The following is a 71,150-nucleotide window of genomic DNA, read 5'->3' as shown; positions in this document are numbered from 1 at the left end:
ACTAAAACATATCTTTGATAATGTTCCTTGTATGAAGGTTATGTCAGGATTGTAGGCTGAGTAAGCCTGTGGAGAAAGGAAGATCACACATCAGAATTGTTACATTGATATGATTGGTGAAAATGATATTTCAGGCAGACATCAGGAAGAGGTTTCAAAAGCTTCGTAGAGCTTCATCCACTCATGTCCACCCTGTACTAGATTAAAGGTGGGTTGGTTATCTTAAAAAAACAAACAAAAAACCCCAAAAACAAACAAACACCCTACTAAATAAACACTTCTGCTTTAAGCGAATTTCTGGCAAGAAGACATTTACAAATAAACTGAGAAATCAGTGAAATCTATCGTTTTTCTTTCACTTGGGTCTATGAATGTTCACACTCCTGCTATAGGAGTTTATATAACAGTGGTATTGAATAGGTCTAACTTTTGAAGTTCAGTTTTTGGTTATGTCAGTTATTGTAATTTTGTAAAGAAAAGCACACATTACAAACACCATAATCTTATACCCTATAGAAAAAAAGTCATTTTAATATGTTGGGAATGTCATATGGTAATAGTTTGTGAAGTTATAACATACTACTGCTCCTGAAGTCAGTGGGCGATACTGGCAGATATTTTACTAACATTTTCAGGACTTTCCTCCAAAATACGACAAAATCGCAGAACAAAGCTCTTAAAGTGAAGTGTGTGGCTCTTAAAAGAGCCGTTGTGTTGGGGAGTCGAGCTGTGGATTTAACCTCCGAAACCATACAGAGTGCGACCCTGCCGCTTCAGAGCGTACACCACGTCCATAGCGGTCACAGTCTTCCTCTTCGCGTGCTCAGTGTAGGTAACAGCGTCACGGATCACGTTCTCGAGGAACACCTTGAGCACACCACGGGTCTCCTCGTAGATCAGACCGGAAATACGCTTCACACCGCCACGGCGGGCCAGACGGCGGATAGCGGGCTTGGTGATACCCTGGATATTATCACGAAGAACTTTCCGGTGACGCTTAGCGCCTCCTTTTCCGAGTCCCTTGCCTCCTTTGCCGCGTCCACTCATTTTCTCGAAGCCGTGTAGAAACACTACTGGAGAAAGAGCAGCCAGCCCCGTAATTTAAAGGCGATTCGCGGACGTAATTGAGAACAACCAAGTATTGGCTCAATTTCAGCTTCTCACAGGCTAGGCGCATTTCCGGGTTGGGAAAGCAAAACGTCTGCTCTCGGCGCACTACGTCATTGAGTTACTGGTTGTGAATTAATTTAGACTGAAATTGGAGATAGCTACTCTGCTCTAACACTGGGAGCTGTGCTTAAATAGTTTATAGATGCAGCCAGCCATCTTGGTAAATCTGAGGTGATTATTTAAAAAGTGAAATTATTAAAATGGGAAAGCTTTAGTTCCTGGTCTCGTCAGGTCATCCTGCACATTAAGCTATGGCTCTTTTGCTTTTATTGCACAGTGAAATGGTCTGAGATTCATATAGACCGACAGCGAGCCACAGCTGTGTGCTACACCACACACAAAGTGTGTTTGCATGTATTTTCTGTAATTATTATTATTATAAATTTGAACCCCCACCCCTCTCGTCATACATGACAATAAACATTTTTAATCTCTATTTGAGTTACTTGACCAAAAAATAAAATAAATAATAATCAGTGTGTCGTAGACTGTAATTCACATTAGTAGAACAAATGTTAGCGCGGGGGTTGTGATTAGAGGAACTCTTAAGTTTGTGTGGCTCTTAAAAGAGCCGTTTTATGAAATACTGGAGGTTTACTTCGCTTTCTCAGTTTTCTTAGGAAGCAGCACGGCCTGGATGTTGGGTAGCACACCACCCTGAGCGATAGTCACTCCACCCAACAGCTTATTCAGCTCCTCATCGTTACGGACAGCCAGCTGCAGGTGCAGTGTTGCCAACTCCTCAGTAAGGAAAATCGCTATTGGCTGTCCTAAAAGTCGCTAGAAGTCGCTAAATGACGTCATCACCTAATTTGCATAATGGTCATGCTAATATAATTGTAACCTACGCTGTTGGAGAGAGAAATAACATCATGGAAGAGACATAAAGTGAGCAAAAAACGTCCTAAATGCATTTAGAATTTATTTAGAACTACAAATTAAATTTCTTTTTGCAATTATTGTTTTTTAATGTCACAATTCCAACCCTGCTCCTTTATCCGGGCTTCGACCGGCAAAAGTGACCCGAAATAGGCACTCTGGTGGAGTTACTTTGTGTGTGTGTGTGTTTATAAGTAGTTTTAAACCTTGTGATCCACAAAACAACATAACAGTAAAAGAAGAACTGACTGTGTTACAGTCAGTGGGGAGCAGCGGCTTCGCTCATGCGCGGTTCATTTGCAGTTTGGAAGCATATGTGTGAACGTCTCCTGCAGCTGGGGGAGGACTATCCTCCGCCCGTGAGCGCTTTAGCACGGGTGAGGTGCCCACGGCAGCACCGCTGCTTGTTGAGAGTAAGAGCAACACGCCCTTTCATGTCAAAAAGTCGTCATAAATAAGTCTCCAATAACACCAGAAAAAGTCGCCAGATTTGTCGCTAGTCGCTTTTTAGAAAAAAAGTCGCTAAGGGGGTCTGAAAACTCGCTAAATATAGTGACAAAGTCGCTAAGTTGGCAGCACTGTGCAGGTGACGGGGAATGATCCTGGTCTTCTTGTTGTCGCGGGCAGCGTTTCCTGCTAGCTCTAGAATCTCAGCGGTCAGATACTCGAGCACAGCCGCTAGATACACTGGTGCTCCAACACCGACGCGCTCTGCGTAGTTCCCCTTCCTCAACAGCCTGTGAACACGACCGACAGGGAACTGAAGACCGGCTCGTGAGGAGCGAGACTTTGCTTTAGCTCTAGCTTTGCCGCTTTTGCCACCACGTCCAGACATGTTTAGATCTTTTTCCGTTCGCCGAGGAGAAACAGGATACTGTGTAGCAGCAGAGTCTCACTTTATATCGACGCCATCGGCCTCTTCCTGATCGCTCATTGGCCAGCTTGCGCTTCAGCGGGATGGTCCAATCAGAAACAAAAACGTAGTCCACTCTGTGACAAACAAGATCTCAGGGAAATGTGAAACACAAAGGACTTCGAAAAATACACTAGGTTGTAAGACTATATTAACATTGTATATTCATACAATGTAAAAAGGATACGAAGACCAAGGTTATTACAATAAACTAGAGCCAAATTAAAACTGTTTGATACAGCACTGACAATAAACCTTCGCACAAAAATTAGAAATAAATAAAAATAAAAATAAGGATGATTTTTTTTAGTTTTTTTCTGCCTGTGTATTTACATTAGGAGGCTTCAGTCCACATGTACATCAGTATTTTTTTATTTTTTTTGCTTTTACTTTGAAAAATATCCACATGAAAACACAAAAATGTCTTAAGGTTGATCGATATAAGATAATTGTAACTGAAGGACATTATGTTCAAAGGTTCTCCTGATCAGTGGTATCGTCAGTTCTGTTTCCTTCAGTGAATGATGAATTCCAACTCACACCGGGGTATGTTGACCACTGAGGGTGAAGAAACTAGATGAGCATCTCCAAGGGTGGAGCACCTCTCCAACAAGCTTAAGGGTGGAGCACACACTCTGGGTCATGGACAAATTGCTTCTCTAAGTGGAGGAGTTTAAGCATCTTGGCATCTTCGGGACTAGGGGGAGTTATTCTGTTTGTTTGTTTTTTGTGGTGAAGCGAGAGCTCAGTATGACTGGCTGATCTCTGTACCTGGGTCCAGCTTTGTGGACAACTTTGTACTTCTTTTTTGAAGTCCACTTGCAATCCACCCCGTAGGATGGCCCCTGTGGCCCAGACCCATAAGTAAAAGAAAATGTAATGGATGAATATTTTTATTTAATATGAACAAACCCCTGTAGGAATTATGATAAAAGTAAACAAACGTTGTTACTTTTTTAATATTAACAAAGTCAACAGATACTTTGTGTTATTAAAATAAAAAATGAAAAGTTAGGGTAGCAAACATTCATAAATAATCCACTGCAGAGCAGCCACATGTGCACTGTGAAGTTGATATTTCTGATTCAACTTCACATGGAGTGGAACAGAAGAGGAACATAAGAGTAATCCGGTTAAAGTGAACATAACAGAAGTTGAACTTTATCTTCTCTTAAAGAGAAGGCCCTGGTGTCTGACAGTAGAGTTGAGTGGAGTAGAGTAGAACAGAGTAGAGTGATGGAGCCTTCCCAACATCCTCCTGATTGGCAGTGAGATGTCGGCCATCTTGGATTGTAGCGGGGAAGAAGGATTGATGCGGTGAGCTCCTTTTTTATTGCTTTAAAATCTTTTTTCGGCAGTTTCGGGTCTGAGGGTCCTTTAAATGAACCCGAGTTTGTGTGCTCGCTGCAAAGACCCAGCCGGTGAAGGGCGCAGTCGGGTACAGTACAGCTCTGAACGGCGCGGCCCGGTTTCGGTGCTTTTTGTTGTTGTTTTGGGGAACTAACAGCGGAGGCGCAGCAGGCCCAAACACGGACAAAAGCACACCTGCCCGCAGTTCTCCTCTCAGCCCCATTTTCTGTCCGTACAGCAGCGTCTATCCCGGTGTTACCGAGTCGTTAAACAGTAATTTAACGACCTACGGGTTTCCAATTAGATGCTTTTCTACGTTCACATAAATGCAACAGCTAGCTTAGCTTCTATGCTAACAGTCCCATGTATTCCTATGACAGAAGCTGCTAGCCTGTGTGCGTTGCTCAGCTAGATAGCTGTAGCGTCTGACACATTTTTAACGCTAAAGAGATAACGCTTGCTGATAACTGCTGTTTCCTGGAGACCTGCAGTCAAATAGCAGCACACGGCGGGACAAGCCGGCTCCTTTAGTTCTGTCAGGAAATTCTAATATTGGAGTTAACGCTAATCAGGCACACTAGCAGCGCTAGCCTTAGCACTCTAAGCTAACATTAGCCGTTTTTGCGACACTGCTGCGCCTTCAGCGCCGCTTAGAAACGAGACAGACAGACAGACAGGCAGACGGCTGGGTTTCGGCTGCGGGGATAAAAGGAAAGTTTGTGAGGTTTTTAACTCGTTATGAAACCTCAGAACCGAGCAGGATCTAAGCTAACCGTTGTTAGCTGGGATTGCACCTGCTTTAGGAGGCGTCGCTTATCTCTGTTTGCATCGCTTTGTGTTTTAGTGGAAGGTTTGACACATTATGGAGATTAGCTGGTGCTTTATGTTATGAGATGTGATGTTTTGATATTCCTTTTGGCTAATGTGCAGTTTGTCCTCACAAACACACCAGTCTGGTTGTTGATCAGTGGAGGCTTTTACTGTAAAAAACAGAAACGTCCAGCAGACTTCTTTCACTCTGAAAGTTAAAAGAACTAAGCGTTCAGAGGCTTGAAGATGTGTAGTCGGTTGATTTTCTGTAGTTGTTAAACAGTGGAAGCTTTCCTCTGTTTTTGTAATTAAAACGTATTCTGGGAAGTATGAGGAGCTGTGGTGGGATACACACCTTTGTCAGTGTTTTAGTTTTGAGCCTTTTTGGTTTGGATGCTTTCAACCTAGGTTCATCTGTTAAAATGGGTCCAGCTTTGCAGGTTTATTTGTGGTGACAGTCTTAATTCAGATCAGAGTCTACAGCTGCAACTGCTTCACTCGAGACTCAACAACTCAATTTTTATTAGTGGTTTAGTCAGTTTCTTCTTTCCCTGCTCTCACTGTGAATAAAATCAGGAACCATCAACACTTAAACTTGTACTAGTCCTTTTCTGCAGTGCTTTAGCTGCCCTGAAATTTTCTGATCAAGTAAGATCACACCTCTGATATTTTGTTTATTCAAAACATTTTACATGCCACAGACAGTAAAACCTTTGTGTTTTGACCAGGTGTTTCCCCCGATTAGGTGTGTTTTTGTCACATCTCCGTCTTTGTAACCTGATCTCGCTGTGCATGACTTTGAGAGGGGTGTGACCGAATGATATTACACTGTGCACTAGCACCTGTAATGTCACTTTCGGTGCATGCTGCTTAACCAGAACTTAGCATTTAGCCTAAAAGTGAGTTCACATCCTCATACAGAGTGAGACGGGAGAAGGAAATGGTATTAATCCAGTTTCTAATAACAGGTTACCCTGCCATAGATGCAGTAAAAGCCTCCCAAGCATCTGTGTCTTTTGAGCTTTCAGTTAAAGCAAATATTTAAAACTTGAAGAGAAATGCTGCTGATGTAGTAGCAGCTAAATGGCTCCAAACTGCTGATCAGGGATCAACTGATCTGTTTGGATCACACATCGGCCTCAGAAGCCTGGATCGGGTATCTCTCAGTTCAGCCTTATTCTCTGTTTACTTTGCTGCGAGGCAGCAGGTGAGCACAGCTATTACACACCTGCTGCACCAACATACTTTCTAAAAAGGTCTTACTTAAACACTTAAACTGTTGTCATGGCTGAAAACGGTCAGAGAAGCTGCTAAAACATGTTTTTAAGTTTGTATTTTTTTTTCTCTGACAGTAACACGACATGTTGTTCACAGCATTAATATCGCCTCTCTGCGCCACACTGAGTGAGGAGGTCCACCACAGTGCGACTCAGAGGAGAAACAGTAAACATCAGCTCACCAACATATTTATATCAAGGAAGCCTCACAGAGAGGAGTGTAGCTTATTGATTTGTCACTGCTGTCAGCACAACACACAGGGAAGATACTGAAACCTGATCCAGATGTTGGAGTTGGGATCAGGCTGAAAAACATTAAAATGTTCAGTTATTTGTTTGTTTTTGGCAGAAAATGATAAGAAGTATCTTTAAAAACAAGCTTAAAACAATTACATAAAAATCTAGACGTAAGCAGTGCAGCTCAGCCTGTAAACCTGAGATTAAGCAGTGAGACTAAATATTATATGAATTTTGTTTTTTTACATTTTAAAAATTGAATTTCAAATTTTTTGTGAGTCATGCAAAAGTCGTTCCTGAATGAGACTCTGAGCACGCTCAGAAGCAGGTTTCTGGTTTCAGAGCATGAAATGTTCCATGACAGTGAATGACTTCTGTCCAGGTATGACTGGTCTGACTGTTTCTCGTCGTCTTGTTTCCCAGGTGACACGCGGCATGTTTGGTGCTAACCGGAAGAAGTTTATGGAGGGAGGGATAGAGAGTGACTACCCGGACGACTCCAGTCTCTACTACAGCCAGCAGTCCATGTTCCCTCCTCACCGTGCGGACAAAGACGTGAGTCCTGCACGTTCAGCAATCATTGCGGTTTATAATTATTGTCAAAAACTGCATTTGAGGGTTTGGACATGCTCAGCCAGTCAAGAAACTTCAGAGGCGTTTTATGGGTCTTGCACATGTACATAAGGCATAGTGCCCCATGGCATTACATTTCATTCACATGTGTGAAATTCAGTATCCTCATGTTAAAAAAAAAAACATGCCCTAAATCCAGATGGAAGTACACAGTATTGAATATAAGATGATATCTTGGGGCCGTTTTTGTCATTTTTTCCAGGTGTTGTACTTCATGCACTAGAAAAAGAAGTATGTCTCAATTTTTCCAAATGATAAAGAAATATGCTGCAATAAATAAAAGAAAGCTGTCAGCATAATTCTTATTAGGAAGAAAATGTGTAAAATTACAGAAAAAAAATCTTCTTGTAGCTCATTGGCTAGACTGCCCAGAAAATGTCAGTTTTAAAATGTAATTTAAAAAAAATCTGGAATTTCTATACTTAGTAGTGAAAAACAGAAACTTTCCAGTCCTTTAGTTGTTTATTTATTAATTAATTACTTTAATTTAGTATGAACGGCTGTTGGGGAGGCTTCTATCAGCAGGAAAAGCGCATTAAAGTACATTTAAAAGTGCAAAAATTTAAGCCCTGCTTCACATTTTCCAAAGCCATTGAGTGGTCAGGCCAGGTTATGCCAGGCCAATCCTGCTCCCCAGGCCTTATATTTGATACCGCTGTCCAAAGGGGTGAGAGCTCTGAAACAACTCGAGCAAAAACAAAGAAAAACGAGTCTCTTGTTGTAAAAACAGCAGACAGCTCGTCTCCCTGTCATCTCTGCCCTCTTCTATTCATCCTCACTGCCCGGGGATGCAGCACAGAGCCCTTCACAGCTTACCTGAGTGGTTGACAGTAACAGAGCATGCTGCTGCAGCTGCTGTGTGTGTTCCTGTGTTTTGATCTGTGTGATTGTGTGTTTGTCCTCCTCAGATGCTGGCGTCTTCCTCTGCCTCCTCTACGGGTCAGCTGTCACAGCTCGGAGCCAGCCTGTACGGCCCGCAGAGTAAGACTGACAGTCACTGACCTGTTTCTGCTGAATAATGTCGACTCATTACTGTGATGTTATCTCAGAGAAAACGTGGGAGAGTCAACCTCGTTTTTCACGCTTGTCTTCTTGCTCTCTCTGTAGGTGCATTGGGGTTTCCCATGCGAGGCATGAACAGCAGTGCAGCTCCTCCATTGAGTCGCAGCGGGCTGAACCAGTCTGCCGGTCAGCTCTCCAGTACGCCCAATGCCGGCTCGATGCACACGCCCCCCTCACCCAGCAGGTACCTTTCACACTGTCTGCACTCATTATAAGAACTCTCTCTCAGTGTCTCTGCTTCTTCTTCAAACCACAAACTTCTTCCTGCAGGGGAATACTGCCCATGAGCAGCCGGAGCGTGCTCAATCACAACCAGCAGGTGGGGGGTCCAACGGGGCAGTCAGGTGGGATGGGAGGCGGAGAGCGTGGAGGTGGAGGAGGGAGGAGCGGCAGTATGGGGAGTCCCAGCCGGTCGTCACCCAGCATCATCGGGATGCCCAAACAGCAGCAAGCACGGCAGCCGTTTACCATCAACAGGTAACTCGCATCACTGCGGTCCAGATGTGACCTTTGACCTGTGTTGTTAGAAAGGAAGGTTTTCAGCAGCACATCTGGACCGTGTGATGGAGACGAGGGTTCAGGAATGTTTGATTATTTATGATTTGAAACAATAGAGAGGAAAAGCTCATAATGGCAAAAACCTGTATGAAATTTACGTAAAACCTGTGTGTGTGTGTGTGTGTCAGTATGTCAGGGTTCGGGGTGAACAGGAATCCAGGCTTCATGAACAACTCGCTATCCAACAACATCTTCAATGGCACAGGTAACAGAGTGACATCAGAATTTTAAAAAAATCTGTCAGCTGTTACCCAACCTGCTGTAATGTGACCTCTCTGAACTCTTTTCAGACGGCAGTGAGAATGTGACGGGGTTGGACCTGTCAGATTTCCCGGCATTAGCTGACAGGAGTCGGAGGGATGGAGGTTCGAATCCCACCCCACTGCACAACCCGCTGACCGGTCGAGCTCCCTACGGTAATACAGAAGGGACATTTATCTGTTTGTGCCCGTTTGTCTAATATAGAGTTGTCCTTTAATTCTACGCAGTGGTCTAGACTTTACAAAAGTCAAGCAGCCAATAAAATGTAAAGAAAATCAAACCATTTATGGAGCTGTTAGAATATTTGCTTTAACTTCAATTGAAGCACGTTGGGGGACAGTGATGAGAAATACGGAACGCTTATTTTAGTGGATTTTCTTCCTTGTTTTATAGTAAACTGAATATTTTCAACCGTTGGTCAAACACAATAAATATTCAATAAAACCTTTAAAAATCTTACATTTGGTGCTGATCAGTGTGTCTGTCTGTTGTGTGTTTTGTTAATGTCCTACAATTGGTCACTTTCTCCAGTTGGCATGGTAACCAAGCCGTCCAGTGAGCAGTCGCAGGACTTCTCCATCCACAACGAAGATTTCCCAGCTCTCCCAGGGCCAAACTACCAAACAAAAGACCCCACCAGCACCAACGAAGACAGCAAAACGGTGACATCTCTGTCTCTCTCCGTCATCCGCTTTCTGCTTCTTTAACTTCCCAACTCATCCTCATTTGTCCCGTTTGTCTCCATCCAATCAGAATCTGAACTCATCGGGAAAGCCAGCCTCTAACTCAGATGGTCCAAAGTTCCCTGGCGATAAGAGCTCTGCACCGAGCAACAACAACCAGCAGAAGAAAGGGATTCAGGTGCTTCCTGACGGTGAGACAGTTCGAGCAGATAATCGCTCAAAAGCCAGACATCAGCTGATCTTTGTTTCTGAATGTTAACCCTGAAAATGTTTAGAGTCATCTCTTTGAGAATTTAAAGAGAAAGGAAATTAATGTGACATAAGAGCTTTATTAGTTTATCACAGACTCGAGATAAAATAAGAAAAGCTTAGTTTGTCCTTACTGTAGGGAAATACTTTTGATTCAGCAGCTGAAACTATAATGGAACATGTAAAATCATAAATGTTGTCATCAGATGATGAGTCTGCCAAACAAATGCAGTTTTATGTTGCTATAAAAGGGTTTAATAGGTTTCTGAATACCCAGCTGTGACGTGTTTAACCAAATTAAAAAAGGCTGGAACTGAAAATCGTTAATGTGAATTTAATCTGTGTATTAAAAGAACCTCCGAACACTTTCATCCTCCTTATTTCTCCTCCATCCTCATCGTCCCCAGTCTGTCACAGCAGATAGCTTCCCCACCCTCAGCCTGATGCTGCAGGTGGACTTCGTCTTAAAAGGGAGCTCTTCCTTTGCAGTGTTTTTTTGTTTTGCTTTTATTCATTTCATTTAATTAACTCAAAACCATTAGATGGAGATTTTCTTATCTTTGAGTGAGTTTGGGTAAAAAAAAACAAAAAAACAAGCAGGAGAGATTTTAAGCTAATCCGCAATCCTCTGTTGTCTTTGTGTCCCAGGGCGAGTGACCAATATCCCTGGTGGCATGGTAACAGACCAGTTTGGAATGATTGGCCTGCTGACGTTCATCCGGGCAGCAGAGACCGACCCCGGCATGGTCCACCTGGCGCTGGGCTCAGACCTCACCACACTTGGCCTCAACCTCAACTCGCCTGAGTACGAGTCGCACATGCAAACGCGATTTATAGTTGGAGACGAGCGGCGTCTTTAAAGTTTGTTTTTTTGAATGGCCGCAGCAGCAGCTGAATGACCTGTCACTGTTCTCACACTCAGACCCTCTCTCTCTCCCTCTCTCTGTCAGGAATCTCTATCCTAAGTTTGCGTCTCCGTGGGCATCGGCTCCATGTCGACCGCAGGATATAGGTGAGTTTAACACCAACCTGGAAGTAGTGACTGAGGCTACGTCCACACTGAATGCGTTTTCGTTTTCTCCCCGTTTTGGCCTCCCGTCCACATTGAGACCGCGTTTTTCGCTCAAGGAAAACGCAGCGTTTTAAAAACGCTCTCGAAAACGCAGAGATTTGAAAACGGTGCTTTCGCACCGCAGTGTGGACAGCGAAAACAGTGACACATTTTAGTCATGTGATGCAATCAAGTGACCAATTAAACTAAGATAGCGGAGGGCATTATACAGCAGTTGTTTTGTTTGCTCTCAATTTTAAAGATTTTAAAGATTAAAATTAATCAATTAAAGATTAATATCAGTTTGTACATGCTTATTGCTTTTGCAACTTTGTACTTTTTTTGTTACTCGCAGCAACAACTCCACCTCATTGTTAGTCCATTTAAAAAAACTCAGTGATTTTCCTCGACATTTTGCCGCGACATTTCAAAGAGCCAGAAAGTAAATAAGCGGCAGACGCATGCACAGTACTGGAACATAAGAGTTTTCTGCCGTTTCAATATGGACGCTGTCCATATATGAACTCTGTGAAAACGACTGAAAGCGATGTTGTGGACGCAGAGCGTTTTCAGACAAAACCGCCATTTTCAAATCTATTTGGGCTAGTGTGGGTGTAGCCTGAGACCTTGAAGTCAGCATGAAAGTGTTCATTTTCTCACAGACCTGTAGAAGAGCCATTTGCTCACCATTAGAAACGATACTTTGTGAAAAAATGTGAAGGCTGATGTTAAGTTTACTCTGACTTCAAAGAGGTGATGGAACCTTTACAGGCTCAGAAACTCTGAGCGTCTGACTCTTTTTGGGACTTCGCAGGCATTTCTGTCAGTGTCAGTGCAGCAGCAAAGTGACAAATCAGCCTGCAGAGTGAATTAAAATAGACAAGCAAAATTGACCTGATATGTTAATAACATCAGTGTATTGATGTGGTCGTACGTAAGAAACCAGCTTCATTCAAAACCTGCTCACTCCAAACAGCCAGCAGGGCGAGGAGGAGTCCTCTCGATTTCTGGACGCATTTTCACGGCTTTCCCTGAAGTCTGACTGTTAGCCCTCACTGAGTTAGAGCTTTTTCTTTGACAGTGAAGAACCGCTTGACTCCAGCCGCCCCCAGACAGCATCGATGAGCTCTTCCATTCTGATTGCTTTTTGGTTTTCACGCTGTGCAGTGAAGCTAATTTTCACCAAAGTTGGAAATTTTAACTCTTGAACACAGATTCTTCTTCAGGGTTTTTGCTGTATGTTAAAAGTTTCGGTGGCCAACAGAGGACAATCATCATGGCTGATTCAAACAGTTTTTAAATGATTTTAATTCTTAATTCTGTTTTATTTTAAAAAGTCTTTGCTTTTAATGCGTGTTTGCCAAACTCGTTTATATATATTTATAAGGACTCGTTGAGTTCTTCATCAGCAGGAAATTTAAATCTGGAGTTTTTCTGCCTCCATGTGGTCTGAACGAGTTAATGCATCATGATTTTTTTTCCAATCAGTTTTTTATAATGTGAGACTGAATTTACTGAAGTTTAAATTTATTTAATTTTAGTTGCTTAAATAACATCAAAATGCTCTACGCCTGTTCATTGCATTAATTACATGCAGACCAGTTGTGCAGTTTTTCTAATGAAGCTTTTAATTTTGTCCTGTTTGTTGATTTTATCTTTTCTTTTCTTTTCCTGCAGACTTCCACGTTCCCTCAGAGTATTTAACCAACATCCACATAAGGGACAAGGTACCTCCTTCACAAGACACCCCAAAGGTCCTTTACATGATTGTTATGAGACTGATCTCCTGAAAAGTGTGTCCGTATTAATCTGTCTCTCTCTCTCATGTGCAGTTAGCAGCTATCAAGTTGTCTCGGTATGGTGAAGATCTGCTGTTTTATCTCTACTATATGAACGGAGGAGACCTCCTACAACTGCTGGCTGCTGTAGAACTGTAAGAGCGACCGGTCATTACTGCACCCTAATCACACTAAGTCAGTCACCACGTGGGTGGAAACTAAATAACTTTGATGTTTGGATGAGAAAATTGCTTGAAACTGAGATAAAAGTAAGATTTCATAGTTTCCTGTTGTGCTGGCATTCAGTGCAATCAGTTTTTTAAAGAAATCCACTCACCAGCTTCTTGTCATCACCAACAAACTCTCCACTTTTCCATACTGACCTAAAATGCATCCTTCCATATTAAGATAAGTCTGCAAATGTTTTTTTTTTGATGATTGAATCTATTTTTCAGAAGCTTCTCATCTTTTTTAAATGTTTTAATCTTCATTACAAATAAAGATTAAAGCATCCAAAAGAACCCCAGGCTGTCTGAAATGTCTCTCTGCGTTTATGATGGTGTACGAGCTGTTTAAAGCGATCATTTCCGCATGTGTGTGCGTGTCCAGGTTTAACAGGGACTGGAGGTATCATAAAGAGGAGCGGGTTTGGATCACTCGAGCTCCGGGGATGGAGCCCACACTGAAGACCAACGCCTATGAGAGAGGGACCTACTACTTCTTCGACTGCCTCAACTGGAGGAAGGTGGCCAAGGTGAACAAACACACACGCGCGCGCACGCACACACACACGCACACACACACACACACACACACGCGCACACACACACACACACACTTTAAATCAGCACCAGGATGTGTTGCCTACATTTGATCAGGTTGACAGTTCTCAGATCTTGATTTCATGAAACTGGTCCGAGTGTTTGAACACTCAGTACTAAAGACTGCATTCGTACAGCTGTGTGGTGGTAAGGGCAGCTCCTTCTGCTGCTATCCCTGTCTCAGCCTCTAAAAGAGCTCCTCAGGTGAAAAACTAAGTGAAGAAGAAGGTTCTACTACTTTTTTCCCCTCCAAGAGAGAAAGAACATATAGAGATCTGATGAACCGATCATTACTGAAGTATTTTTGAGACTTCATCTCTGGGAGGAATGTTTGATGTTTGTCCTGGATCTGTAGATCTGCTTGAAATGAGGTTCAGAACTTCTGTTTGATTTTATTGAAGAAGTCTACATTTGAGAACAATTATATTCTGGAAAAAAAAGCTAACTGTTTTAATAGTAAAATGTGATTGGATCAAATAAAAATATGCATTTGTATCCCATTAAATCCAAAGCTAAAGTTTCATTTTGAAAGTAAACACAGAATATGATGAACGCTGTGTACAGTCGATGACAATTTACCACTTTCCTCCTCGTTTTCAGGAATTTCATCTGGAATATGACAAACTAGAAGAGCGACCTCACGTTCCCTCCACCTTCAACTACAATCCTGCCCAGCAGGCCTTCTGATTGGCTGTCTCTCCTACTGCCTGCCTGCCATTGGCCCTCCTGACCCCATTAGGTTTTTCCACCGGCACACACTGAACGGGGAGGACATCCTGGCTCCTGTCCTCCTCTCTGAACAGACTTCATCCTTTTATTTTTTTCAGATTTTTGTTCCTTCTTTACCTCATCATCGTTATTATTTTTTTTTTTAAATTTCCCACTTCTCCATCAGTTTGATTTGGCTGGTCTGTGAAGTGGACCACAGACTCGATACACAGACACAAGCACTGCAAAGTGTCCATCTGATTGAGTGACTCATGTTTCTGCTCAGTCTTAAGAATCGACTATTTTTGTCTCCAGAAGCTTTTAAGAGAAACCAGATTTTAACACAGGAAGTGATCACCTTTCAGGATGGATAATTATTTCCCACTGTGTCGCACCTCTCTGAAACCTGGCGATATCTTTAACCCACTCTCTTTTATCAGGTTTATCCCCCAGCATTACAAACCAGAGCACATCATCAGACAGTCAGGAGGACATGCAATGTACATTGTAGCACTATTTCATAATAAAAGAGGAAAAAATATCCTTTTTTTTTCCCTTTGGTTCCTTTGTGTTATAAAGCGGGTTTAATTTAAAGAGACAGGTGAGAGTGCAGCAGGTAATTTCATACTGCAGGGAGGTCTTTCACAAGTGGACACGTTCCCTTTATACCTCGAGGAAAAGGCAGGAAATCTCTCTCTTTTTTTTTTAAATTAAGTCTTTGATACATATTTCACCATCTGCAGTTATTTTTTTCTCCTGAGGTGGCAGCCTGTTTAAAAATGAAAAAGAAAAAGACATTACGTTTTTGGGGTTTTTTTGTCATTTGAAAGACAGAAATCTGAGGTGGCATTTAAGAAAACAGATTTGTCTTTCTGGATGATAATGGCGTTAAATTGGAAATCTGGTGAATGCCATTTCAGATTTATCTACTACAAATCTGCACGTTTTACTCAAGTCTGAAATTGTTTTCAGCTTTTTCAAGATGGAGAAAAAAGAAAATAGTTTCTTTTTCTTTTTTTAGATTTTCCTCCTTTGTGTCGGATCATATCTTAGTCCATGCAGAAGTCAGCTTTAGTTTGGTGAAATAACTGACACTTGCCATATAAGAACAGTTACAACAAAAATAATTTTGAGTTTTGCTGCCTCATAATCGGCCCTTGGGGGTTCACACCATAGTAAACATGGCTGTTCGGTAAAGCAAAGGGACTCAGTTTGTCTTGCTTTATTTGAATAGAGTCAGCGCACTTTTCTCAAGTTCTCGTTGATTAGATAATCAGAAAATGTCTGTTATGTTTAAGTAAATAAAACCCCAAATCAGATTCTCCTGGCTCTGGCTAAAACCTGATCAGGAGGCACCAATCACTACCCTGACCATACAGCTACAAAGACGTTGGGATGATTGGTGATGCTAATGTTGTCTGTCATTCTCTGTTAGCCTGTTCAGGGTTTAATCTCCCAGCTTATCCCACTGTCAGTTTATCCTGAGGATAAGTGGCCATAATATTTAATAGGATGGATTTATAGTTGGATAGCTGCACCTATTTCTACTCCTGCGATCTGTTTGATATTTTAATTGTTATTCTTGCAAGGCTTCTGCCTGGAGATCAAAAACTCAAACTCTGCTGCCTGTATCTGCTTTTAAAGATTACAGTTACTTGCTGCACTGAAAGCCCCCCACAGTGAGTCGCACAGTTTCCCACCGAGCGGAGGTCTGTACTGAAAGGCAGAACCTGGGGTTTAGTGAGGTAGCTTCAGGTTTAACCCCAGGTGCTCCATCAGCACATGTAGAAAGCTCCACCTGCTGCTTTTCACCTATTTTATGTTAATTTTTGTTAACACTGCTCTCTGCTTCTCAAACTTCCTATTTCTTCACCTTTAACATTATTTTCTGTTTTCTTTTCTTTTTTTTTCTCTTTTGTCCCAACTCTGTTTTCTGCCCGGTAACAGTCAAACCAATTGGCTCCTCATGACACCACCACCACCACCACCTTGCTTGTAAGCTACAGCCAGGAGATAATTAGCATCATTAGCAAAAACACTGGAAGTGGACACTGGCAGCCCGGCTCTCATGGGTCTGTTTAGTTTAATCTGCTACATACACGTTGTTGTGTTGGGACCAGTTAAAACTATACTCCAAGGAAATTCTGATTTTTACACTTTTTAAAGCCGCTTAAACAAACATACCATCCTAATCGTGAGGTGCTTTTCTTGTGGGCAGACCTAAGCTACCTGTTAAAGCCCATTCAATCTTTATGCTAAGCTAATTAGCTCATAGCTGTAGCTTGAGAAAGTTTCAAAAATCCAACTTTTAAAGTTTTTTTTTTATTATTTAAAAAAAAAAATCATCCCAAAAAGTTTTTATTTTAAGGCTTTGAATTTTTCATACCTTTAACTGCCAGGAGGCACCAGTGTCCAGTTATGTATATGTATTCTAAATATGTATACATAAAAGTGAGGCAGTATTTTTATGGAAAACAAAAAGGGGTAAAAACGGAAAAGAAACCCCTCCCTCTTCAGCTGGCCGTCACTTAACGATGCAATACTCCACTTCCTGTCATGGAGATGGTTTCCAGGGGACCACGCCCGACTCCGCCCACCTACTAGCAACAACAATCACTGGGGGAGGGGAGGGGCCAGCTAGTTCGCACTGCAGCAGCAAAGCCAAGGACACGCCCACAGACCTGTGTGACCTGTCTGAGGAGTTTTGATTGGAGGATGAGGACTGAGGCACTTGGCCGTTGGCTGTTTTATTAAATATGGCAGCTAGTGTTTTAATAGAAAAAGAATAAAATAAATATTCTGGTAATGAAACTGAAACATGACTCCTGGGTGTTTATTTGTGTTTGTGTCAATCTTCGAGGAGCCAAACCTCCAGTCAGGTCCATAATTATTCTGTAAATTATTAGAAGTATTAATAGTTTGTGTGAAGATGGCTTTAATTCGTAAACAGTTAACGCAGCATTTTTATGAAACCCTCTGATTAAAGCTGAACATCAGAGCTTTAATTTGTCAGTTCAAATACTTCTGGTCATGGCTGTAGTTTAAAGTGAGTGAGGTTTGTTTATTTGTGGAAACCATTCAAGTCAGTCTCACTGGGTCTGTCTCATCTGTTTGAACCCTCGTCTTTATATTAATTTGTCCTGAAAGCTTACTGCTCAATATTTGTGTTTAACAGTCAGTTTATTGCAGCTTCATTATCTGCTTAAGATCAACAATGAGACTAATTTCAACTCCACCTTTAATTTGATTCAACTCCACTATGGAGCCAATAATTAAAATAAACTGTGATTTTATTCAAATTTCAGCCTCACTGGACTGGATGGATCCAAACAGCAAGCAACGTTTTCCTCCACTGAGAACCCAGTTGTAAATATCGTATAAAGATCAGGCTCAGTTTGAACCATTTTCTCAGACTCACAATCAGTAAACAGGTTAGGAAAGTTTCCTCGTCGTTTACTGAAGGACCTTTGGACCATGATGTTCTGCTCGGCTTTAACAGCTGCAAGTAAATGTGAAATGGCGTGCTATGAATGCTCATTCACCTGTCCTAGAGGTGTAACTTGCAAAATTAATATAAAAATTGTTTTGTCTGCTGTTTCAGGGTTTGTCCAGCAGAGGGAGCCACATGTCAAAGGTAAACGGTAGGAGGCTGCTCTTCACGTGTGAGGTTCAATAAATCAATTAATCTATAAATTATCAATAAATATAACTAACGTCAGTCATCGAGTACTTCCACAGAGTTAAAGGGTTCACGTTAAATAATTTAAAGCTTTTTTCACCTAATCAGTGAAGTGACTTTTCATTGACTGTGGGAGATTTAAAAAAACAGTTTAATGGAGACATAAACCTGCAGGAAGAAGACAGGTTTATATCCCAGAGGCAAATACACAGACTGTAAATGAGAAAAGGAAAATGAGGGGCATAAAGTCTGAACAGGAAAAGTGGATTGTACTGCAGCGGTAGATTAAAACTGCGGTGTAACAGACCAGTGAGGATAAAGAGAAAATTTGAGGTGAACACTGAAAACAAATTACCTCAGATATTTAATCCAAATCGCTGAGTGTTAGAGAAATGATCATGATGATGAAGAGATCTTCAATCTCTGTGATCAATAGTTTTGCTTGGAAAATTGGAATTTCAGTCTCAGTTTAAACATTTAAACTTTTCTTTTAAACATTTCTCTCTGTGCTCTAATACAAAGGTGAACCTCTGCTGCTTCTTCTCCTTGTGTTAAATATGTTTTCATATTTTTATGTAACTGCCCTCTAAACACAGTTATGTAACCGAGCAACAAACTAATCTAAAGTGAAACAAAGAGTGTGAGAGCGAGTGGGTGAATGTGAGAAGTTAAAACTTCACTTTATTTGTTAATTAGCTCGTTTCTTTTTATTAAAGCCAGGAAAAAAATTCCATCACACAGTTTCCTTAAAGAGTCTCACAACATTAACCGAGAACGACGTCGTGACTCCACGTTTGCTGCCTCAAACAAATCCAAACTACACTAACCTGTTTGGAAGCAGTAGAAACATTAATGAGCGTCACGTTCCCAAGGCGAGAGCTGGGATTATTTGTCTTATTACTGTGAAATAATCTGCCGTGCATGGAGGGAAACTCACTCCATTTTGCTGGTTTCATTAAGTCTGCAAACAACCAGCCATTTATTCTCATTTTTAATATTCAATCTTGAGTTTTAGGCCATGCTGGGAATGACAGATGTAGATTATTGACACCTTAAATCTGAAATGTTTGTCCCAAATAGACTTTTTACATCATTTGTCTACAGAAAGCACTCAGACAGATCACAATAAACTTTATTAGACTTTCTCTAGCGCAGTGAGGCAAAATAACCCATCCCATTACAGTTCTACTAAAAATCAGGTTAAACTTTATTTATACAGCACATTTCATTCCACCACAGAGACTCTGACATAACACGATGCAGATAATATAAAACTTAACAGACGTAAGTGAATCAGTGGAGTCATTAAAAACTGAAGTAAAAACACATAAATCCAGCAAAGAAATTCAAGTTTAAGAAGCTGCTTATTAAAACCAGTGAAAAATTAAGTTAAACAGAAACAATTCTATTTAATTCATTGCTGCATACTTTCATAATTCCCACCAATAGAACTAAGTCAGAAACAAATAAAGGGTCCCAAAATAGAGCCCTTTAGTCATGAATAAAGAATATAAATATTTGGTTCTTTAATTACAATAAACGAGAAGTCACAAATGCCTTTGTCTGAGGTGTTATTGTGATATACATGAACTTAAAAATCAAAGAAGTGCAAGGAAATAATAAAATACATTTTATTTATTTAATCTTATTCATTTAGGCCCAGAGAGTGGTTGCTAAGGGAAAACATGCATTCCCTAAGTGTTTGGCGAGTGGTTGCTGGGTGAAATATGTACCAAAGAACTCTCTGTGATTGGTTAATAGCAGGTTGCTGCGGTCGCCTGTAGTTTGCATGGAAGACGTCAACTTGCCTACAAATTTCAGCAGAACCAGAGACCACTCACCGCCAAAGTAAAAGCTGCACCTTTTGAAACATGCTGGTTGTGATGGTACGACGTTTACTTTGAAGGTGATCATTGTCTGATTCTGGTTTGTGAGTTTCAGCAGGGTCGGCATCTTCCATGCAAACTACAGGCAATCTCAGCAAGCTGCTATCAATTTTAGGTGATTTTTGATTGTTTTTAGAACTTTGTGCTTAACGATTTACATCATTTCTTCCTTCCTTTACCAGCAGTCCACATAATGATCACAATCAGTCACCTTTGCATTATTGCTGTTTAAATCCACTTTGCACACAGAGCATACATTTGAGCTCTGGCTACAGATTCCAGGAGAAGAAACTCATCAGACTGAAATGAAATGTAATACGTGACAGATTTTCAGATGAATATTTCTGATGTGGCGTTTCTAGCAGCAGAAGGCCGTCTGTCGCTATGTGGTGCAGTGATGTGTTAACGCTGCCTGAAACCTGCAGACTGAGACCGGACTCTCTCCCGATGCTGTCGGAGGCCTCTGTCGCTCCGTGATGAGGGATGTTACTGTGTTGATGGAAGGATTTTCAGCCAAATGTTGCCTCTGGAGCGGCTGCGCTGCTGCTGTATTATTTCAGGACAGCCGGAGCAAATGCTCTGCAGCCTAATCGCATCATCTGAATGCTGATTTCGGTCACAGGATGGCCCTGTTTTCTTTTCTTTCTTTTTTTTTTAATCCATTTTTATTTGTTTTATTTCATGAAAGTCTAAATCCCATCCACAGAGGATGCCAACTGTTGCTCCCGGCTGCCAAAAGTGAAATGCTGCCTCACTTTCCTTTGCTCATGCATGCAAATTGAGTGTAAACCTCAAACTTGTTGAAGCTGTCGGGAGTTCCTCTCCAGTGGCTGCTTTCTCCTGCTGCTGCTGGATCTGCAGAGACAAGCGGCCCCAGTTCCTCTTCACTGATGTCCGTTATTATTTGTAATCTTTTGATCCGCAGAGATGATAATAATCCTGCCACATGCCTCTCTCTGATTACCAGTGCATAATGCTGAGCCTTTATTCTGGAGCCTTTCAGCTCTTGGTGTTTATGCAACAGGCCAAAGCAGAGAGAGAAAACCGCACACCCACTGCAGATTGAAGGATATCATTATTTAAAAGGTGATATTTTTACTCTGCAGCTGCAGGAAGCTGCTCTTCTTTCACTGCTTCCAGCAACAAAATCCTTCCAGTGTTTAGTCTTTTCTGACCCACTCAGCTTTTCACTGGCTAAAAATATTTTAAAGACCCGACTGATCACTTCTCTTGGCCTCAGCTTAGACCGCTAAAAGTCACTACATTTAAACAGCTGGAGATTAGGATTCAATCTGAATATCTGCAGCAGAAATTTAAAGTTTGATCTCTGAAAAGCACTAGTCATCTGCAGGTTTTTATCAAGCCGCAAGAAACAGTTTTCAAGTATTTTGGGTTTATCTTAAGAGAAGGATTAATCCACATTGGGTGCTCTGGTTTTTGTGGCAGTTACTGTATTTGTGATATCAAACATGGATGTCTTTTTTTCTCACTGAACAGTAATCCAGTGAGGCGCTGCCTAAAGGAGTGCCTAGTAGGGGGCGACTCCTCACCTAACCTCTGACCTCAGCAAACACTGACTTCTGCTGGTTTTTTGGACCTGTTAGAGTCAAAGAGGCAATGAAGCAGAGGAGGGTTTAGAGACTGAATTTGCATTTCTTTGTGTCCCTTTAGATCTAATTCTAGACATTTTAAGTGTTTCTATGTTCATTTCGTGTCTTTTCAGGATTGTTTTCTGCATATTTTTGGTCATTTTTCTTAATTTTATTCAATCTGCTTGCAGTTGTTCTTTTAATATGGTGGTCATTTGGTTGTTTTATGTAAGTTTTAAAACATTTCTTTTCACCTTGGTGAATTTGCAGTCATTTCACATCAGGTCTTGGTTTCTTTGTGCCTCTCCAGGATTGATTTTGTGTCTTTGGTGAAGACTGAGGTTTTGTACCTCAGGTGGTAAATTCTGGACCAATGCTTATGGTGAAAAACAATTCAGCTGATTGCTGAGGGTAAAATTTGTTCAATTAATTTTATTTCGTGCCAGAAAAACTAAGAAACCTTTATTGTAAAAAGTGACAGACTGGTTTTTAATTCTTTAAGACATGGATCACACCGGCTTTGCACATTTATCCAGCACAAAATTACTGCAGCTGATTGAATAAATATGAGACTGATCAATCATCGAATACTGGGCGGCGTTGAGCTGGTGCACTGAGGACTCTCTAAAGGCCTGGTCACTGACGATATGAAGAGCTGGTTTGGGAGCCTACAGCTGACATGTGTCATATGTTCAAACATTACCGCAGTTATTGTTTGACAGCTTTAGAAACCAACTGGTGAACAAAGTGGAGAATTTACAGCTGTCAGTTTGTTGAGGAGCAAAAAAACTGCATGCTCACTGACTAAAGAATTGTCAATTACAAGTCCTCAGAAAAATGCATTACCCCCAAAACTGTGTTTTTATTCAGCATGACCCCAAAATCAGTGACTGAGCCGTGAACTCGTCAAGGAAGTGGTTTCCTGGCCTAGCCCCTGGGTTCAATAGAAAAAAAGCAGATTTAGCTCCACCCCCTTTAAGACACTTTTCTTCTGATTGGCAGTCTACTACAGCCAGGGTGTAACAAGCAGGTGGGTGTACCTGAGATGACCATATAAGGAGATAACCCCCTCTGTGACATCACAGATCCAAGAGTAAAAAAAAAAACAGTATTTCTGAGCAGTCTGAGCTTTTGGCTCACAGGGATTTCTATTCATACACCAACCTGATCTGTGTTTACAGTGAACCTTTAGTACAGGAAACATATGACAGGAAAATAAAGAAAGTTGCTTTGTGAGCGCCTCAGTGACAGCAGTCAGATATTTACGGCTCTAGCCAACATTTTAATCTTCTAATTTAATTTACTGTTGAATTTGTCTAGAATATGTAAAAAGCTTTATTCCTAACCCCACAGCCCCAAGCGACATCATCAGTGTCCTTGTGTTTACTTGTACTTCATTAGAAAAAATAAAGCATCTTTGAAGCAGGTAGTGTTTAAGCTTTGGTTTCCTGTTGGTAAATGTGATTTATCTGCTGTCATTAGCGTGATCTGAAGACTGATTAAGTCTTTTTTCGCTGTAGTCGAATGTTTGAGCTGAGGCTCCTTCACCCACTGGGACAAAATTCAAAACAGCTTCTGCATAAAAACCCAACAGAGTATTTGAAGGGGGTGACTCTGTGTCAACGGGTGCCTTTTTTTCACTCTCCGGGCTCCTCATTCTGGCTGAGAGAGAGGGAAATCAATAGATCTCAGTCGGCTCATTGATCGTTTGGTCTTTGGAGACTACTGTGGTTGGCTGTTTTGGTCTTTAACAACAATCAACCTCTGCTCGTCCACACAAGCAGGAGAGATGAGTGTGGCGTAGACAGACTGTGTCATCACAGCAACACTAATGAAGTTCTGACAGTTTAAAAGCACACAAACACCCAAGGATACCATCTTTTAATGCCAGGAACACGATGATGATAAACGCTGTGATGACTTACAGTACGACTGGTTACCCACAGACTCTTCTTCCTATTTTTCATCCCTGAAGGCAAAACTGGTTTTACTGTTAGTATCTTTAAATGTTTTTTAGACAGAAATAGGAAAAAGGCTTGGTTCCTTGCATACAAAAAAATCCATTATAACCTTTCAGCATGTAGTAATTTATCTAATCAGAGCTCTTTACTGAACAGGTCAGAGAGAAGAAGTCCAGATAGAAGCATGTGGTTCCAACATGAACGAGAACAACAACCTAAAAATGTTAATCTGTCGCGTAAAAGTAAGAGGCAAAACCTATGAGGTGCCGTAAGGGACATTATTACTGAAACGCTCTCACACACACTACTGAAACGCTCTCACACACACTACTGAAATTTTAGCTCTCACACACACTACTGAAACGCTCTCACACACACTACTGAAATGCTCTCACACACACTACTGAAACGCTCTCACACACACAACTGAAATTTTAGCTCTCACACACACTACTGAAACGCTCTCACACACACTACTGAAACGCTCTCACACACACAACTGAAATTTTAGCTCTCACACACACTACTGAAACGCTCTCACACACACTACTGAAATGCTCTCACACACACTACTGAAACGCTCTCACACACACTACTGAAATTTTAGCTCTCACACACACTACTGAAATTTTAGCTCTCACACACACTACTGAAATTTTAGCTCTCACACACACAACTGAAACGCTCTCACACACACAACTGAAACGCTCTCACACACACTACTGAAACGCTCTCACACACACTACTGAAACGCTCTCACACACACTACTGAAACACTCTCACACACACAACTGAAATTTTAGCTCTCACACACACTACTGAAACGCTCTCACACACACTACTGAAACGCTCTCACACACACAACTGAAACGCTCTCACACACACTACTGAAACGCTCTCACACACACTACTGAAATTTTAGCTCTCACACACACTACTGAAATTTTAGCTCTCACACACACTACTGAAACGCTCTCACACACACTACTGAAATTTTAGCTCTCACACACACTACTGAAACGCTCTCACACACACTACTGAAATTTTAGCTCTCACACACACTACTGAAACGCTCTCACACACACTACTGAAATGCACTCACGCACTCCACTGAAACCAGAGGCATTTCCGCTGAACAGGAAGTTGTTTCCTGACAAGGAAACTGATGGAAAAAGTGGTATATTTCAAAACACTACAAGGATGTCTACTCAGCAACCTGCTAGTACAGCAGTTCACAACCTTTTTTGTGCCACGTAAACAATATAAAAATAAAAAAAAAAGATAAATACCATGAAAACCATGAATTTCAAACTCAAGCCTCAACTCTTGCGACCCGGTACCAAACGACTCACAGACCGGTACTGGTCCAGGACCTGGGGGTTGGGGACGGCTGTGCTTGTAGCCTAAGTGAAGCAGCCGCATTACTTAACAATATTTTAGCTTCCTTGAATCAAGGAATGGATTCAAGGTGCAACAGGGAATTTGGCAATTATGTCCTGTTTCCCCTAAGCTTTTTATATTGGCAACTCAGTTGTTAACACTATTAATCAAAAATTCTAACGACATACAAGGAATATCAATTTTTAATAAAGACTTCAAAATAAGTCAATTCACAGATGATACATCTATGTTTTTGAAAGATAAATACATGGTAGAGAAAACTAAAGCTTCTCGTTTATCTCTCAGTATCAAAAAATGTGAACTTCTCCCGATTCATACAAGCTCTGACTCCTCAATAGCTTTGGTTAGAGTTGAATCTAAAGTTAAATATATAGGGCTGATAATATCTAAAAAACCCAATTAGCAGAAAAGACACCAATATTTCTAACTGTATCATCGAGATGAAGAAATCACTTAGCCACTGGTTAAGCAGAGACCTCGCTTTTTTTGGCAGAAACATCCTATCTAAAGCTGAAGGCATCTCCAAATTGATTTATCCTTGTCACTCTCTATATATCTCCTCTAAAAGCATTAATAAGGCTAACACAGTTATTTTCGAATTTTTGTGGACGAATAAAACCCATTACATATAAAGATATCAGCTTGTGAAGGAATACAATAAAGGTGGTATCAAAACTCCAGAATTAGAATTTATGGATAGCACCCTTAGAATTAAATGGTTAAAATCTTGTCTGTCACAGCCAGACTCTACTTAGCTCCACATCCTATGATCCTTGTTTAATAAAATAGTATACAGGATTAGACTTTATTTTGAAATGTGATTTTGCGGTAAATAAAATCCCCATAAAGATATCAAACTTTCCAAAACAGACTGTGCATTTTTGGGAAAATGAGATTTACCCACAACTTCTCCCCATAATTCAACCTTATGGAATAATAGGGTAATAACACTTAATCAAAAATCAATTTTCAAGAGTGACTGATTTGAACAAAAAGATTATATTCATAACAGATTTGTTGGATGATAACGGTGTAATTCTAAGTTACCCAGACTTTTCAGAAAAATATTGTCTAAACTGTTCTCAAAGAGAATATAACAAATTTTGTGAACTGGTCCCACTGCCTCTGCTTCATTTGATTAAAATTTTTATGATATACAATAATTTCTCATCAGTGCTCCCAAATTTATTGCTAGGGCAATGTCAGCTGTTTGATAAAAATGCAATAAGAAATTTGTTAGTAGTTTCTTCAAAGACAAAAATATTTCATAGTTACAACAGAATGGTTACATTGCATGGTTCTAATTTAGTTATTTCATATACACTGGATAAAGCATACTAAAAATTTATGAAATAGCCTATTCTACCTAAAGTTAAAGAAACACACTTTAAAAAAAATTAATCCTGTGGCAGAATTTCTAAAAAAAGAGATTTGGCTTTGAGGTGGATCAGTGTTCTTTTTGTACTGATGAAAATGAAACCCTAGAACATCTTTTTTTTTTCTATGCCCTATCACACAATGTATTTGGTGCAACTTAAAAAATTGGATTTCCCTAAATATTAATGATGTGCCACTATTTGAATTACATCATAATTTTTTTTATATGGATCATCTAGCATTGGGTGTATCAGACATTATTAACATCATCATACGTTTGAGTAAATATCATATCCATTGTGTTAAATGGGGGAACGCTAAGCCTTCTCTCCCTGGTTTTATTGATGATTTTAAGATATTTTTTTCTTTGCTAAAAAAGACAAAAAGCACATATGCCAAAAAAAAAAAAAAAAAAACCAGGATAATGCCCGTCTCCTGCTATTCTAAATTTTGACTTATGCTGAGGCTAATATATTTTTAAGTAATACAGCTGTCTCACTAAGACTAAGCTGTCTAACTTATCGTTCCATGATTCGATTCAATTCGATTCGATTCAATTCAATTCAATTTGATTCTGGGAAATTTTGACAGTCAGCAATATTATAATTCAGATCAGTACATTTACATATTTTTGTATCTAAAAAAAGGAAGCTGACACACGCAAGACTTTATCAAAGGTGTAAGCCTCACAGCAGATGCCTTTGTGTAAAAGTAGCTGAAGATAAAACACAGAAAAACATGAAGGTGATTTTTCCTGGCCTGGGATTTTATAAAAAATATTCTGCAGTACATCAAAAACGAAAGAAAACCATTAATCAACATATGAACGTTACCTCTCACGTTCCAGCGGTTTTATTAGAGACACGGCTAAGCGTTTTGCATTTTGCATAATTTTTAAATGTTTAAATTTGTTCAGTATTGAACTGCAGAAATAAGATTTTCTTTTAGGAAGTATGTAAAACGAAAAAAAAACCAGCGGCCGACAGCGCTGTAAACAACAGTAGACTTGTGCGTAACAAGCAAGCGAATAATGCAGAAAACAGATTTTTAGACGGGAAACTGTTCTTGAAGTACAGAGAGAGAGAGAAAGAGAGAGCTGTGCATGACGTGTGATTTTATCGTGGTGGAAGCAAAACATTAAACGTCAGAGGGAATTCATGACGATGTTTACGTGAAGCGCAGTTTGGATCTTCTTTTGCTGCTGGTTCAGTCAATATTGTTTGGAGAGAGATCAAACTAACAGCTTTAGAATCAGGCAAAAACGGCGTGAAAACAAAGCGCGGACCGCCGACAGATCAGAATCAGCCAGCTGTTGGCTTTCAGCCCCGACGGTGTCCTTGCCATCGGGTGAGAAAGGCGACATCCCATTGATTCTGATCCGCGGTCCGCGCTGTGTGTTTACGTCTTTGTGCAGAATCCTTGTTCCTGCTCTCATTTACTGTTTTAGCTGTTTGGTGGTTGTTGAAATTTTGTGAGGTTTCACCTGAGATTCTGGCATTTCGGGCAAAATTAATTTATATTAAAAAATCGATTCAGGATTTTAATGAATCGATTTCACGTTATCCAAGCCAGAATCGATTTTAATTGATAAATCGATTATAAAAACCCACCCCTAACTAGCAGGTTGCTGAGTAGACATCTGTGTAGTGGTTTGTTTGAAATCTACCACTTTTTCCTTCAGTTTCTTTGTCAAGAATTAACTTCCTGTTCAACTGAAATGCCTTCCTGTTCAACTGAAACGCCTTCCTGTTTAACTGAAATGCCTTCCTGTTTAACTGAAATGCCTTCCTGTTCAACTGAAACGCCTTCCTGTTCAACTGCAATGCCTTCCTGTTCAACTGAAACGCCTTCCTGTTTAACTGAAACGCCTTCCTGTTCAACTGAAACGCCTTCCTGTTTAACTGAAATGCCTTCCTGTTCAACTGAAACGCCTTCCTGTTCAACTGAAACGCCTTCCTGTTCAACTGAAATGCCTTGGTTTTTCAGTTGTGTGTGTGAGAGCGTTTCAGTAGTGTGTGTGAGAGCGTTTCAGTAGTGTGTGTGAGAGCTAAAATTTCAGTAGTGTGTGTGAGAGCTAAAATTTCAGTAGTGTGTGTGAGAGCATTTCAGTAGTATGTGTGAGAGCGTTTCAGTAGTATGTGTGAGAGCGTTTCAGTAGTGTGTGTGAGAGCTAAAATTTCAGTAGTGTGTGTGAGAGCTAAAATTTCAGTAGTGTGTGTGAGAGCGTTTCAGTTGTGTGTGTGAGAGCGTTTCAGTAGTGTGTGTGAGAGCGTTTCAGTAGTGTGTGTGAGAGCTAAAATTTCAGTAGTGTGTGTGAGAGCGTTTCAGTTGTGTGTGTGAGAGCTAAAATTTCAGTAGTGTGTGTGAGAGCGTTTCAGTAGTGTGTGTGAGAGCGTTTCAGTAGTGTGTGTGAGAGCTAAAATTTCAGTAGTGTGTGTGAGAGCGTTTCAGTAGTGTGTGTGAGAGCGTTTCAGTAGTGTGTGTGAGAGCGTTTCAGTTGTGTGTGTGAGAGCTAAAATTTCAGTAGTGTGTGTGAGAGCGTTTCAGTAGTGTGTGTGAGAGCGTTTCAGTAGTGTGTGTGAGAGCTAAAATTTCAGTAGTGTGTGTGAGAGCGTTTCAGTAGTGTGTGTGAGAGCGTTTCAGTTGTGTGTGTGAGAGCTAAAATTTCAGTAGTGTGTGTGAGAGCGTTTCAGTAGTGTGTGTGAGAGCGTTTCAGTAGTGTGTGTGAGAGCTAAAATTTCAGTAGTGTGTGTGAGAGCGTTTCAGTTGTGTGTGTGAGAGCGTTTCAGTAGTGTGTGTGAGAGCGTTTCAGTAGTGTGTGTGAGAGCTAAAATTTCAGTAGTGTGTGTGAGAGCGTTTCAGTTGTGTGTGTGAGAGCGTTTCAGTAGTGTGTGTGAGAGCGTTTCAGTTGTGTGTGTGAGAGCTAAAATTTCAGTAGTGTGTGTGAGAGCTAAAATTTCAGTAGTGTGTGTGAGAGCGTTTCAGTAGTGTGTGTGAGAGCTAAAATTTCAGTAGTGTGTGTGAGAGCGTTTCAGTAGTGTGTGTGAGAGCGTTTCAGTAGTGTGTGTGAGAGCTAAAATTTCAGTAGTGTGTGTGAGAGCGTTTCAGTAGTGTGTGTGAGAGCGTTTCAGTAGTGTGTGTGAGAGCGTTTCAGTTGTGTGTGTGAGAGCGTTTCAGTAGTGTGTGTGAGAGCGTTTCAGTAGTGTGTGTGAGAGCTAAAATTTTAGTAGTGTGTGTGAGAGCGTTTCAGTAGTGTGTGTGAGAGCGTTTCAGTAGTGTGTGTGAGAGCGTTTCAGTTGTGTGTGTGAGAGCTAAAATTTCAGTAGTGTGTGTGAGAGCGTTTCAGTAGTGTGTGTGAGAGCGTTTCAGTAGTGTGTGTGAGAGCTAAAATTTCAGTAGTGTGTGTGAGAGCGTTTCAGTAGTGTGTGTGAGAGCGTTTCAGTAGTGTGTGTGAGAGCGTTTCAGTTGTGTGTGTGAGAGCTAAAATTTCAGTAGTGTGTGTGAGAGCGTTTCAGTAGTGTGTGTGAGAGCGTTTCAGTAGTGTGTGTGAGAGCTAAAATTTCAGTAGTGTGTGTGAGAGCGTTTCAGTAGTGTGTGTGAGAGCGTTTCAGTAGTGTGTGTGAGAGCGTTTCAGTAGTGTGTGTGAGAGCGTTTCAGTAATAATGTCCCTTACGGCACCTCATACAAAACCTGCAGTTCCTCTAGCATCCACTAGAGACCACTAGAGAAAATGTTAAAACTTCACAGCAGAGATAAATAGCGTGATGTAACTTACCTGTTTGAGTTGTATTAAGGCTTAAAGTTTGCGTTATTAGTGGTGTGGCCTCTTTGACTGACACGTGGACAGAGTCTCTGAGCTGGACCTCTAAGCTGTGTTTGTGCTGTTGGAGCATTTTTAATGACATTATTTGACCAATAATATGGCTGCTGTGAGGTTACTGTGCTAACAGACTGTCCAAGACGTCTGTGAGTGAAATGCTGGGATTTTATTTGGATGTTACTGAGCACCGTGTAATTAATAACCAAATTATCTTGGATTAGCTTATAACTCAACCCTCTTTCTCTATTTAAAAGGTTATGAAGGGTAAAACTATCCACAAAGGCCAAAATTCATGTTTATTTGTATGGCAAAGACATTTTAACAAGCGAGTCTGTAGCCAGCTTCTAGTGGGCATCACAGGAAATGCAGTGTTCTGTTTTGAGGTTTTGGTTTTGTTCAGTCACAACCAAAAAAACTTTCCTATGAAGTGAAATGTGGAAATCGTGTCATACTTTTACGTTTTACATGTTAGCAGAGCAACAACGGCATGAAGGTCTGCCATGGGCATGAAATCCAGTTGTTTCAGCCTGAGTCATAGTGGTGAACCGACCAAACGAGTGTTTATTAAACTCGCCTCAGCCACTCAAAGCCATAACTAGTGAAACTAACTGGAAACACTAACTCCATCTCTGAATACGCAGTTATCTCAGCTGAATCCTCACATCTGTCTCACCATCTGTGGGATGTTTTCAATTACTGCATTTCTAAATCCAGACTGTCGATGCTCCACTACTTCTGAGAGAGACAGGTATTTGAGATAGATATAAGTCCGGTATTAGTTCCTGTGTGAAAGCAAACCTGACATCCAGAAAAAGAGAGGATGTTTCTGAGAGTGTTGCGCTCTCTCGATCCGCTAAGAGGCTTATCTCATGCAGCATGTAACAGCGAGAGAACAACAAGGAGCCAGCGGCGAAATAAAACCTGATCTGAATTGAATCATCAAGCCACCGGAGTGATCAAGCATCACTCAACCTGCAGAGAGAGAGAGAGAGAGAGAGAGAGAGAGAGAGAGAGAGAGATGAAACCATAGAAACATGCCACATAGCCACAGGCTGCACCACATGACCAAAAGTATGTAGACACCTGAGTCGCTGCTAAATAGAGTTCAGGTCAGGACATCAAACTGTTTCCCAAAGTAAAAGGTTTTCAGCAGGAGGGTTGAACTCAGACACGACACTCCTGCTGGACGTCTTTGTGCCGCTCTTTGGCTCCATTACACATGCGTCTAATCTTTTAGCTTAAGTTCTGCAAATAAACCCCTAAAGTCTGACGACCACATGCTAAAACTGTCCACACTCATGGCTAAGAAGGATCAAGCTTCTGCAGTCTGTCCACACAAATGTGTCACTTTTGCTGCACCTCGCGTCTACGTTTCTCCACCATCTCCAGAGATGGGCTCTGGAAATGCTGCTGAATCTTGGCATCTTGCCCCAGAGGGGAGGGACACACACCTCCACAGAATCCAGCCGAGGAGGTTAACCTGCCCAGAAGCTGTTGACCCATTAAGAACTGCTGACCCATTAAGATCTGACATAGATACAATCCCAAAGCATGTGCAAGTACAACAAAGACTTTCTTATGCAGTTTTAAAAACACATAACCAATAAAGAAACTAACCATTTAAAACAAGTCTGAACTTTTAGATTTTCAAGAGCAGGGAGCTTTGATCTTTCATCAGCTGTGGGTAGCTTCCTCTGTAGATGTGATGAGGCGAGGAGCTCATAGTAGAACCCAGAGATCCTCCACCTCAAGATGAGACAGCTGAGGTGATTCACCAGGATTGGTCCAACGAAGAGGAGACCTCTTCGTTCGACACAGGACACCCTGGAAAGACTCTTAGCTGACCTGTGACCTTTCTGAGGAGCTGGAGAGGGTGGCTGTGAGGGGGAAGTGTGGGCGTCTGGGTCTGCTTGGACCTCTTCCCTGTGGTCACATCTGGCTCCATTAAAACTACACAGTGACCATAGTTTATATACAGTCTTTGCTTTCTCTTTATAACGTTATCACTCGCTATGATGTCAGTGCATGCTGCTGACGCCAAACCAGCTGAAAGCAAACTTGTTGTTGACAGAGTTATGTGCAGACCCGTCTAACCTGATGGCCACACAGGTGTCCACACACTTTTGGCCACGTCGCTGAGCGCATGTGTTGTGATTTTGGTGAACTGAGCCTTTATCGTAGAAAGTTCCAGGGTTGTTTGGGCTTTTGCAGTGAAGATGAGAAGAGTGAGGAGAGTGGGAGGTGAAGGGTGAGAAGGAGGGCAGGCTGGGGTGAGGTGGGCGATAAAAGAGGCAGAGGGGGAGGAGGGAGGACAGATGAAGCGCTTACAGAACGAAAGCGGTCGCGTTTAAACTCAACAGTTTCTCAGCACACAGCGAGCAGCGCCTCCTCCTCTTCTTCCCCCTCCTTCATCCTCCGTGCATCCATCCTCCTCCTCCTCCTCCTCCGTTCCTCCTCTCCATGCCGGCGGAGGTCTCCGCGGGGCTGCCATGGCGAAGATCCGGGTGTCGTACGAGTACTCCGAGGCCGAGGACAAGAGCATCCGGCTGGGCTTGTTCCTGATCGCCTGCGGGATCCTCAGCCTCTTCATCCTGGGCTTCTGCTGGCTCAGCCCGACCCTGCAGAGCCTCCAGAGCAAGCCGGCCAACTGCACGGTGAGCCCGGCTGCCAGCTCCGAGCTGCCACCGCCGCTGTTGCCGGAGCCGCCGCCGTACAAGGAGGTGTAGTAGATGTAGTAGTAGTAGTCAGGTTAGTGGTAGTATTAGTTAAAATACACACTGAACCCGACTTTTCTTGTCGTTTGTTGTCGGGGTTCACGCTGTGCTGGTTTTTAGAGGTGTGTTTATGTGGAAGTAGTTTTAGTGAGGACTGCTGCTACCACACTTACTGTAGTACTGCTACTGCACTCAGTACACGCTGCAGTTAAATACTTTTGATATCACACAATACATTTCTAGGGCAGGCTTTGACTGTCTATAGTACTTCACCTTAAAATATTATTTTAGCACGCAGCCTATTAATAGTTCTCCTATAAAAAGAAAAAAATAACTTGCAGCCTACTGCAGGATACTGAGAGCTGTTAAGGATTTCAGCATTTCGCCGGAACTGCTGAAACAACTAGGACTTTAACTGATTAATTATACGCATTAAAAGTACATCAATCACAAGTACTGAAAAATAGTAAACATATGTCTGCTGTAGTGTTGCTATAAGGCTACTAACACTCAGCGGCAGCAGGGCGGCTTTACCTGGAGCCTAAATTAGTGATGTGACTGTGTAAGTGTGTTATTATCAGCTGTGGTATTAGTGGTTGATAAAGAGGGGAGTGCTACAGTGTTAGTAAAATAATAAGTGAAGTCAGGACCAAAATAAATGCAGTTTTTAACATAATACTGACATTATTTTCTTCATATGTGCACTCGTCTGCTTTCAGCTCAGTGTGGGAGTCTTTCTTGCACTTATTTCCAGTCTCCTTAGTTTCTCCTCACACACGGAGTGGAGTAGACATATTAAGCCAACTCACCACTGTACGTATGTCACCATGAGTTCAATAAAAGTGAGAAACACCTCCAGGCTGCCAACTCTCTGTTAGCTCTCCCGTTGCTGATGGTGGAGTAAACATTTCCATCGATACTCAATATCCAGATTTTGGAGTCAGGATCAGGACACGTCGGCATGATTGGAGATTTTATAAAGTATTAATGTTGATTCAGACAAAAAAAAAGTATTTAAGGGAAAATAATGTTGATTCCTGTGGATCTGGGTCCAGTATTTGCATTTTTTCTGTTTTTTTTTTTCATGTGAACTTAATGAATTCACAGCTTTTTGAAATTCTATGCATTAACTGGACAAAGCTGCAGCTTTACTTATAGGTGAAAGGATCCACTTGCCTCTTTTGTTATGCTGCAGTTTTTAGGAAAGTCCAAATTGTTTACTAGAAAGTCACTGACATATTTACTCTACAGGGTGGGCCATTTATATGGATACACCGTAATAAAATGGGAATGGTTGGTGATATTAAAGTTCTGTTTGTGGCACATTAGTATATGTGAGGGGGCAAACTCCTCAAGATGGGTGGTGACCATGGTGGCCATTTAGAAGTCGGCCATCTTGGATACAACTTTTGTTTTTTCAATAGAAAGAGGGCCATGTGACACATCAAACTTATTGGTAATGTCACAAGAAAAACAATAGTGTGCTTGGTTTCAACGTAACTTTATTCTTTCATGAGTTATTTACAAGTTTCTGACCACTTATAAAATGTGTTCAATGTGCTGCCCATTGTGTTGGATTGTCAATGCAACCTTCTTCTCCCACTCTTCACACACTGATAGCAACACCGCAGGAGAAATGCCAGCACAGGCATCCAGTATCCGTAGTTTCAGGTGCTGCACATCTCGCATAGACAATTGCCTTCAGATGACCCCAAAGATAAAAGTCTAAGGGGATTAGATCGGGAGACCTTGGGGGCCATTCAACTGGCCCACGACGACCAATCCACTTTCCAGGAAACTGTTCATCTAGGCATACTTGGACCTGGCACCCATAATGTGGTGGTGCACCATCTTGCTGGAAAAACTTAGGGAACATGCCAGCTTCAGTGCTTAAAGAGGGAAACACATCATCATGTAGCAATTTCAAGTATCCAGTGGCCTTGAGGTTTCCATTGATGAAGAATGGACCCACTATCGTTGTACCCCATATACCACACCAAACTATCACTTTTGTTGTTCCAACAGTCTTGGAGGGATCCATCCAATGTGGGTTAGTGTCAGACCAAAAGCGGTGGTTTTGTTTGTTAACTTCACCATTCACATAAAAGTTTGCCTCATCACTGAACAAAATCTTCTGCGTGAACTGAGGGTCCTGCTCAAATTTTTGTTTTGCCCATTCTGCAAATTCTGTGCGCCGATCTGGGTCATCCTCATTGAGATGCTGCAGTAGCTGGAGTTTGTAAGGGTGCCATTTGTGAGTAGCTAATATCCGCCGAAGGGATGTTCGACTAATGCCACTCTCCAGTGACATGCGGAGAGTGCTACGCTGTGGGCTCTTGCTGAATGAAGCTAGGACAGCCACTGATGTTTCTTCATTAGTGACAGTTTTCTTGCGTCCACATTTTGGCAAATCCAACACTGAACCAGTTACACGAAACTTAGCAAGCAGTTTGCTCACTGTAGCATGGGAGATGGGTGGGCTCGTAGGGTGTCTTGCATTGAAATCTGCTGCAATGACCCAGTTACTGCGTTCACCAGATATCAACACAATTTCGATCCGCTCCTCACGTGTTAACCTCTTCAACATGTCAATGGCTGTGAACAAAGAGAAACTTGTAAATAACTCATGAAAGAATAAAGTTACATTGAAACCAAGCACACCATTGTTTTTCTTGTGACATTACCAATAAGTTTATTGTGTCACATGGCCCTCTTCCTATTGAAAAAACAAAAGTCGTATCCAAGATGGCCGACTTCTAAATGGCCACCATGGTCACCACCCATCTTGAGGAGTTTGCCCCCTCACATATACTAATGTGCCACAAACAGGACTTTAATATCACCAACCATTCCCATTTTATTACGGTGTATCCATATAAATGGCCCACCCTGTAGTATATTAGAAACTGTCCTATTTCTGTTCTGTCTGTACTTTTAACCATATGTTGCACTGACACACTGACAAGAAGCACTATGTCGAAGAATTCCTGGTGTTGAGATCAATATTGAAGGATTTCTGTGAGTTTGACTCAGATTATCTGTGCTAATCTCCTTCAGCCACTCGAGAAGTGTCCAGTAATAACTGAGGGCAAACTCTAATGCAGATCAGTTATCAGACGTTGATGGACAGTGAGGGGGATCCCGCCGGTCTGACCGAGGTGATCTGACACAAACTGTCAGTCGTCTGTCAGTGAACGCGGCCCTCGCTGTTGTTTCTAAATTAAAGTCATTCTAACAGCTGAGTCTAACATCTGTAGTCCAGATTCTATGTTAGTCTGAGGTTTTGCTAACTTTAACCTCACAGGTAACATGCTGTAGTTCTAGTTTAAGCCTCAAATTTGGAAAATGCTGACTGGATACCCAGCAGTCAGACATTTTTTTATTCCCCAGAGGATTATTTTTAACTTTCGGTATTTTCTCTTCCATTTCCTGGAAACCATCCTCATAACTCTCTAAAACTACTTGGTATTAGTTGGTATTTAGCTGTAAATTACAAGAAGATCACAGAGAAAGTCCTACACATGGGATATTGAGAAAGAATGACATTGTTATATTTGTGTTTTTTACAAAGAAAATACGTATTAATGCATTAGAAAAGCTAAATATTGCACTTAAACTGATCTTTCTTTCTTTTTTTCAAAGGTAACCTTCACAGCTGAAGGTTTACTCCTGCTTTATGCTTGGAAAGTTCCTAATCTGTAGTAGAAGGAGTTCTAGAAAAAACCCTAATATACCACGTGTAAAATCTGCAGTTTTCTCATGCAGTTCATGCAGTGTAGACACAGAAAGAAAAGCATAACTCAACCTTAGTTGAACTTCAATTTCAGTGACTGTCTGTGCAGAATTAGAACATTTTAAGGTGCAACCTACATTTCTAGTAATGTTATGTTGACCTTGTCATTGTGTTGTTTTGATGTCGATGTTTCTAGTGGATCCAACCACTTACAAACAAAGTTCTGTAAAATTCTTTAACCCTTCCATTGTGGGAATCCATGTTTTTGGATGGACCTTGCACTGATGATGGTTATTTTTCCTGCCAGATTGATGGACCACGGCCAAAATTAAAGCCTTGTTAAGCTTTTAGTTAGAGAAAGAAGGCTGACCTTAACATTTCCCTAAGATCATCGTCTTTTTCTTGCTGTTAACTATTCAGTTCAGTTCAATTCAATTCAATTTTATTTATATAATGCCAAATCACAAGCTTAAACGCTAGATTGACAAAAGCTTATAAGATTAACAATCATTTAAGAATATACTTTTATTTCTAGAGAGGAACTTCGTTCCATATGACGTTTCTTGAGATTGTTTATCTTCACCAAACCCATTTCTCAGGGAGTAAGACTTTCAGATGCAGAGGAACTTTAAGAATGGAACTACAGGTTAATCAAACAGATATTCAGTGATTTAAAAATCCGATGTTCTCAAATATTGTCCGGTATTGTTTTTTTCTTTATGACACACAAAACATAAACAGGCTTCTCTGATATTTGTTATGTGTACATATTTATTTAAGTTCCAACACGTGTTATTAGCAGGGAAGTTCCTAAGTGACCTCTGGTGGACAAAGACAGCGATACGTATAATGTTTTTGAAGGGTGTTTTTTTTCCCCTTTTTAAATTTCGGCTGTTAGCCAATAATATCGTCCTGCTTAGAAATTGGCCGGGCTCAAGGTGGAACTTGGAGTGCTTTATGCTGTTTTACATATTTTGAGCTTCACAGAATATCTTTTGATAGAAGGGCAAGTTCAAATTCTTTTAAGCCTTTATCTAGAGGAAGACACCCAGTAGGAATTTGAAACGATGAGCTTGAATGAGTCAACATTTTGACAAGTTCGTCATCATTTTGTTGCTTTTCTGATGCTTCAACTGACTAATTTACCTACAGCTGCATCTTGGTAACTTCTAAAGCTATTTTGCATTGTCTTGTTGCTGAATAGGAGGCCACCACTGTGCAATCAGAGGGATGATTGCTGTGAGAAGAAGGCAGTATAATTACTTTGTGAGATATTTTTACTGAAAGGGAGAGAAACTTCCGTCTATTACCTTCAGTCTTAACAAACTCCACTGCCATCAGAAACATATTGAGAAAACACAAGCAGCCAATCAGTTTTCCTAGTTTCAGCTTTTTGTTCATGTAGCAAATCCATCTATTATTTTCAGGGGAGTCTTTTTTGCTCACAGACGGTGTCTCTGAATCTCCTTCCAGACATCTGAGTTGTTTCATTTTTAAACTTTTTCTTCGATTCATATGCAGCAGGTCGGTCTGGTGTTCTGCTCACTGGCAGCTGTTTCCCCAGTTGGTAAAGCCAATCAGCATTCTCCTGCTTCGGAGCCAGAGAACCAGTGACAGAAAAATGGCAACAAGCCTGAATGAGATCAAGACAGCTGTGCAGGTTTTGTACGTTGAATTCCCCAAATAACAACTCGTAAATCTCAGTGTTTCTTCAGCTATCCTGGTCACAGATTCTCCATCTTTAAAATGGATAAATTAGATTGAATGAATCAATATTTCCATTTAGAGCTCCTGCTGCTCTCAGAATACAAAATTACACTTTAAAAAACTTCTCGTTGGGTTCAAACATTCCTCTTCTTGCTGTACATGGCAGAAGAAAAAAACATGACCATTAGTTTTGACAGAAACTAAAACATATTGTTTGAAATCACAGCTCAAGCAGCCTGAGGCCTTTTCTGATTGAGTTAGTCATTTATTTAGATTTTTGTTGTCAGCGTCCACCTTTAGCTGTTTCGGTTCGCTTGTGCTGCATCACTTTCCGCTCTGGATCGTTAAAAGTGTTTGCACAGCGTTTTGAAGCCATTGGGACTTCTCATGGTATAAATTACAGGCAGCCACAGCCTGCACTCCCAGCTGTTTACTGTGGATGATGAATTCATACCGGCCTGATTTATTTGGCTGTTAGCTTATTGCATCATTTTGGAATAATGTTCATGCATTATGGAGACTGGAAGTCCAAAGTCATGTGGCAGAGAGCACGTCTGCTCCGTCATTCACTGATCCATTGCTTAATAACACATCAATCACGATGCTTCGACATTATTGCAGCTTTGTGACCTCTTGAGTGATGAAGTGGTCTGACTTTTATCAGATCTGCAAAGACTGACTGATTATTTCTCATGGACATTGATATTTATTTTCATGCCGGAGGTCGTTGTTTGAGTCCAGTAATGAGCCGGTAGACAAGTTGCGGCCATCGCTCATCATTAACATCCAGACATATAAAAGATTTAGACTATACTCTGTGTCCACACATTTTTAAAAGCTGCACGAACAAAAGTTCCCACAGATATAAGTGTTTACTAAAAACTGATGCTGACTGAGTCTCAAGAGAGCTGCTCCCACTGCAAGGATGTGGACTCCGTCAGAGGCTGTGCAGAAAGCACAGTCTCCTCTCGAGCGTGGAGATGTAGTTGGACACGTTCAGCAGGACAGGACTTGGATTTGGGACAAGTTGAGCAATGTGGCACAAGTCCATCTCACATGCTGGGCCAGTGAACCAACTGGGAAAAACTGAAACATCACAAACTCAACTGGAAGGATCTCTGGAAAATGGAAGGAAGCAGACTTAGCTTTATAATCAGAGGCACGTACAATATCCTCCCTACAGCCCACAACGTCCATTAGTGAAGTGGAGACGACCATATGTATGCTCTCTGCCAAACTCCAGCAACTCTCAGGCAAAAAAAACCTGTCCCAAGGCCACAACACCTAGAAATGTACAACTTCCACAACCAGGTCCTGCAACAACTGGTGATTATCTCATAAGGAAGGAAAACTGACGCCAATGCCCTCGCTCCTACAGTAGTCTGAATACCAAGCCTCATTCCCTTCATGAGAGCAGGAGAACTTCTTGTGAAGTCATTGGCAAGAGTAAGCATGACCCTGGAAGATTCAGGTCAACCCTGATCACACTGGTCTTTCTGATAGGAACAATAACTAATCTCAGGCCAGACCTCATGTTGCGATCAGCTTTGCAGAAGATATTAGACATTCTGAAACTAATGGTACTTTGGGAATCTGGAGTGGAAGAGCCATATGAATGGGAAAGCTTGTCATAATAGCAGCTCAGGCAGAACCTTGCTGTGGAGGCAAGTGTAAGCATGTAGAGGTCTTATTGTCAAGACCAAAACTCCTGAAGAGGATGGGAGTGCGAGGGCACTGAGTGAAGTAGTGACTGGTTGTTGATCAAGAAAAAGGACACCAGGTGTCATGTTGAGCCCTCTGGAGGTATTGTGGAAATAAAATCAATGAAATACTGAGGATGGAAGATGCCCATCTGATGACCCTAATGAAGCAGTTACTGCTCACCCACTAAGGACCCCAGGCAGGAAGCAGTGCTGATTACTCAAAGGATTGAACCATCAAGTCCTATAAGCTCCACTGAGTCAGAGTTCCTGTATTTGTTTTTAAATCCTTAAATGGTCTTTACCCCGAGCTCTCAGGTCATCTAACCAACTGCTGCTACATATACAGAAATCTAAGTGGAAACTCAGAGGGGACAGGATTCTCTATCGCTGCCCCAAGGTTATAGAATAAACTGTCTTTGCATGTTAAACAGTCACCTCAACAGTCCATTTTTAAAACTCATCTTAAACACATTTTTCCTCCCAGGCCTTCAAATCAGCACGATACATTCAAATCATTTTATTTCTACCTTAATCCAACCTTCGGTTAAAAACCCAAACCCAAAACCCAAAATTGGACAATTAGCAAATATTTATATTTCAAATATGGGCAGCACGGTGGCACTGTGGTTAGCACTGTTGCCGCACAGCAAGAAGGTCCTGAGTTCAATTCCACCATCAGGCCGGGGTCTTTCTGTGTGGAGTTTGCATGTTCTCCCCGTGTTTGCGTGGGTTCCCTCCGGGTACTCCGGCTTCCTTCCACCGTCCAAAGACATGCCGCTTGTGGGCATAGGTTAATTGGATAATCCAAATTGCCACTAGGTGTGAATGTGCGAGTGAATGACAGTGCGAATGGTTGTCTGTCCCTGTGTGTTGGCCCTGCGACAGACTGGCGACCTGTCCAGGGTGTACCCCGCCTCTCGCCCTATGACAGCTGGGATAGGCTCCAGCGCCCCCCGCGACCCTGAAAAGGATAAGCGGAAGCGAATGGATGGATGGATGGATTATATTTCAAATAAAATTACCAGTAAAAATTTTTATTTTTCAACGAATCAGCTATCAGAATCGACGCAGTCCACTAACATATCCATCACTAATCGTGTGCTCCCCCTCTTGCAGGTGGTGTCGGTGTTGCGTCCGGAGGAGATGTTCGAGTGTGTGTTCACATGTGGAGCAGACTGTAAGGGAACGTCGCTCTACCCCTGCCTGCAGATCTTTGTCAACAACTCCGAGTCCAACTCTGTGGCTCTGCTGCACTTTGACGAGCAGCAGCTGGTCCTCAACCCAAAGGTAACGACACCTCGTTTTACCGTGTGACGTGAAGGCGTGAGCGGCATGTTTTTTATAATGTTTTTCTTCATCAGTTAGGCTCTGATGATGCTGAGCTGCTGTCCTGATAGTCCGAACTACTTTGTATCCGCTGTTTGGTCATTAAAACAGAGACGCTCATCATGTTTCAGCGCTAAAGAGGATTTTATTGAACCTGTTTATTTCCTTCATTTACTTTTTAAATTAGCTCTCACATCAGATAAGCTGCATTCTCCAGTTTGAAGCATTTAATGTCAGCTAATTGATTCATTGATTAATCCTTTCAGCCCATATGACAGCTCATTCTGTGGATGAAATAGTTTATTAAAAAATCAGCTGTTCCAGCTCTTATATCAGACAAATCAACAGCCAGCCTTTTTGAACGTTTTCTGAACATCATATTTGTGCAAATTAATCAGGTTAGTTTTATTAACAGCTGATCATCCATAAGGTGTGATCAGAAAGTTTGGGGAATGAACAATAATAATAATAATAATAATGTCATTTGCCCACAGTCACCTTTAAAGTCGTCTTCACCTTTGGAAGCATTGCTGCTACTTTCAGATCACTTCCTGTTCACTTACCGTGTGCACTTGGTTGAGGGCCATTGCTAATGTTTAGAACTGGGTCTTCTTCTACAGCCCAGAGACCAAACAGCAGGTTTCAGTCAAAAAGTTGTACAGTTTGCAGTCAGGACAGTTGTTCTTCGGTTTGTTTGTATTTTTCAGGATTCGTTGGTTTGTCCAGATCTCCAGGCTCAAAGTCTCATATTTGACTGATGCCAGTGCTAGCTTTGTATTAAAGGCTGGCTTTTAAAGGCCAGTTTTACAGCCTTTAAATGAAACTAATAAGCTTTGCACTGTGAATCAGTGTTGCTATTACACATCTGAATTGGGGCAGACCTGAAAACCAAGGCTGTTGGATTCAAAATGTCTGAATGACTATGGACGATAATCATCGTGTCATGAAATAACACGTAAGCTCATACGAGTGCTTAAAATTTGATTTACCGGTCTCTCTTTTCACAGATCATTTATTTTAGTACAATACACCTCACCAGTTCATGAGACGGTGTGAGAGATTTCACTACAAGCTTAATTTCTGACCCTTCATTTAGCATCACAATGAGTGAAGAGTGAAAAGCTTTAATTCCTGCTGCCAAATGTGGAGATTTACAGCAGCTCAAACTACAAAATATTAACAGTGAGGCTGCCAATTACTCAGAAATGAAGTACTCTGAGTACTCTACAGTGGTATTTGTACTGCATGAACACCCAGAAGTTGTAATATCTTGAGGCAAATGCAATAATCTGGGAAAGCTGATTCTGTTCACTGAGAACGCCGCCTCCGGATGAACACAAACAACTGTCTAAGTTTTAATGGCAGCAACAACATATCAGGCAATCACCATATTAGGGATATCTGCTCTTGGTGACATCATACAGACCCAAGACTGGAAATTTGATGTGAAACTTAACATTTAGCTAATGGGTATAACTGTAGCCACATTATTTAAATCTTTGGCCATGTTTCATATGAACGTCACCACTGAAACAGCAGATTTAGGGCAGATTTAAAGTAAGTAGTTTGAGTACCCTGATAAAAAGTGGTCTACGCCTCAGTGGGTCAGAGGTTAAATGGCTGAAATGAGGAAAAAATGGAAGTGTTGCAGTGATCTTGCCATATTTTGCTGTTTTAGTTCCATCTGAGTGTCAGGAGAGTTTCAGTCTGATTGTTTTTGTATCGCAGCATCTAAAGTCAGAGGTGAACCTAAACAGATCCGCTCACTGTGTGAATGAAGGACTCAGAGCGCCATTAACAACCAGCTGATGGTAAACACTGCACAGCTGCGTGACTCTGGGTCTGAGGGCTGGCTGTTTACAGTTTGAACCCCTCCGGGTTTCCACTTTAGCTGCGTGGGTCATGAAAGAAAGCACATCCATGTAGTCAGGTTCAATATCTGGTGAAACCAAAACAGCTGAAGCTTTCATAGCAATGACACGCTTGCATAATCTGGATGGGTCCACATAAATTTGGATAAATAGTGCAGAAAACCCCCCACGAGGGGCCAAAAGGACAATATGCAACAAAATAATCAAACAGCAACAGAGATAAACACAGAAGTCTGTGCTGCTGCTGCTTCTTCTTCTTTGGTGCATGCCTGGGTCGTCACTATGGCAACAGAGTAAATATAGAGGGGAGAGACGGGGCGTCATCGATGCTGCTCAGTCGCCATGGCAACCCATGATGTGGAGATGGAGAAACGGAGAGAGAGCGAGAGAGAGAAGTCACGCTTCATTCAGAAATCCTTTAATGTCGAGAGAGAGAGGCTGAAAATTGGAAAAGGACGGATGTCGCACCGCTCGTCGGCTGGGTGACCTTTACATGTAACTGAAAAAGGGGTGGGGGAGGGTTGGAGGGGAGGGTTCCTCGCTTCAAATATAAAATCTTTATAAAACCTTTATTGCTCCTCCTCCTTCAAGACCAAAACATCGTTAACATGTTGGCAAAAAGACAAAAATGAGCTTGTTGGCGGGTCCTCAGCCTGCCTCACAGCATGATCAGCTCCTCACAGATTCCTCAATGTAAACATCCAGATTCATAACGGGAATAATAAGCACGTGTGCGTCACACACACACAGGTATACAGCGATCATAAACAGACAGGTGCATCGAATGAAATATGATTTCATTTGGTGCTCACTTCCTCCTCCACGGGTTTGTTTTCAGACTCTCTTACAGCAGCTTTGTATGATTCATAGTTAAAAATAAGCCATATCTTATCCTGGGCCTCAAGCAGCCCCTTCGTCTCAAATAAGCTATAAGACAGCACAGAAGGTGGGCAGGGCTTCTGTGCCCAAGATGACCATCTTAGGGTTATATCTTTGTGTGACATCAGAAAGATCCAAGAGGAAAAAAAAACATGAAACTGAGTGTTCAGAGACGTGCTACACAGAGTGCTGTTTGAATATAATACCAGTGCTGGGTTCTGGTTGTACAGTCGCCATGTTTCACATGGCTTAACATGGGGCCGGTGATTGGAAGAGTGGGGCGGTGGTTTGATCCCGGGCTCCTCCAGTGAACAAGTTTAAGTGTGTGAGTCTGAGTGCAGTAGTTAGAAAGCACTTAAAGAATAGAGTGTTTTGTGATTAAAAACCTCTTTGAGTGCTGAGTTTGTGTGGAAAATTTGCAGTTAGATGGTTATGGTTGAAATTTGAATTTTACTCGTTGTTCAGGAGAAACCAACAACAGCCCCGTATTTCTGTTCTTGGACTTTAAAACAGCAGCTTTGCTTGATCCATAGTTCAAAATAATCGTTCTTTAACATACACTGGTGCAGGCCCTCAGTCTGAAGTGAGCTGTAAATTTCCTCAGACTGGCTGTCCCTCATAAACAGGAGGCGTATGGAGCTCCCATGACTAGATTATTAGAACTTCAAGGAGGTGTCTTTATGAACATCTTAACATGGTTAAAACCCTGAGTGGAAGTTTGATAACTGTAAAAATGTATAAAACGTAAAATTCAAAAAATTGGAATTTTCACATTTCTAATTTTGTAAAAACACAAGAAAAACAAAAAAACAATCAACCAACACAAAAACACGTATTTAGTTTTTATGGAATTTATGTGATTTATGCAGTCGATAGATAGATCCAGCTGCCATCAGCTGATAACTTAGCACTCCAGCTTTTTGTTCAAATACAGTCACTTCTGGCTCTTTCTGGTGCTCAAAATGCTAAAGTTGAGGCTTCAAATGGCCAAATGTCCACAGCAGATGGGTGATCAGGGTGCTGGTGTGTCTTTTATATAGAGCATATGGTTTGGGGCAGTGCAGTAATAGATGGTTTGAACCACAGCTGTCTTAAGCAGCTTTCATGTGGTCTCAGATGACAAAGATTGTGAAACTTTGTCGTGATATTTTTCCTCTCTGAAGCTGTTTGGACTTCAGCTCATTGTAAAGGCAGATGAAACAATAAAGGCTGTGTGCTGCTAGCTCTGCAGGGGTATAAAAAAAGACAGCGCTGGGATTTTAGCCAATCACGATTTTAATAAATGACATATCGGCAGAATGTGTCTTCAGGGCCACAGCAGATCTCGGACGAGCAGGCGAGACACATCGATATGTCTGTTTGGTAACCTCTCAGAAGGTTATTGTAGACGACATGCACACACCAGCTGCAGATACACAAAGTGACGCACACCTGCTGAACCACTTCATGTTTATTGGGGTCAGGAGTTCATTTCATTTTTGTTGGAGGAGAAATGAACTGTGAAGACACGAGCAGAGAAATGAGCTGCAAGAGATTTTATACTCAGCGTGTGTATTTAAGTGTACTCGCCCAGCTATTCTCATGTGGACTCGTGTCATTTTCAGACCTCATAAGAACTGTGGGGTAAAGAAAGGTCATTTTGGCCAGTTATGATTTTGGGTTGCTTCTGGTTATGACGTGGTTTGAGAATTGTCACAAAAGCAGAAGTGAAATATGTGTGTTGGGCATGTCTAGCTCTCAGCTTGTGTTTAACCACGAACTGATAAGCTGGTGTTTCTGATCAGATAACAACTCAGACCTGCAGCTTTAATTAAAACCTGACAATCTCTTACGTGTGTGCCTACATTAATGTGTGTGTGTTCGTGCATCACTGCGTAAATCCAAGCGCCGTGTTCACTTGATTCAGCTGGTGTGAAAACAAATATGTGGCTGGATATGCTCTCCGTTTCCTAATTTAAATCTCTGAAGGTGACATGAAAAGTGCAGCAGGAAGGTTGTTGGAGAGCTCGGAGAAGACTGTTGCATTTTAGTCCCATTACATTAAGAATACTGATAAGTACTGATACAGATCAATGGAGCCAGTATTGATGAAATTCTGATGATAGCTATCTGTAATCCTCACATGTGCAGATATTGATTTGACTTCTGTTTACTTCATTATTCTTAAAGCACCTCAGTTTTCCTGCCTTTGCTTTACATGAACAGATTCAGTTGGCCTGTGCTGCTGTTGATCTTAATGTCATGTCAGTCATTTGGTCCACAGGTGGCTCCATTAAGTAATCCCCCCCATAGACACAACACCAATTAACTCAGAGTGTCTGTCTTCTTCTTCTTCTATCTCTCAGTCAGCTGTTTTACATCCACAACATCCATTTTAGACACAACTGCAATTAAAGTTCCCAGTCTGTCATTGAAAGGTCATGAAGAAAATGAGCTCAACCAGAGGTGCTTTTAAAGATGGAATTTGTTTAGATGGGTTCCCTGTTGGTTCTGTCTGGATTATATCCAATGCCATGTCAAGTTTTTCGCCTAACTTTCTTTAATTTCTTACAGAAATTTGTGCTGCCAGTCAGATCTATAGCACAATAACATGAAAACCATCCAACGACCAATCAGCTTTCTGCAATCTAACTCTATATAATGTCATCTGCAGGGCAGAGTGTGTGGATATTGACTATTCCTGGTTTTTCTGGTGATGGTGATACACTTTGGGGTCCACAAGCACTCAGTGGGGTAGCAGGATGTAAAAGTTTCCAATGTTCTACTGACTCAGTAACTGCAGATCTCCAAACCTCTTCTGGCATTATCATCATGACAGAAACTGTGCACTGGGAGCTTCATGGCGTGGGTTTCCATGGTTGAGCAGCTCCTGTAGGGGTAATGTGAGAGTAGCCCAGTACTTTTCTTCATGTAGTTTATGTCAAAGTCCTTCCAGAACAAGATCTCATAAATAGGCAGCCATCTTGAAATTCCTCCCAGTGCTAATTTTTATTTGAGTAGTCACCAGGAAATAAAACTAAATCTATAGAACCACCAGGGAAGTCTCATCTTAAAATACCAACACTTAAAAGGTTTGATCCAAATTAAATGTTTGAAAAACATTTTTCCCCTGGGAGTTTTACTTCGACCTGCATTTCCTAGATTTTTATTTCAGGAGTGCTGTCTGTCTCTTATAACATCTCTGCTTATGTCCCATTTTCACTTCTTGGGCTTGCTGTAAGTTGTAAACACTGGAGTGGGATACCATACAAACAGGACAAAAATAACAAGAGGCTAAACAGAATGAACTCAAAGCAGGACATGAGGATGAGTATAAATAAACTCGAAAGCAAAAAGAACATTACAATAAAAATTCAACAAAAGTCAACAAAGCAAAATGTCTGGGTCCAAAATCCAGGACCAGGAGAACATTAACAAGCATATAAAGAAAAGTTGAAGGTGGGGAAGAAATGAGAAACCTCCAAACCTCAAACTGCTGACTCTTTGCTATTACATGCTGATATAAACACAGTTATGGGAGGAGCTACTGAAAGAAATCAAGCAATTATTAGCAGATTCTCACAGAAATGACCCAAGACGTCTGCCTGTAATGTTCAGACCTGTTTAAATGTGAGATGGATCTGGATTAAAGCCGCAGCAGGGACAAAGAGACATTCTTCAAGGTTGTTCAGTTACAGAGCCACTCCTGAATTTAGGGGAGTGTTTAATGCATAACATAAAAAATGTTTCTGCCTGGTCTTTGTAAGACCAGGCAGAAAGTTATGAAGTCATAATGGTGATGAATTGATGTGTTTGATTAATGTCTCTGTCCTGCTCTGTTTTATTCTTTGTGTGCACTTCATCAGTCCGAACTCACAGTGTCCCTCTGGCTTTCTGTCAAACACACACACACTGTTCAGTTCAAATTTAATGGAGTTTGCCAATCCAAGCTAGGCTGGTTACATTAGTGTGTGTGTGTGTGTGTGGGTGTGTCCAGCCCATAAAATATTTCATGAGTGCAGAAATCCGACTCTAAAGTCTTAGCAACAAACTAAAGCAGCTTTGGCTTCACTGCAGCTCGGTAATATCTCAGCACAGCGCTCTGCAGATGTTGGTGTTATGGCAGGATTACTTCTCGGCACTGACTGGTCCTGCTGCAAATGTTTCCACTGATGTCCACATCTGTAACCAAACGTGTCGGGTCAGTTAGATGTTGCATCATATGACATATGAGTTAGTGAAGAACGATCATAAATGTTTCAAAGATTTTTTTTTTTTTTTTTGGGGGGGGGAATAAATCAAATATATGCACAGAGTCAGTGTTTACAGCAAGAATCAAGAAAACTTTAGTCAGCCCTTAAAAAGAGATTGTGTTGTCGATTTGTAGGCTGAAATCTCTCTGCTGCTTCACTGGACACTAAAAATACCAGAATCATTTCATCCTGTGTTCATTATCCAGGAAAGCCATCAGAAGTCTCTAAATACTCTGCCTTCTGTCCTAAAATGTATCACTAAAAGGCCTGCAGAGGCCTGACACGCTCCAAGAAATTGATGGTGGTTTCTCTAAAGTGTGCCTATCGAGTGTGCCTATTTTACAGTTGTCTCAGTTTTTTGGGGGCCCACAGTTAGGAGTCAACTTAATTAGCATTACTGTAAGAAACAGATGAGATCACACACAGCCCTGAATTACATGTTACACGGGACACGTGAGGTAAAGTTAGTTGCTCAGCGGAGAGAAAGGAAAGGCATGACTGATGAACCAGGTCAGTGTAAACTGAGTTTCAGTCAATACAATATATGAAAGTTTTTTCTTTTTGGGATTAACATTTTATTGAATTCAGTCAATAAAATTCAGTCCACTGTAAATACAGATCACAACATGTAAAAATTGCCTCAGCATAACAGCAGAACAGTAGAGAATGCAAAACTTTTGTATTCTGTGATCTCTGACAGTGCTCGTCAGGACCCCAATGTCTGTCCCACTCTAAGTTTTAACCTAATCCTTTTATTCTGAACAGATACAGATCCCGCTTCAGGTGGAAGCTCTCCATTCTTCACTCCTTTAGTGGAGAATTGAAGAAAGTTAGAATCATGCAAAAGGCTTGAGTTTAGCCTCCATCTGGGAGACTTGAAGGGGCTGCCAAATGAGGTCAGATGCTGGAGCACCGAGGCATGGTCAAATAAGTGTATACCTCCAATAGAACAAGACATTGCTCAGGGCATGATAGAATTTGACATAAGAAAATGACGACGGAGCGTTGTGGGGGGCAGAATAAAAGGTGTAATCTCTTGTGGATAGGTTGAATACTCTCCATGCATCTACTAAACGCAAGTTCCTACACATTTTAAGAGCAACTGAAGCTGATCTAGAGTGTCGCTGTGAGGGAGTGCTTTGATCTAGTTATCATCCACTACCAAATTGAAGTCCCCTGCTATCAGGATTGGATAATCACCCATATAGCTAATTATACATTCCAAATTACCAAAAAGGTAGGGTTGTCAACATTTGGTGCACAGTTATTGTTTAAAATCTTGAAATCTTGAATCTCAGCCAAGAGTAGCAATGTCCACCCATCTGTATCCTTAACCATCCGGGTGCATTTAAACTGTAGCTGCTTATGAATCAAAATTGCTACACCCCTACTCTGACTGCTACACCCCTACTCTGACTGCTACACCCCTACTCTGACTGCTGCCACACGAAAAAAATACCTGACCCACCTAATCATGGCAAAGTTTATCCAACTCCTGGGGGGACAAGTTAGTCTCTTGGAGAAAGGCAATGTCAGCTTTTTTTGATTTGATAAATGTAATGATTTTCTTTTTTTTAATTGGATGGTTAAGGCCCTTTACATTCCAGGTCATTAAGGTAAAGGGCCTTTGGTGCTTATTTGCCATCATACATTTTGTATTGGACATATAACAGTGGGGTAACATATTATTAAAACCAGGAGTTCAACACCGAGTGGACAATATATGGATGGCTGGCTATAAATAAAATAGGCTATAAATAGAATATGGAAGTAAATAAAAATAACAACTGATAAACATTTAAGCAAATACGTCTCGGGTGACAGAGAACACTAGTTACCCTCAGGTGGGCCAGGAGCCCCCAAAAGCAAAACATAAACTTTATGGTCCGTGACTCTAACCAGTCAAACAGTCATAAACAGGACCCGTCGCCAGCAGCAGCAGCATACCAAGTCAATGTATTGTGAGCAGAGCAGTCATTTCAGGACTTAGCTCCCCGAACACACCTCTGTGCAGATTGGTTAGAACTGTCCCTTGAAAGACAGTCTTTAATAGTCTTAGTGAGATTCTCTACCAAGCAGATTACGTCGTATTCTCAAAACTAAAGTAAGTGAATAAATCAAATCAAAGCGTGAGACCCTATAATATTGAAACTTAAACAGTTAGAAGGTGCAAAGTATATCAATAATTTTAAATACTATAACTGAGCACCAGCCAAGGCCCGTTATTCAATGGCATGTTAATTACGCTATGGCAAAAAAGGGCAGTTTTTGAATCCAAGCCCTTGACTGTAAATAATTCCCTTAAGGTAAAGACAGAATGTAGTCCTGGGCTTTTTTTGGGTCGATAAACTCACGTCTGCCCTCCGTCATTTTCAGCACAAGCAACGCTGTGCTGAGGGAGAACTTGATCTTCCTTTCGTGTAACAGCCGTTTACAGGGATTACATGCCGCTCGTTTGTGCGTCCATACCCTCGCAGCCCTCTGGAAAGCAATCAAAGAGCAGGTGGTTTCTCCATCCTCTGTTTTTGAGGTGGTGTAATTCCTGTCGTAGAGCGTTCACTTCGTCACTAGTTGCAGGAGAATTTTCCTTTAGTGCTCTGCTATCATCCTCAAGGAAATCCAGGCAAGACTCAGCGTTGCTTAAGCGAGTAGCCAATATCCCCTAACTTAGCCTCCACTGCCCTCGTAGCAGTTTGAATTGCATTGGGTTTGCTCTCTTGTGTCTCGGAGGTTTTCTTAAGTGTGCGTAAATACTTGCAATGTCCTTGGCTATTTGTTCAGTTGTAGCAATTTGATTAGTATCTGACTTTGAAGGTGAGGGTGGCTGCACATCATTAGCTTTCGCCGAGGCTTCCTTGCTAGCACCTTCTTGGCGTTGAAGTGTGCGTTTTTGTTGGTGATTTGGCATTATGAGCTTTCACAAAGAGTCTTCAAGCCTCCCGCTGTCCTGAGGCGATATTTTGTAAATGTTGTGTAGCGTAATGTTCTAATAATAATAATAATAATACATTTTATTCGAGGCGCCTTTCTAAAACCAAAGGTCACCTTACAAAGAGAAAAAGACATAAATAAAACAGGAGATTAAAATAGAATCTAATACATTAAAATACAGAAAACAACAAATAACAACAAAACAAAAAACACAAATAAACAAGATGACAGCAAGTAAAATCTGTATTAAAGTGACTAAGTTAAAATCCACAAGCAGCCAGTGCAGAGTTTTACATGTAGTTTTTTGCTTTGTATCTGTAACCAAACCTTAACAAAAAAATTTGTAACTCATGTAAATATTTTTTACAAACACAAATCGTTTTCACACACACACACACACACACACACACACAAACACACACACACACACACACACACACACACACACACACACACACACACACACACACACACAAATTCTCATCTGTAGATGCACAAACACAAAACTTTCAGATATTTTGGTTTACCACGGTACAAAACGGACACAAATACGCATTTGATTTACAAGTACAAAACATTCATGTCCACAATTTGAGTCCATATCGAGCCTCTAGTGGATGTTAGAGGAACAGCAGCTCTTGGCTGTTGTCTTTATTTTTCACCCACAGAAGTTGAAGTTTCCACTTCAAATCAAAATGCCACTAAATTCACCCTGTTCTCCTTTAATACAAATGTTAATCCTGATGTAAATAGCTAACGCTCCATTTTTTGTATTGTTGGATTAAACTGTTAATCAGACTGAATTAAGGTGAGCTGCAGCTCTGGTCACATATGTTTACGCAGAAGGCTGCTGCACGCACCCACTGGAGGCTGCGGGTTTTATTTAGCAGAATAAGTGTGTGCTGTGTTGGTGATTAAGGAGTCATTGAGTTATTTACTGCACATCTACTCTGATTTTTCTCTGTGACAAGCAGCAGAAGAAACGTCTCACTCTCCCCTCCTGTTAGGCAGATTGATTTTACACTCTCTCTCTGCTCCGGTTTCTGTCATGTAGCGAACAAATCGGCTCTAAATCGTGTGTTTTGAGCAGTAAAATGAGGATTTGGCAGCTGAATAAAGCGATGACATGAACACAGTGTGACAGCAGAGAGAGGAAGGAAGCAAGGAGATGAAGGCAGGTGGGCGGTTTCACTCAGCTAATTACTCACCGAGTAATTTCCTCGTCTGTGACTTAATTATGTCATAAATGTAAATGACAAGAGCTGCAGGTAACCAGAGGGCAGCTGCACACACATACATGCATGTTTTGTAATAATCTCCCCACCCAAAGTCCTACCTTTTGAATTATTTTAATATCAATAATAAACTTTGACCCCAAACTAATAATTTCTAAAGATAACCAGCAAAAAGCTCGCTCTGTAGACTTTGTGTTTTCTCATTTTTCTATCAGTATGAGGACATTTAACACAACGTCAAAGGAAACAGATTTTACTGGAATCTTTTAAAAGGTGTCTAAAACTTTTATTTTTTCTAATTATTTAATGTCAAAAATTTCTTTAAAATTATTTTTAATCATTGATGGTTGTCAGGGGTTCACCAACTGGTCTCTAGGCCTGTGTGAAGTCTAATGATTTAAACTAGACTCTACTTAAATATGGCAGATCAAATATGTCAAAATAATATAATTTAAAAACTCAAATATAAATAAATACAATAAGAAATAAATGACCCAGTTATAAAATGAATGCAATTAAATATTCAAAATATTACATTTCTTTTATCATGTTTCATTTAGTTTGGCATTGATTTACCTTTTTATAATTTGTTTTTATCATTTATTTTGTATTAATTTATTATTTTAAAATTTGGTGGTTCATTTTCTGTATATAAAATTTATTTATTATTTGGTCAGTTTTGGTCCTCCCTACATAAATGTACTGCGGTTACTCATAAACTTATAACACTGAAGCGCATATGATTCTTTTTTTTTACCTTGTGCTTTTTGATCAGTCATGAGATATACAGATATAACTCAGCAGTCTGCTCTGTTTCATGGAGGGCATTACATCTATGCTGCTCGGGGCTTTAAAAGAGTGCAGGTGTTGTGTTTTAATACTGACCTTTTATGCTTTAATCCCAAAGAAGTAGGCAGCAAACATTTTTCATTTTTCTGTTCATATCAGGACATTTGGAGCTTACAAATACAGCAAATCTCAGAGCAGCTGGAGAGGTCAACAGAAATAAGCCGAACTATTAATTTATGAAAGTATATTTGGTTCATGGAGACAGAAAAAAAATTTAATATAATCACTGAAGAATGACGACAGCAATAATGACTTGTGTGTGTGTGTCATGCTAAGTTAAACTAATTAACTGTGATGAGGCAGCTTCTGGAGCTCCTGGACGCGGTGGAGGTGGGAGGCAGTTGTCAGTATCTTCCTGCCCAGCCAGGAGGCACTGTCCCTGGGCACAAACGCTACCTCTCTCCACCTCTCCTCTGCCTCAGAGGAAATGTTCAGCTGAGGCCGTTCAGACATTTGTGTGCTAACAAGTGTGTTCAACCTGTACCTAAACTGTACTAGTTTATACTTTACTCAATTCCTGGACCTTAACTGATCTTTGACAAGTGGTAAATGGCCAGTTTTGTCTCTGGGTGCTTTAGAGAAATCTTAAGCATGTCTCAAGTCATTTTATTTAAGGTTCTTGTGCAGGTGTCGAAGTTTCCAAAGAACCTGAATCAGGTTGAATGTTGATGAAAAAAATGAGGTGCTTATTTTTATTTAATAGTGTTTTCATTAATTATTGAATCTGGATCCAGCGCAGAATTTAGTGCAAACTTGAACCGAACATTGTGATATTCTTTAAAATGACACATGAAGTGATTTTGAGCCACTGCTCCTACAAATAGGATTTCTTTGGTTTCCAGGTCAAAAGCAGGTATTTTATTTAACCACTACAGATGACAAGATGACAGACTGAAGTTAAACAGATGAATTATAAAAATATGGAAAGGTGTGTGTTGGGGGGGGGGGGGGGGGGGGGGTTATTCTGCTGTAAAGTCTATGGGGACTGGTTTATTCAGCTTATTCATTTTGCTCTGTGAGACTGTAGCTGGTCTGTTCAGTAATCCATGCTAAGAAGTATAAAGTCATCATCGAGTGGATCTATAAACTGCTGCTGTGCTCTGATGGGCATGCAGAGAAATAATGCGCTCTCTAAATGTACTCGATGAATATTTAAAAGTGTGACGTCAACAAGACACTAATAAAAAATCATCTGGATTTACAGCTGTCGTTGTATCAGCTGGCCGTCAGAGAGGCTGACCACCTTTCAAGTGAAGGATCTCCACATGTTCGTCTCCTCACTGAAAGCTTGAGTGAATGCTGCAGTGTTTGATCCAAGCATCTCTTCATCATTTACACACTGCCTGAGACTTGGCATAGAAAGTCAAATATATAAATTATTAAAGGCTCCATAGCGCTCCATAAAGGTGTGTTTGTATTCCCATCAGTATAGATTTTAATAAAAACTGTGACTACGAGGAACAGAACTGAAGGGGTTAAAGAGACTGCTGAGCCACTCATTCATCACCATACTGTTCATCCACATAGAGGCACACAGGTGGACAGACAGGTCGTCATGACCTCATGTTAATCTGTTTAGCCGAGTCAGACTGAGAGGCGACAGCAGGTCACAGAAGACCAAAAACCTCAGAGCTTCCGATTATCTGCTCCAATTCAGGACAGAATTCCCACTGTGCTACCGTCCTGTCTGTTAATCCAACCGCTGCAGTTCCTCTAACGTCCAGCAGGGGCTTAGTCCCCACAGACTCCCATGTTAAAATGTTACATCAGAAACAAACATGTTTCCAGCCTTATACAAACACTGGTTTATCTCTATAGATAATTCCCCACTCCATGTTTTTAACTGTTTGCATTATTGGAGGCGTGGCCTCCCCGCACTGTAGCTACTAGCTGCCTAATTGGGTCTCTGAACTGGACCTCAGGACAGTGTGCTGTTGGAGCCTTTTGAATGTGATTATCTGACCAATAATATGACTGCTATATAACTGCTATTGACTGACTGATATTGTGCAGTTTTGGCGAAATTGGAGAATTTAATTAGTGAGAACCTATGAGCAGGTATTTGTGTCTGTGTGAAATCTGTTTTTTCTACTCTTGAATCTCTTTGACATCACACAGAGCATGATAATCTCAGAAGGCCCAGTAACTTTCTGTTTATGAGGAGCAACCAATCAGAAGAAAGTGAATTATGCAAAGCTACTCGGGTAGAGTCAAAGAGTAAGAACATGGGACTGGAACGAGCAGAGTGGTTTTGCAGCTATTGTGATCACATGTTGTTGTAGTCTCAAGGCTTTTGTGGTTGTTGGATTGATTTAAATTTTCTTGCAGTTCTTTGATTTTTTTTCCCTCTTCAACAACAAATAATGACAGCCGCTCAGCAGTGAACAGAAAGCTCTGAACATGTGACCTCCTGAGAGCCCCCACGCGGCTGATCAATAAGAAATATAAAAATCAGTGAAGAGATCGATAACTCCCCGCAGCGTCAGGTAGAGCTGAGAATCCTGCTGAGAACCTTTGTTTTACAAGACACAACAACAAACACCTGAAAAAAACACCTGAGAGTAAAACATGAACCAGGCTTCCTAAAGTGAGAGCAAATTTACAGAAAAACCAAATAGCAGTAATTCCACAGGTACAGCAGGTGACACTGTTGGTAAAGTTGGGGCTGTTAATCCATTACAGAAAAAAACTGAGCTTGTTTCATGTCTTAGTCATAGACTGAGATGGACATAGCAACTATGATATCATCCACTGGCCTCTTGGTGCTTTAGCATTTGCCATGAATGCGTGTCGAAGGCTAAGCTAACCTGTATCACACGGACACAGATACCTGCTAATAGCTAACTGGAGCCTCCGGTGGATGCTGGAGGAACTGTAGATCTTTGTGTCTCTTTAAATTTCTAGCAAGTTTCCAGGTTGATGCCCTGTGTCAACATGAGGAAAATGACAGTTCCCTCATTCCCTCCTGGAAGCTTCAGTGCAGTTAGCTGATCTTTGCTGGTTTATTCAGGTCCCTTTCTCCTGCTGCCAGTTTGTTTTTATTAACACACAAACTTTTAAGGTTTTTTTTTTTTTTTTAAACACACTGTGGAACCGATCTCCTCCTTCAGTGTTGATGCCCTCTTTCTCTCTCTCTGCTGCTTTTATAGAGGACAAAGGTCACCTGTTCATTACCGTCCAATCAAAAAACTTTTCTCCTTGTCTGATCTAATCAAGACAAACGGTGTTTGTGCTGTCAGCCTGTCAGGACATGATTGATGTTCTTTAACTCACAGCTAATTTTTTGTGTGTTGCCATGTCCCAGTCGTTTCCTGGTTATTTGGGTCAAGTGTTTGTTCAAGCTGAGTTTGTACTGAAATTTAGACTGAATGAAAAAACAACAACACATTTTGTACAAAACTGCGTCAAACTAGCTTTTTACCTGAGTATCTTTGTGACAGATCATTCACCGTCTCACTCTTTTAATGCTCCTAATGCAGCACGACCTCTCAAGTTCTTCTAACATGTGGTTGAAGCTGTGAAAAAGTACCGCTTAAAACCGCATTTTCACCGCTTTTTCAGCGTTCATAGGTTTATGGCTCCGTGTCAGAGCACTGGCTACGAATCTCAGACAGATCAGGCCTTAACTTAATGAAAAAGTTATCAATCGTTCTTTTCATCTTTTCTCATTACCCACAGCTACATCCACTTCTGTTGGGCCTAGGCTACTCACTAGGGCTGGGTATCATCACTGATTTCTATAATCCATTAGATTCCGATTCACAAGGTCCCAATTTGATTTGATTAAATTTTGACTCAGACAAATTATAATTCTGATCATTTATCAGTACTGACACTTGTGAGACTTCATCTGAGGTGTGAGCATCACAGCAGATGCCTTTGTGTCAAAGTAAATGAGGATAAAACACAGAAAAACATGTAGCAGATTTTCCTGGCCTGGCTTTTTATAGCAGATAACCTTAAAAATATTCTGCAGTAGATCAAAAACTGAAGAAAACCATGAATCAACATTTTAACATTACCTGATGCTGTTGAAGTGAAAGAGAGCAAAGTTACAGAGGTTTTATTAGAAACACAGCTAACTCTTTTGCAATTTGCCATCATTTTAAAAAAGTTAAAATTTCTTCGCTATTAAACAGCAGAAATGAGGCTTTCTTGTCGGAGGTAATTTTTGGGAGAACAAAAAAAGAAAAACAGCGGCCAACAGTGCAGTACATGACTTGTGCGTAATAAGCAAACAAATAATGCAGAAAACAGAGATTTGAGATGGGAAACTGTTCTAGAATTACACTGAGAGAAAGAAAGAGCTGTGCAGGAAGTGGGAATTTAATTGTGGTGGAAGCAAAATAGCAAAAGAGGGAATTTATGACGATGTTTATCAAATGTGAAGTGTAGTTTGGATCTTTTGTTGCTGCTGGTTCAGTTAATATTGGTTGGAGAGAGAAAAAGCCTGCAGCTTCAGAATCTGTGCAAAAAAGACGTAAACACAAAGTGCGGACCCGATGCATCAGAATCAGTGAGCTGTCGGCTTTAAGCCCTGACAGCTAACTGAGTATGTGCTGTCGGGTGAGAAAGCCGACATCTCGCTTATTCTGATGCGTCGTGCTCTGTGTTTACGTCTTTGTGCAGAATCTGTTTACCTGCTCTCATTTACTGTTTGGTTATTATTAAAATAGTTTTATGAGCTTTAACCTGAGATTCTGGCGTTTCTGGCAAAATATATTTATATTTAAAAGTCAATTCAGGATTTAATGAATCGATATCGCTACTCACCTCCCTCTATCCGCCTGCGCTTTCAAACTTACATACACGTAGGCTGACAGGAATATCTGGACCAGGCCAATCAGAGAGGCCTCGCCCCTGACTATCTCTGATTGGTTTAGACCACGATATGGGCATAATGTGTGTCTGTTGTTGACCACACAGAGACTTTCAGAGTTGCAGAGACTTTTTTTTGTACTCGGACGGCTGGTCGAACCAGTGCGACCTAGGATTTTTTTTAGTCACACCACTGAGAAATTAAGTTGCATATGCGACCAATTTGGTGGCACTCTAGAGCCTTGCTTAAGTTAGGCAAAGACCTGAAAAAGGTCATGCTAATGCCTGCAAGTCCACTAGAGGCTCCAGCAGTGAGTCAGTCCCCATAGACGCCCACATTAAAATGTTTAAAGTGTTTACACAATGTCACATTCCTATTTATCAGGATGAACATGCATATTTATCTTAGTGTTGCTAGCTTTAAAAAGAGCTAACAACACTATTCCATATTCCAAGCCCTAGATTTTGCACATTTTTATTGATTTTAGTTTTTGATTTTAAAACTGTTTCACTGTTTTCAATGTCAGTGTGAATAATTAAGATGGATTTTGCTGTATATCTCCAAATAAATTAGATTTTTCCTGATTTAAAAGGAAACAAACACAGACTGATGTTTGATTCTAAAGAAGTGCCGTTAAATGCCTGAGTGAGTCCACGCTTGGACTGTGAGGACGGGGAGATAACAGCAATCAGAGGCTGGAGTGAAGCGAGCTTGTGCGTGGAGGAAACCTGCTGCGTGTTCAGAGCGCTGCTGCTCGCTGATCACCGCGTGATGGTTCATCCTGTCAGCAGCAGGCCGCTGCTGCTTCAAACCCAAACTCCTCTCATTCAGGGCGCTTATCACACACTACAACACACACACACACGTAATTATAACCTCAGCCTGTTGGCATGGCAACCGCAATCATCTGGCAGGGAGCCTCACTTATGATGTCATCAGGCGAGCCGAGTGTGATTGGACGGGTGATGAATGGCTGCTGAGCTGAGAGGGCTGATGAGCGGGCGTTTACCTGAAACACAGAGACAGAGCGATGGTCTCACCGACTGCACGACAGGCAGAAACTAACCCGCGACGGTCTGACATCTCTGCACTCTCTGTAACTGTCCAACATATCAAAGGCAGACCACTTCACACTCAAGCAAATGAGAGCTGAGGAGCTCAGATTTTAAGTGTAAGTTTTTAGATAAAAGAAAAAGGTCTCCAAAAAATACCACCTGTGGTTAGAACGTGAGCAGTGGGCACTTTCAGACATGAAGTCCACTCATTCAGATCATCTAAGATCAAATCTAGTTAACTATTTCTCCTGTATTTGGACTGGATATCCATAATAGCCTTCTGCAGCAGCCCATTCATTTTGCAGCAGTTGATGTGGGTCCAGGCTGTCAGGGCATCAGTGATGTTCAGGTCTCACTCTCCTCAGACGTCACCTGCAGCTCTTCCCTAGGGACATAAAAGCATTTCCACGCAAGGATTAAAGTGTAATTCGTGTTAAGCAAAGGGTCCCAAGGTCCCTCAAATGTGTCCATCTGCGTAAAAGTTAGCATTTGCTAGATGTGGATTGGTTGACAAGTGAGGAAAAAATAGGGAACGAGGGAACCACAAAAAATTTAGAACATCTGTCTTCTCCTTCTGGCGGACCAACAGCAGCACAAGCAGGAGTGGCCCCCGGATGATCTGATATCGTCGTGTTGGTGTTGTTCCAGGATCAACATTGCAAGTGACCAATCACATTGTTGTGACGTTATTCTTTGGCGCGCCAAGCCATTCGTGCATTTATGAAATTCCAATGTTCCAAGGGTTAGGGTCAGGGTCAAGGTTGGTTGATCGGCGGACAGAGGCGGTTCCTCGCAGCTTAAGTACAGTTTTTTGTTTTACGGCGGTTTTTCCCGAAGTCGCAAAAGACGTCACAACATTCTGATTGGTCACTTGCAATGTTGATCCTGGAACAACATTTACTATGTTGATCTGGGAACAACACGACGATATCAGATCGTGCAGTGGCCCACAGACCGCTCAGTCCACCTTCAACTCTGCAGGCAGACAGTGAATGCACCACCCAGGAGTCCAGGAGCCATCGTAATCACATGCTGAACCACCTCAGCTGTTTCTTTGCCAAGTGGAGGAATGGTGGCTCAGCTCTGAGTGCCTCACGGTGTCTCTAAGGCCGAGCCATACTCCAGAGGAAGCTCATCTCTGCCACTTAAATCCACAGTCTCATTCTTTCAGTTACCCAGAGCCCATGGTCGTAGCTGAATGTTTGAACACCAACTACCTGGTTTCATGCTCACTCGTTTGAGACAAGCTTTCTGTTCATTCCACTGTGAGCAGCACCTCGTCCCTGACCTGGAGTGGGTGTGTTCAGTTATCATCTGACAACCACGGCCTCAGACTTGGAGGTGCTAATTCCCAGCCACTTCACACTCTGCTGCAAACCACCCAGTATGAGCTAACAGTCATCATAAAACAAAGCCAGCAGAGCCACATCAGCTGCAAAAAGCAGAGAGGTGATCCTGACACCACCTGAACCATCTCCCTTCTCCTCTTACCTGCACTTACAATTCTGTCCATGAAAATTATGCACAGTGATCCAGAGATCCTAACAACATATCGAGGCTTGTAGATCAATAAAATCATCGCTCGCATTCAGCAGAGAGAAAGTTGCTCCTGACATCAAACATGAGAAACTTTATATCTAAAAGAACTCTACTGCCATCAGGGCTTTTGCAGGAATGATGACATCATTTTCCAGGGAGTTGATTGGTTAGTAGGTGTTGGTTATGTACATGTTGAGTTGTTATGTCACATAAGTGAAACACCTGCTTCATAACACATGAGGTTACCTCACTAAGCCAGTAATCTTGCAAGACTCTCAAAGCAACTCAGAGAAATTAGAAAATAATCCTCCCCATCACTCCTAAAACTGATGCCATATCAAACTGTTTTGATTTGAAAGGTGTGAAAACAACCTTAGAAATATTTCTGAATGAAAGTGGTTCGATGAGGGAAGACCCACATTCAGAGGCCAGCCTGAAAAAGCTTGAATAAGAGCAGTTCAGTGAGTCACACAAGCTCAACGCTCACAGAAGAAAAAAACCTTAAAAGAACACAACAGCATCCCTGCTGAGAAACACGGACGAGGCTCAGGTGTGTTATTGGGCTGCTTGGCTGTGTTGAACCTGCGCTGGACTCATAATCAGAAGATTATCAGTAAAACCTGGAGGGAAACAAACTGCCTGGTGTCAGAGAGAGTCTGACTTAGTCGCAGCTCAGCGATCCTGCTACAGGATAATATGCATGTAAAAAGCATGGAGTGTGCTGAGAAGGGCTTTACTTCCTGATCTTAATTAAAGTGAACAGCTGTGGAAAAATCTGAAAGTCCTCAGAACACTGGCAGGATTTCTCAGTGGGAGGCCCACGGGAAATCAGAAAACTGCCCCAGAAATTAATTGATACCAAACGAGATGAAAATTCATCAAGTTCTCAGGATTTTAACTGTAGACAGACCTGCCCCACTAAACATGCACTTGGAGCCATGGCCACAGTGAAGCGATGACCCCAGGGTCTGAAAAATAAATCCATTGTAGTGAAATCAAAGCCTGCAGTTCCTCTAAAATCCAGCAGAGGCTCCCTCAGTGAGTCAGTCCCCACAGACTCCCACATTAAAAAAACTATAACAATAAGGGACACCCCCTTTAGCCCCTCCGGTGAATCAAAGCTGCAAAACAAGAGCTTAATTTCTATCACCGTTCAAAGGTGATAGAAATTATGGTGTATTTCTCGCACCATAATTATAAGGCACATTAAGCGAAACAAAACAGTCAGATAAGTCAAACTTTACTCAAGCCACTCTTCTTGCTTCCTCCACTTCTGTACCATTGATTCATTAATGTTGAATTCTTTTGCAGCTGCTTTATTCCCATGTTGTTGCAGTATATTAATGACTAACCTCGTATTGTGGATGGATTATCTCAGTTGTTCTCCTGACTGAAGTTTGGTCCGTTTACAGCATCCTACTATGCGATTGCATTTGTCTCCAACCATCTGGAACCCTCCCATTAAATTTTAATGGGTGGAAAAAGGTTAGCATTCATCCTCCAGCTTCACTGTGTTTGTTATGCTTACATAGCTGTGTTGCTAGCGATCACATAGCACATCATTATATACCAGCTAGCCCAACTTCAGTAACCCTACAAAAGTCACTGCTGTTTAGTTTTCTGTCTTCATTTATGTTGGAAGTGAAAACAGAGCTGTGTATTTTAATTTTTTCAGAATATTTTTTCCATGACATTTGTACAGAAGAAGATTAGGGCCACTGGAAGAAAAAAAGTGTGAACGTCTTCTTTTTTTTCTTCTTTTCCAGAATTCTGAGAAAAAAGTCAGAATTCTGACTTTAATTTCAGAATTCTGGAAAAGAAGAAAAAAAAGAAGACATTCACACTTTTTTTTCCTCCAGTGGCCCTAATCCTTGTTCGTAGATTTGCATTAGTTTTGGTTTTTAGGTGATTTCTTTTTGCTCTACTAAAGAATAAATGTAACGTATTTCGGCAGTAACACATCTGGGGCCACAGCTGTGCACACTGGTACCTCATCTGAAGAAGAGTGGTTGATTATTCTTGAGCTTTGTTGGGAATAAATGTGCATTAATTATCTCAAGGAGATTTTTTTCTGCTTTCATACGGTGACTACACATACTCAGGGAGGGACTGAAGCCAATCCAAGCAGCTGCTGTTGCCCCTCCAGAGGAATCATTTAGCTGGCTGTCATCTTTAGTTCCACCTACTGTCCACAAACTCAGGTGTGGCTCCATGCTGGCGAGAGATGCTCTGTTCTGCTTTTGACCTTTGAGCTTCTGATTCGGTTAAAAACATCCACCACAGTTCCACAGAGTCCACAGCTTCCATGACTAATGGAGACGACCCCCTGCCCCTTCTCTGCACCAATCAAGTCATCATCATGGCAACCAGTCGATTCACAGGAACCAGCCAGACACCAATCAACCTCCTGCTACATGAATCTGAGTGTGTGTGTGTGTGTGTGTGTGTGTGTGTGTGTGTGTGTGTCAGTCACAGAGGTTATTTTTGTTCGCTGAAAATAAAACTGAAGAAAAACAACGCGATGCCGACCCCCCTTTAAACTTGTCAGATTATTGTGACCTCATTAGAGCACCTCCTGCCGAGTAATCACTGTCATTTATTTATTCATTTAAGAGCTGCCACAAAAGCAATGTGATGAAACACTGAAACACTCTGTCAAACCCTCTAAGTTTTGTCTGTACAGTTTATGTTATATATTTTGAATCTTGTTTTCACCTGTTTGCGTCACAAACTGTATATTCAATTTAATTCAATTCAGTTTTTTTATATATAGAGCACCAAATCACAACAACAGTCACCTCAAGTCACTTTATACTGTAAGGTAGAGACCCTACAATAATACAGAGAAACCCAACAATCAGAAAACCCACCATGAGCAAGCTCCATGACAGTAGGAAGGAAAAACTCCCTTTTAAGAGGAAGAAACCTCCAGCAGAACCAGGCTCAGCTTTTTGAACCCCGTTGTGGTTTTCACCATCTTGTTTCTAGAACCAGAAGTGTTATATTTGGATATGTTATTAGCCAGTCCTAGCTAGCATTGATGGCAAACTACAGGAAGTAGTTTGTTTAGATGCTGTTAGTCAGTTACCTCACAGCAGCCATAATATTGGTCACATCATGTCATTAAAATGCTCCAAAAGTAATACAGGCGTTAGAAAAGAGAACAGTTTCTGTATCCAGCTGTAAACATGTCTAAGTGTGCTTAAGATGTTTATATGATGTAAAACTTCATGTAAATTAAATTGAATATTTGTGCTGAATTTTTTGTCGCAGTGTTCGTTTGTGCCTCCGTGTGAGAGGGACAACCAGAAGAACAGAGACAGCGTTCTGTGGTGGGAGGATTACTTCACCAAAGAGGTCAACAGCCAGTCGTTCATCTGCTTCTTCAACCAGCAGCGGCGGTGAGGCTCACGCACACGTTTACAGCTCTGTCTATTTGGAGGTGCGATTCAGATAAATTGGAAATCAAAGAAAGTGTGATTCTGTCACATCATTGTTACCACAGAAGACAAATGACCGGACTTTCTGACAGACACACTTTCCACTTTCAAATTTGCTGTTCCTGACCTTTGACCCTCAAGAAGTGACCTCTGACTTCACTTTAATAGTCTTTCCACTTCCACTTATACTTAAAGCATTTTTTTGTCAGTGCCCTAGAAGGATTCAAACTTCATGCTTATACTTAAAATTTTAATATAAATTCAAATTTTTATTTCCTTTATGCCATGTTTTACCTACTGTCTAATAATACCATCATATTATTCATTTAAAGGTTTGTCTTACTATAGTTTTATTGTAATATTCATCTTTTCTTCTGGTTTCATTAGTGCTCTGTGTGCATTATACATGATTTCGATTTACATTTTGCTTTCAGGGTGAATTTATGTTGCAGGTTCAGATGAGAAGTGGTCTCTTAGCTCTTTAACTTTGATGCATTTTTAAGAAATGTTCATTCATGCTTATTTGAATATTTAAATACATAAAAAATATAAATATAAAACATGATGAAAAACAAAGTGGTTCTACTGCATTTTCAAACAAAATCCTGTCAAACGCCAAAAATCCTCAAACCGTTGGTCTTTCAATTGTTGGACCAAAAATTGTTTAAATGAATAAAAAATAACCTTTAATTAAAATCCCAGAGCCACTTCATTCAGATTTTAAATGCCTTATACATTATTGTTATTTTAATTAAAATATGTGAAACATCAATTCAGGCTCCAGCCTGAATTCTCAAAATATATCTTGTTAACCTTTGAATAATTTCAGTCTATAGAACCTTCCTTTATCACACTACCGATGACATAAAGGTGAAAATGTAGGTCAACAGTATGATGAAGGTGGATTATCAGAGGTGAGCAGGAGACACTGAGCAGAACAGCAGAAGGATGCTGAGGTTACAACCTGAAAATAAACACTGCAGTGAAAGATAATAAGAGCAGGAGGAGAGATGTTTGAAGAAGCTCTTCTTTCCTCTCTTTTTATTCAGGCTCTGTCCAAAAAACTGATGAGACAAAGAAAAGCCAGAGATCTGCTTTAGCGTGTCAGCTTAATCCTCCGATAATTCACCGTCAGTGCTTACCTGTGACCTTGGCTAGTTTTATTTTTATCTCTGCACCAGAAAGATCCGAATGAGGAAATGCTGGTTCATAAATGAGGCCTCAGTGGGAGCTCATTGATGCTACACATCAGCTCTTCTTTGGTGTTTTAGAGAACGAACTGGAACACGCAAAGTTTCTTTTTTCATTAAGTTTAGAAAAGCATGTAGTCTCTAGATGTCTGGCTTATTTCAGAGGTGGCATGAAGGTTATATCCCAAAACTTTCTGGTGGTGTCAGTCAGAGTATGAGAGTTAAAATTAGACTGTGCACAGCTGAAGGAGATCTTTCTTCTGGTCACTTCCAACTCCTTAATTTTTATTTTGGGATTCCACTAGAGCATCGGCATGATTCACAGTTCACAAAATCCTTACTGACCTCATAATGGCCAAGAATTTAGATGCTCACTTCAGCATGAACTTTACTGAACACTTTTTAACCCTCATCCTCCATTTTCCCTCCGCTAATGTGTTTGTATTAGCCTAACCACAGCTCTATAACTAGCCACCAGGTATCACACCACTATCTGTCAACTAGTAAGACTTCACCAGCCGCCCAAACATTGCTGATATTTAATTTTCTGTCTTCATTTACAAGTAACAGCAGTGCTGTACATTTTAACTTTTTTGGACCCTGAAATGATTAAAGATGCTCCACAGCTAACTGTGGAGATGAATGTGTGCTCAGTTACACTGCAGATAGCTTAACTCTATTTTTGGGAAATTTGCTATGTTAGTTTTTGTTGATACATAGAAGCAACTTTGCCTTTCTTTCCTAAATTATTAGGTGTACAATTCATTTTAATCATGTGAAGATTGAGATTCAGAAATGAAACAATGTCACTTTTCAAAAGGAGAGATAGATTTTGTTCATCTTTAGTAAGATGTCTATTTGAGTATGCCGATGTTGGATTGCAGTTAACGATATCCAGCTAATGTAACATTAGCTATACTACCTAAATGAATAACAACATAAACACTTGTTGAGTTAAGCAAGCTAGTCATTAAAGATACTCCGAGTGAGGCCCATGGACCTTAACTGCATTCTTTCTAATGACCAGCAGGGGGCAATTCCTCTTATAGAAAAAAATCATTGTCATTACTGTGGAAAAATTACTCTACTGCTCACCTGATTCGGCACTTCGAAACAAAGCTTTCCCGATGGGATGTGATTAAGGGGGTGCTTGCTTCTATCTTGCTTTCATTGTCTGTAACATGAAATATTAGTAGGAAGCCTTTAATTTTAGTGACAGGAGATGGTTTGGTATGAAAAAGGAGTAAAAGTAGAAGGACCTGTAGGAGGTCAGTGAATTAACAGTCAATCCCAAGAGTAGTGTTTTAACACAATGTTAAATTCGTGCTTTTACTTTTTCTTCTTTTTATTTCAGGCCTGATGACGTGTTGTGGCGCCGTTCCCATGACACCAGTGTCCTGTTACACTGTGTTCTTTGGCCAATGGTTTCCCTCCTTCTGGGCACGCTCATTGTGCTCCTGACGGTATGTGCTCGCTCCCTGGCTGTTCGAGCCGAGGCCCTCCAGAAGAGGAAGTGCTCCTATGAGGTCTGCCAAGACCTGTCTGCCATGCCACCTGACCGCTGCAGCAGCAAGGCCAGAGACCCACTCACGACAAACTCTGACCCCGAGCTGTCATCGCCCTCAAGGACCCTGCCGCTGTTTGCAGTCCCAGTGCGGCGCAGAGATCGGGAACATTAGAGCGAGCAGAAAGATGTTTCTTCAGCATGAAATCACTAAAAATGCCAATGAGCCGGTGGGCGAAGTCGACTAAATGGCTAAAGACGCCACCAACAACCCATTGCTGTCCGGACTGGTTGGTATGATCAGAATGTTTGAATGAAGTGAAGATGAGGGGAAATCCACTGTTGCCTATAGATTTCAGCAGGAAGACTGTACAAAACTTCAGACTTTTTTCTGATTTTAGCTTAAAGTGGATCAGTGGAAATCTTCTGACTAGCAATGAAAGGCTGTTTAAATGAGGGTAGTTGGCGTTGGGTACTGATAGCTGGTTCTACTTTGGGTCTGGTTTCTAGTCATCAAGAAACCCAGACTTATTAAGTTCTGGTGTTTTAAGGGTCTCTTATCAAGTATCTTTATCTGTTATACTTGTTCAGTCATTTCAGCTTACATGTGAGCTCCAATATTTGGATTAGATAATTTGTTATAGACCAGCTATATAAATGAGTTTGTTCCAACTATTAAATGGGAAAAATCTGTATTCATCAGAGATCTTTCAGTGATCATCCATCAGTTTCTGGCTTTGTCCAGCAGCAACTAATCACATATAGAACAATATATGTTCAAGATATTCTGGGAATGGGCTAAAAGTTATTTAAATGTAACCATCTCCAGTTCAGATTATTGAACTGGAAGTCCCATTATGACCTACTTTTGCCTCAGCGATGAGAACTGGATCTCCTCCAATCTCAAAACGATAAACACTGATCTTAATTTCAATTTTAGGAAAGTGGACAAAGTTGGATTGAGGTGAGTCTGGCAAATACACTGTCGTAAGAAAATGATTGAGATCAGCCAAATTTGAATCAGGTAGGGTTTTTGATTCTTAGAAATTTTTGACACCTTGTGCTGATCTTTGACTTGTGTTTTTAAGTTGTTATACAAAGGATGAAAGCTGAGATTCTATCAGAGATTCAGATTTAATAGGATGCTATCAAAGCCCAACCCAAACCCTCGCGCTGTGATTGATGATGCAGTCAGGACAAGACAAGCATAAGGACTGACTCTTGGGAAGTAACTGCTCTTCTGTAGCTCTCTTATTAATGTAGTTTCCCTTCAAGTCCCAGTAGCCATGAATGTTTCTTAACAGAGGTGCAAAGTCCTGATGTTACCTTCAGGATTGCCTCTGCTCTTCTAGCTTGTGCAACTCAAGGCAGTCTTTTGCTGAGAATTTCTTTCATCAGTCTACTAACAAATGAGACTTCATATTACATATGTGAAGATAAATGGTTGTCTACTACAGCACTTTTATAGTACAATTTGAACCCTATAGGAGCTTAGCAATGATTTTGTTTCATTGAAAAAAGTTTTTACCAGCACACAGTCACAACTGTTTTTTTCTCTTTGACTTGTATCAATGGTCATAGAAAATATCTGGATTGTCGTCTGTTGTGCTCTTGGTTGTTTTCTGGGGGGGAGGGGGGAGGGGGTTGTGCAAGATGTTTTTAACCTCGTAACATCTGCCAGGTCACTAGTTTAGGTTCACATCAACTTTTCCTTGTAATTTTCACTTGTTTTGCATACACAAATGGACATAACTGAAGAACTGTAAGACTGACATTTAACTCTCATTTAACAACTCTAGTTTCTGAAGCCCATATAACCCTAAAGTAGGGGTCCCCAACTCCAGGCCTCGAGGGCCGGTGTCCTGCAGGTTTTAGATCTCACCCTGGGTCTATACACCTGAATCAAATGATTAGTTCATTTCCAGGCCTCTGGAGAACTGCAAGACATGAGGAGGTAATTTAGCCATTTGAATCAGCTCTGTTGGATCACGGACACATCTAAAAACTGCAGGACACCGGCCCTTGAGGCCTCGAGTTGGGGAGCCCTGCCCTAAAGTTTGCACTAAGAGGTTTGCCAGGTACCTGGTGGATATTAGAAGGTTAAATCCAGTTGGTTAAAACAGTCTTGGAATATTCTGGAAATACTTTCAGAGTCAGAGTTTCCAAAGACCTTTTTGAAAGGTCAACTGGTGTGGGCTTTTCTAACATTTTGGCTGCTCAGCTCTGTGACTGGATTTTAAGGTAAAAAGTGAAGCGGTGAAAAATATAAAGAGCCAGTAAAAGGCAAATGGACGGGTATTTTTAAATCAATATTTGGAATTCAATTTAAATAATTAAACCTGCCCTATTAATTTATGTATTCAAATACACTGGTGACTCATCAGAGTGCCCATTAGTGGATCCTATTGCTTCAGGGACTCGAATCCTCTACAGGGTTGACGATGCAAGAGCTCTTTGAACCATGAAGGTGTTGGCAGACAGCAGGGAGCTCAGCAGAAACAACCACAGCTAATGTTACTGACAACGTTACCCTTGAAGTCGCACCCAAAGAAATACAAAGTTCATGTATTCAGCTCAGTAAAATCAGCTGAACCACAGTTTCCCTTCAAAGTAGAGTGTAAAAGAGACCAGGCACCTGCAAGTCAGTTATAACTTTTTTACTTTAAGATATAAAGCATCCTGAAGCAACTGACAGATTACTTTTGTCTTGTATAGCATATTTGATACTATATAATTAAAAGTGAATGTTGGAGGTAGAACATTCGGTGGTCTAAATTTGGCAATTTATTATTTCCTCTAACTGGGCTGAAACTGCCCTAACTATGTCAAAAGAAAGATGTTAAAGTGCTGTCCCATTTCACTAAGCCAGGTTTCCATCCAGTTGAAACTAAACCTAAAACAAATCATGAATGAATCATGAGTTGGTTCATCAAACTGCACGTGGCTTTACCTTACCGGTCAGTACCATTAAAATAATAAGACACAAGGCAAAAGCTCAAAAGGTGGAAATGTAAAGTACACTTTTGCTATTATTATTGTCATTATTATTATTATTATTATTATTATTATTATCATTATTATTATTATTATTATTATTATTATTATTATTATTATTGTTAAGGTTTTCAATCCTTCTTTGGACATTGCAGTGGTGTTTCAAGTACATCATAAGTCTCTTTAATTGAAACATCACCAATTCTGTCATATTTTGGTGATTATGGATTAGACTACTAGTTCTTAATGTTTTTTAGTCTTCAATCCTTCTATGGACATTGAAGCTAAACACCATAACTAAATATTACTCTATGAAAAATATCCATAAATGGATAACTTTAGATCCCAATGTTATCTACATCTGCAGTTGTCGGTATAGGAGTTCTGGCCCATTAAAACTGCATTTTAAAGCATTTAGAAGTAGAATTCTACTTTAATTTGTGCCACATTGTTCACTTTTCAACGCTTCAAAACAAAGCAAAGCATCAGTAAGTCTAATTAGGAGGACAATAACAAGGTTGTAGTAGGATGTTAAACAGAGGCGTTGTTGCTTGGTAAACACTCCAAGGTAAAAAAAAAAACGACACATGCCCGTTGCCCGGGGTTCCCTCCACATGCTGCCTTCAGAAGTAATGAGGACAGAATCTAGACCATGTGAGTAAAGTGTGTGGGTGCTCGGGGGATTCTCTGTGCTGCAGATGGTTTTGCTCGGCTTCAACCCTGATTGTACAGGCAGGAAAAACCTCTGAGCTGACAGCTAAGGGACAGGAGGCTTATAGCTTGTACGCTATACAGGTACCCACAGAGGCAGTATGTAACGTTTCCACAGAAATGTCTCACAAAATCTTCTTATTGGTTCCTAGTCATAATCAGCTTGTGAAAATTTAGAAATATTCAAATGTACCAAGGAGCACTACAATAAATTCCAGCTCAAATTATTTCTTTTTTGATTTCCTGGACGATGAACGTCCATCCTACTATCCATTCTCTTCCGCTTATCCAGCTCAGGGTCAGAGACTAGTGTGCAGCTCGGTGCCCTAACAGCGATACATTACACAAAAAGAGGCACCGGGCAAACGTTCAAACATTGTTTTATTATAACAGTTTTACAAATTGGCGAAACAAGAGTTAGAGGCTTTTTCAGTGAAAGTTTTAATCCTCCTTAACAGTCCATAACATTTAGGATCTAAATTAAATAAAAATATTTAAGTTATTATATATCATATTATTATGTGTCATACACATGCTAATACTGGATCATAAGGAAGGTATTGTG

The 71,150-nt window shown here is 41.0% G+C and overlaps 4 protein-coding genes across 6 annotated transcripts in view; 2 read left to right on the top strand and 2 right to left on the bottom strand.

Annotated features, from left to right (window-relative positions):
• Positions 1-1,056, bottom strand: part of LOC102793395 (histone H4) — a 1,287-nt gene extending 231 nt beyond the window's left edge. Inside the window, exon 1 of the mRNA XM_006781024.3 lies at positions 1-1,056. This exon is cut by the window's left edge and continues 231 nt beyond it. Within this exon, the coding sequence (XP_006781087.1) occupies positions 736-1,047 (312 nt within the window). The 5' untranslated portion in view covers positions 1,048-1,056 and the 3' untranslated portion in view covers positions 1-735.
• Positions 1,057-1,764: 708 nt separating this feature from the next.
• Positions 1,765-2,884, bottom strand: LOC102793698 (histone H2A-like). The gene is made up of 2 exons (XM_087831071.1): positions 2,615-2,884; positions 1,765-1,887 (listed from the first exon to the last, which is right to left on the bottom strand). The coding sequence occupies exons 1-2, from the start codon at positions 2,882-2,884 to the stop codon at positions 1,765-1,767; spliced, it is 393 nt and encodes a 130-aa protein (XP_087687197.1).
• Positions 2,885-4,168: 1,284 nt separating this feature from the next.
• On the top strand, positions 4,169-14,981 carry LOC102792313 (CCR4-NOT transcription complex subunit 2-like). 2 transcript variants are annotated; one of them, XM_035906960.2, is made up of 15 exons: positions 4,169-4,279; positions 7,060-7,191; positions 8,178-8,250; positions 8,377-8,515; positions 8,602-8,808; positions 9,018-9,094; positions 9,180-9,305; positions 9,682-9,812; positions 9,904-10,024; positions 10,731-10,887; positions 11,033-11,094; positions 12,811-12,860; positions 12,966-13,066; positions 13,521-13,665; positions 14,333-14,981. In XM_035906960.2, exons 2-15 carry the CDS (start codon positions 7,072-7,074, stop codon positions 14,417-14,419), a joined length of 1,596 nt encoding a protein of 531 aa, XP_035762853.2. In that variant the 5' UTR covers positions 4,169-4,279; positions 7,060-7,071; the 3' UTR covers positions 14,420-14,981. The 2 variants fall into 2 exon arrangements, with proteins under 2 accessions (XP_035762853.2, XP_006781083.1); XM_006781020.2 differs by having other exon boundaries at positions 12,811-12,887.
• Positions 14,982-32,488: 17,507 nt separating this feature from the next.
• Positions 32,489-69,919, top strand: LOC102792035 (calcium-activated potassium channel subunit beta-4-like). 2 transcript variants are annotated; one of them, XM_006781019.2, is made up of 4 exons: positions 32,489-32,807; positions 41,127-41,297; positions 64,020-64,147; positions 66,731-69,919. In XM_006781019.2, exons 1-4 carry the CDS (start codon positions 32,643-32,645, stop codon positions 67,053-67,055), a joined length of 789 nt encoding a protein of 262 aa, XP_006781082.1. In that variant the 5' UTR covers positions 32,489-32,642; the 3' UTR covers positions 67,056-69,919. The 2 variants fall into 2 exon arrangements, with proteins under 2 accessions (XP_006781082.1, XP_087687245.1); XM_087831119.1 differs by having other exon boundaries at positions 32,489-32,873.
• The last annotated feature ends 1,231 nt before the right edge of the window (positions 69,920-71,150 follow it).

The sequence above is a fragment of the Neolamprologus brichardi genome, chromosome 17 (genome assembly GCF_056152115.1).
Source record: "Neolamprologus brichardi isolate AB-2024 chromosome 17, ASM5615211v1, whole genome shotgun sequence".
NCBI classification, from domain to species: Eukaryota; Metazoa; Chordata; class Actinopteri; order Cichliformes; family Cichlidae; genus Neolamprologus; species Neolamprologus brichardi.
This window is presented reverse-complemented; position numbering and strand designations above follow the sequence as displayed.

Bases quoted from the DNA above. Each gene is read 5' to 3' on its own strand.
- LOC102793698 (XM_087831071.1), bottom strand. From the start codon at position 2,884: ATGTCTGGACGTGGTGGCAAAAGCGGCAAAGCTAGAGCTAAAGCAAAG. The intron at 1,888-2,614 runs GCGACTTTGTCA...CTGCACCTGCAG, and splicing joins TGCACAGTGCTGCCAACTTA to CTGGCTGTCCGTAACGATGA.
- LOC102792313 (XM_006781020.2), top strand. From the start codon at position 7,072: ATGTTTGGTGCTAACCGGAAGAAGTTTATGGAGGGAGGGATAGAGAGT. The intron at 8,809-9,017 runs GTAACTCGCATC...TGTGTGTGTCAG, and splicing joins CAGCCGTTTACCATCAACAG to TATGTCAGGGTTCGGGGTGA. The intron at 9,095-9,179 runs GTAACAGAGTGA...AACTCTTTTCAG, and splicing joins CAACATCTTCAATGGCACAG to ACGGCAGTGAGAATGTGACG.
- LOC102792035 (XM_087831119.1), top strand. From the start codon at position 32,643: ATGGCGAAGATCCGGGTGTCGTACGAGTACTCCGAGGCCGAGGACAAG. The intron at 32,874-41,126 runs GTGTAGTAGATG...CCCCTCTTGCAG, and splicing joins AGCCGCCGCCGTACAAGGAG to GTGGTGTCGGTGTTGCGTCC. The intron at 41,298-64,019 runs GTAACGACACCT...TTTTTGTCGCAG, and splicing joins AGCTGGTCCTCAACCCAAAG to TGTTCGTTTGTGCCTCCGTG.